Consider the following 72,089-nt stretch of genomic DNA (forward strand, 5'->3'; position numbering starts at 1 on the left):
TCGCCTGAGTACGAATACCTCATAAGCTGCAGATCATAATATGTACCAAGAGCGTTTTCATCGACAGTAAGTCAAAAGTTTGGACACACCTACTCATTCAAGGGTTTTTCCTTATTTTTACTATTTTCTTCATTGTAGAATAATAGTGAAGACAACAAAAGTATGAAATAACACATATTGAATCATGTAACCAAAAAAGTGTTAAACAAATCAAAATATATTTTAACATTTGAGATTCTTCAGAGTAGCCACATTTTGCCTTGATAACAGCTTTGCACACTCTTGGCATTCTCTCAACCAGCTTCATGAGGTAGTCACCTGGTATACATTTCAATTAACAGGTGTGCCTTGTTAAAAGTTATTTGGGGGAATTTCTTTCCTTAATGCATTTGAGCCAAATTCTATAGTAAGTACTGTAGTGTTCTATAGTTATTTTTTTATGTGGGCAGGATGATGGATAATATAACAAGCGGTTGTCACCTGACGGGGAGCCCCTGCTCTTCAGAGAGCGGTACAGCTCCAAACCTTGGTAAGGGGACACTCTCCTGTCTTTACCCCCCAGCATCAGGAGCACTGGGGCCTTGATCTGGACACAGACGGACGAAACCAAATGATATGCTTGTCTCTGACAGCTATAGGGGAGTGTGTTTGTATTTGTGTGCATGAACCTCAAACCTGAGGTGCGTAGGTGATGGGGGATTTCTGGAGCATGGTGGTGAGAGCCTCTGGGGTGGGCAGCTGGTCATAAGAGTACTGCAGCCCCACACTAGAGTAACGCCTAGGAAAGGTAGAGGGAGACACAGGACATCTATCCATCAACCAACCAATTAATCACATTGTATTTGCATAGTACTTGTATTTTTATTTATTTATTATTTTACAGTATCTTAAATATGCAGTGCACACACTTTCCATCCCCCAACTAGTGCACTACAATTAGTGTTTTACAGTCTCATTTAGGACTCCCCAGTCCTATACACTGATACACAGAGACAGTGTCAAGTCTCACCAGTCCACGATGTCACTGGTTCCCAGTAAGGTGGCAGCGTTGATGACTGGGTTCCTGACGGCACACGCCTTGTAGAAGTCTGGGAACTGGCCAATCAGGTGGCAGGCCAGGAAGCCTCCGTGGGACCCACCCATCACCACCACTTTATCAGGGTCAAGGGTTAAGAGCTTCTCAGCAGTTTGGTCAGCAAGGGCAGTTAGCACAGCCCTCTGGGAATGATAGTTAGGAAGAGGTTAGTTGAACAAGGTGTGTTAGTAGTATTGAGTTAGAACAAAAATTAGCAACCTGACTGACACCCTGGGTTGAAACACTGTTGTAGTCATTTTCAGCTGAGAGCTCACTCGGTACCTGCACATCCTTGACGTCTTGGCTGCCGATGTTACCGGCCAGAGAGAGGATGCTGTCCTGGCCAAAGCCAGTGGAACCCCGGTAATTCACTACAAAACAGAGCGAGAAAAATATTCTAACAGTGGATACCAGTGTGTGTGGGTATGAGCCAAGGAGGAAGTCCACTATCTTACCCATGAGTACAGCAAAGCCCAGTTTGACCAGGACTGCTGTAGTGACATTCCACTCCGCAAAGAACTGGGAGTGCGGCCCACCTGGGAAAGAACACAAGCTTCAGTGAGTCCTCCGTGATCTCTTTCATAGATCAGTTCCCATATACATAAAAGCATCTCAGAATAGGAGTGCCGATCTAGGATCAGTTTTTATACAAATTAAATATACAGCGAAGATTTGATCCTAGACCAGTGCTCCTACTACGAGACGCTTTATGAATACGGGCCCAGGAGCTAGATTCTCCAGAGGTTTCTCTCACCATGGACAAACACCACCAGAGGAACCTTGGTGCGTGACGGAAGGTGGTTTGTCGTAACCAGCAGGGCCCCGAAGTCTAGGCCAGCTGCATAAGAGACACACAACTTACTTCATTTTATTGTTCTCAAGGACATGCAGTTATGGCAACCAGACAAGTTGTAAACCACTATTGACTGACTCACAGTACTCTGGGTTCTCCTCCTGGGGTGTAGGGCTGACGTCCAGAACATTGACGATAGCACCAAGTAGACACGACTCGCCCAGATGGTCCCAGGACACCTCCCCCTCCCCCCAGCCAACGGAAGAAAAGCCACTACCTGCAATGACAATGCATATATGACCAGTATGGGAGGGGGGGGGGGGGGGGGTAACCTAAATGACCAGTATAGGGGGGGGTAACCTAAATGACCAGTATAGGGGGGGGGGGGGGGGGTAACCTAAATGACCAGTATAGGGGGGGGGTAACCTAAATGACCAGTATAGGGGGGGGGTAACCTAAATGACCAGTATAGGGGGGGTAACCTAAATGACCAGTATAGGGGGGGGGGTAACCTAAATGACCAGTATAGGGGGGGGGGTAACCTAAATGACCAGTATAGGGGGGGGGGTAACCTAAATGACCAGTATAGGGGGGGGGGGTAACCTAAATGACCAGTATAGGGGGGGGGTAACCTAAATGACCAGTATAGGGGGGGGGGGAACCTAAATGACCAGTATAGGGGGGGGGGGGGGGTAACCTAAATGACCAGTATAGGGGGGGGGGGGGGGTAACCTAAATGACCAGTATAGGGGGGGGGGTAACCTAAATGACCAGTATAGGGGGGGGTAACCTAAATGACCAGTATAGGGGGGGGTGTAACCTAAATGACCAGTATAGGGGGGGGGGTAACCTAAATGACCAGTATAGGGGGGGTAACCTAAATGACCAGTATAGGGGGGGGGGGTAACCTAAATGACCAGTATAGGGGGGGGGTAACCTAAATGACCAGTATAGGGGGGGGGGTAACCTAAATGACCAGTATAGGGGGGGGGGGGGGGGTAACCTAAATGACCAGTATAGGGGGGGGGGGGGGTAACCTAAATGACCAGTATAGGGGGGGGGGGGTAACCTAAATGACCAGTATAGGGGGGGGGTAACCTAAATGAGCAGTATGGGGGGGGGTAACCTAAATGACCAGTATGGGGGGGGGGGGTAACCTAAATGACCAGTATTAGGGGGGGGGGGGGGGGTAACCTAAATGACCAGTATAGGGGGGGGGGGGGTAACCTAAATGACAGTCGTAGGGGGGGGGGGGGTAACCTAAATGATCAGTATAGGGGGGGGGTAACCTACATGTTTTCCACTAAGCCCATGGAGTTGCTAACTAAATATAAAAGTAGCCAGGTGGGATCGCCCGGGCCAGGTTGGTTAATAATTTTCTGGGAAACAAGCTCTATTTTGGTGGCCTCCATACCTTGATTCCATCCGAAATACTCAGCGAATTATTGAATACTTTTGAGTTTACCTCCCAAATTTGATTTTTTGGTGGTATTGTTAAAATTAAAATGACTGAAAATGGATGAATCTAGTGTATTGCTATTTTGATAAATATTGTCTTGGCTTAGACAATAAAGACTATTTTTAATTAAGAAAAGAAAACCGTATTTTTTATCCAGTCTTCTCTTGAGATTAAAGAATTTTACGGGTAAGATAAGAATTGCCACAATGTTTGTTCTTCAAATTAAGTAAATAAAATATAAATTAAGATAATTTGTCTAAGTTACATTTTAAATCAAGAAATTGTGTGACGAGCCCTTCTTCAATGTAAAAAATGGCTCTAAAATAGTATATATTTGAATAAATGACAATTCACAAGGAAAGTTGCAAACACTTATTGAAATTCTTCCACTAATTAACTGTCGTCAGTTACGTCATTTATTGAAGAAAAAAACACTTGTTTAATGACCTGACCCACAGATTCTTCTTATATTAATCTTTTAAGAGTTTGTTGACTTCCACAGGCATAAAGTTCCCTTATAAGAGGCATTTTCTCAGCAATCTGCGATACAGGTATAATTGAAGAATGAAGCAGCAGTTGACTACTCCATTGTCAACACTTTGATTAAAATCAGTAGACATAGATCAACATATTTGAAAATAACATATGCATCATTAGCTTTGGAAATAAATCAATAAGTTCTCTTTCGGACCAGAGTGAGGCTATCGTTTCACTAGCCTACCTATTTTTCTGCAGTGAGGATTCACCATATTCATCGAACGTTATCATTTAACTGCAGTTAATCACCACACAAAACTACCACTATGCGAATGAAGCCAAATCAACTCTTACCGATGCGATTCGATAAACTGAGTGACTCGTCAGTAGCCTAACATCACTGTCTGTCAAGTCCTGATAAGAGTTCATATCGAAAATACAAACGAGATCTTTAGTTTACTTGTCCCGATGCGATATGGTTGTATGATTTATGAACGGCAAGGATATGAGATTGACTTTTTCAGTTAGACAACATTTATGAGCCAAGCTTGTTGTTCGTCAATCAAATCACAGCTCTGCCATACCAAGCAAAGAGCAGTAAATGCTCATGGAGTGAAACTGGAAAAAAAAGGACTTCAAAGTTGTTTTACTGTCGAGGCAAATGAATTGTAGGCAGATCATTGGAGATGTGGTTGTCTTACTAAGATGTCAGTTTTTTTATTAACATGGACATGATCTTTAACCCTAGACTGCAGTTACTGCCTTCTTGCTTGATACACCAAATGAAATGCGTTTCCATGATGATTTGGTTTAACAAACGTGTTCCCTAGTTGCGCAGTGATTGGCTCAGTGTCCTGTCACTCATGGGGACATTATGTCAAGGCAAAATCTAAAAGGTAGAGTTCCAAAACTCAAGCCCTTTGGGTGCCGTCATAGGCTGCATTCCAACACTTAAGACACATCCTTTCTCCTCAGCCCTAAAATGAAGTGGACACTTCTGATGACGTTATGATTGCACGTCTACTTATATTAACTATATATTTATTCATGTATGATAGCTAGCAAATTAATTAGCTAACTAGCGTTAGCCTGCCTAGCTGGAACTTCTGAATGAACATTTATTTCTACAATTTCCAAAGCTAACAAAACAAAACATTTACTTTTTTACAAGACGTGTTGGTGTATTAGCAGCACAATTTCTAACTTATTTACATTTGTTTTTACTTACACTGTTGACTCCATATTGACCTTGGGATTTTGGCTGACTTTTCTTAGCGGATGTACCATCATCGCAAATTGAATTATGGGGCATTTCAGGCCCGAAGTGAACATAATTGCACACCCGCAAATTCCATTAAAACGAGGGCTGAGGGGCTTACGTTGCAAACTTCCCTTGCTTGGCTAATCATTTGGACCGACAAATATGGCCACGGGGATTCCCCCAAGGGCATAAGGCGAGGGTAAGTGGACGAGGGTGTGTCTTTTATATGTTTGAAACGCAGCCATTGAGTTACATTAGAAGTGTCCATCCAAGAAGGCTCAAGGTCATTGGCCACAGATAAAATGACGTCAAATCACATTATATCTGCCGTAGCTTTGATTGGACTGATCATGTCAACGTCATACTTAGCTAGCAGTCATCATGAATTAAGTCGACAATCTACTGGCAAATCCTTGTCATATGAGAAATTATGATAAAACTTAGCGGTGCTCGTCGGCCATTGGACATAAACATTACACACCAAGTTGGAAATCGCTAATTCAACAATGAGTGGTTTGGAAGGAATCAGTGGCTAACTGCAAGCATTGCAAAGCAATTACTAGCCTGATATTCAGTGGGGTGGGTGTTTAAAAGGATAAACATTCAACACGATGGGCTAGAAAAGGTTGAATACATTGGCCATGCTGTCAATCCAGCGTTACTTCTGCAGCATTCAAAACAACTGGAAACTCGGAAATGGGAAATCTCAGACATGTTTGTTGAAGCAAGTCAGCCATATCAGCTATTATTTTTTAAAGGCAGTAAATGAGGCTGAATGAACGGTTTCGCTGCCAGACAAGGCTCCGCTGATAGCCAGGTGTAACAGTGGTAAGGATTCACTCTGTGGTGCTGAAAAGAAAGCTCTCTAGTTGGGACAGCTTTTAATGGCTGGTACGGAATTCATGTAACGTATCGAACACAAACACATGGAAACCACATGTTTGACTGTTCCATTCATTACAATGAGCCCGTCCTCCTATAGCTCCGGCCACCATCCTCCTCTGTGCTCTCTCCCTCCGTGTAAAGAAATGTGACTGCAAGCACAGTGTACACAACACACACACCCAGGAGGTACAGATGAGACCGTCAAACCAGCAGACCGTCAAACCAGCAGACTGTCCCTGTCGTCGGTCACTTTCTGACTGACACACGCTATGAGATGCATATCATTCATTTTAGTGGGAGAGGGCTCATGAACTTTTTTTTATGACTTGTGAATTGTAAAAAGTAGCATAGTTAATTTAAGTGGAAAAAGTACCCGGCTGAAAATTAGTGTAACCGGCTGTATAGTCGACAGCCGGCGCTAGTGGAACACACTGTAACCTCAATGCCCAGCCCTCTGTATAGGGGTAACCTCAATGCCCAGCCCTCTGTATAGGGGTAACCTCAATGCCCAGCCCTCTGTATAGGGGTAACCTCAATGCCCAGAGCGATATATGAATGACCACAATACTGTATTACCAGGCGTGGGGCCTCGTTCAGATGGGAACAGTGGACCACCATGAGGTCATTCTGGATGGTGAGCAGCTTCCAGCTCCCAAATTTCTCAGCTGAGTGGAGAGAGAAAGATTGAACGGTTTGCTACAGCTCGGACTAGTTTCAGTTGACGAAGCTGGAGATGAAAACCTAACAGACTAATAATCATATAAAGGAGAGCTTACGGGCAGACATGCGGGTTACTCTCCTAGTGGTCCTGTCCACTACAAAGAGGTCCTGGGAGAGAGGGACAGATGGGAAAGTGAGATCATGGAGTACAAAGTTGTGTCCGCTTGTGTGCATGTTCACACTATACCCTCCAGTTCCTCCGGGCACTACTGAAGACCACTCTCTGGCTGTCTGACGCCCAGCATCGAGGTGGCAAAGCCTCATACAGCCCAGCAAAACTCATCTAGGGACAGACAAAAGGGGGGGGGCACAGGAACGGGGATTGATAGATAATGTCCGGGAAGGAAATGGGTGAGAACCAAGAGATGGAAAGTGCAGTAGGAAATGGGGTGCCATTCGATGTCAAGTTCAAAATGTTGCGTTAAAGTTATTCAAATTCTGTACCTTTCTTTGGCCTATTGACTACGTCCACCAGCACCGAGATCTTCCTTGTCTCCAGGTCATACTGTGGACAGAGAGAAGGTAAGGATATAACAGTATAACAGTGCAGAATACCACCAGCGAAGCATAAGCAGCACTCCCCACTGACCTCCAGACCATCCTTGCTTCTTTCTGATAAGGCGGGTAACGGCTCCTTATTGAAGGGGCTGGGAGCAGGGGTCTGGAGGTAACGCTGAGGACTAGGGGCTAGGCTGGGAGCGGGGGTCGGGAGGTAACGCTGAGGACTAGGGGCTAGGCTGGGAGCGGGGGTCGGGAGGTAACGCTGAGGGACTAGGCTGGGAGCGGGAGGGTAACGCTGAGGACTAGGGGCTAGGCTGGGAGCAGGGGGTAACGCTGAGGACTAGGCTGGGAGCGGGGGTCGGGAGGTCACGCTGAGGACTAGGCTGGGAGCGGGGGTCGGGAGGTCACGCTGAGGACCAGGGGCTAGGCTGGGAGCAGGGGTCTGGAGGTCATGCTGAGGACTAGGCTGGGAGCGGGGGTCGGGAGGTAACGCTGAGGACTAGGCTGGGAGCGGGGGTCGGGAGGTAACGCTGAGGACTAGGGGCGGGGGTCGGGAGGTAACGCTGAGGACTAGGCTGGGAGCGGGAGGTCACGCTGAGGACTAGGCTGGGAGCGGGGGTCGGGAGGTAACGCTGAGGGCTAGGCTGGGAGGTAACGCTGAGGACGAGGCTGGGAGGTAACGCTGAGGACGAGGCTGGGAGGTAACGCTGAGGACGAGGCTGGGAGGTAACGCTGAGGACGAGGCTGGGAGGTAACGCTGAGGACGAGGCTGGGAGGTAACGCTGAGGACGAGGCTGGGAGGTAACGCTGAGGACGAGGCTGGGAGGTAACGCTGAGGACGAGGCTGGGAGGTCACGCTGAGGACGAGGCTGGGAGGTCACAGCTGAGGACGAGGCTGGGAGGTCACGCTGAGGACGCGGCTGGGAGGTCACGCTGAGCCGAGGCTGGGACGGTGAACGCTGAGGACGAGGGTGGGAGTTAAGCTGAGGACGAGCTGGGAGGTTAAGCTGAGGATAGGCTGAGAAACGCTGAGGACTAGGTGGGCCTGGGAGCGGGAGAACGCTGAGGGACTAGGCTGGGAGCGGGGGGTCGGGAGGTAACGCTGAGGGCTAGGATGGGAGGTAACGCTGAGGACGAGGCTGGGAGTAACGCTGAGGACCAGGCTGGGAGGTGGTAACGCTGAGGACCAGGCTGGAGGTAACGCTGAGGACCAGGCTGGGAGTAACGCTGAGGCCTTAGGCTGGGAACGGGAGGTAACGCTGAGGACTAGGCTGGGAGCGGGAGTAGGTAACGCATGAGGACTAGGCTGGGAGCGGGAGGTAACGCTGAGGACTAGGCTGGGAGCTAGGGTAACGCTGAGGACTAGGCTGGAGCGGGGGTAACGCTGAGGACTAGGCTGGGAGCGGGGGGTAACGCTGAGGACTAGGCTGGGAGCGGGGGTCTGGAGGTAACGCTGAGGACTAGGGGCTAGGCTGGGAGTGGGGGGGTAGGGTCTGGACTGGGGTCTGGGAGTTGGGAGGCTGGAGGTCAGGCTGGGGACTCACCTGCTGCATGCTGAGACAATGGCTGTGGGGCCAAACACCTGTCCCTCAGGTACACCAGGTAGCGTCACATCAGGGCTCAGACGGGGGGACGAGACTGAGCTGGTGTCCCCAGACAGACACTCTGTGTAAGGAGAAACAAGGGGTTGCAGGTTGGAGGTTTGAGAGGAGGAAAGAGAAGCTTTGTTGTTAATTCGCTGTGAATTAACAAGTTGATTACCATGACAATGACACAGGAACTACTCACCACAGTTTCCTTCCAGGTCCAGACAAAACAGAGCTGACCTGAAACCAGAAGCTCTCATTTTAGTCTTACTAAAATAACACATAAGGGCATATCTTGATCAGTCTATTACTCTGGAATATTGATTAGTGAGATGACGTAAACATAGTAGACTACACAGGCTGTTCCTTACCTCCTATTGGAGCAGAACCTCAGGCCCAGTCTGAAGGGCTCATGCCACCAGCCCACAAAAACACAGACTCGCCATCATGGGCCCAGAGACCCTGTGTTAACCAGACAGACAATCAGCATGACAACAATTACTGTACATTTACATTTCATGGCATAACATGATATTACATAGAATTACATGACTATAAGACATGTCATGTGACTGGTGATCTTTACAGTGAAGTTGCAAATACCATACGATGCTCTGCTAATGCCTTTATTGGTGTGTGTGTGTGGGTGTGTGAGGCCCCGTTTGTGCTCACCTGGCCTGGGGACACGTGTGACGGGACACCCTGCAGCACTGTTACCGTGCCCTTGGCCACGTCGGCCACACACAGCACTGGGACACTTTTACTGGTCAAGCCTTCCCCCCAGTCCTCCCAGTACACACTCTTATCCTGATGCACAACAGGGGAAAGGAAGGGTGTTGAAGCCATGAAAAAAGAATAGAAATAAACACTGGATCATGTTTACGCAACATAGCAGCCATCCTAAGAGTACTTCCAGAACCACCCGAGTGCCACTTTAAGGACTACATCCAACTGAATGTATGGCTAAACATACAAAGACAAGTAATAGAGGAGAAGTGATCAGGGTGTTTCTGATACCTTCTCAGAAGGGCCTTCCGAGGGCCCTGCTCTTGGCTCTCCAGCTGATGGGCTGGAGGCTGAAGCATATGACTCTCCTATAGACCTTTTCCCCTCAGCTACATACAGCAGCCTGCTCTCACATGTAGACCAGGCCAGGCAGCCAAACTGAGCTGCACACAAAGACAGACGGCGAACAAGAGACAAAGACAGACCGACATGGAGAGAGAGTGTGGCTGATGAATTCAAGCAAATGGCGCCGATTAGGTCCACAGTGGACAGGTCTAGCATCGGACAGAATACTCAGAGCACCATAGGCATTAAAACCACCCAGGAAAAGGCCTTACCATCCTCATACACTCTCCCATGTTTGGTTGAGAGCTGAGAGATCGAGGATCTTTTTTAGACACCTGTCGCTCCATACCTGAAAATGAACAGACCCTATTAAAGTTAAAGCAAACAAATACGCACCGTATGGGGGTGGGTGAAGGAATTTAGCCAAATGATGACGGACACACCCAGACTACGCCATCCTTACCTCCAGGAACTGTTGTACCACAACCTGACCGCTGGTTACCCTGACAACCGCCTTCAGATCTCCAGACAGGGAATAGGAACTCAGAAATCTATTTGAGCAGGAAGGAAGAAAGCTTTGAAAATGGCAGCTCAGAGAAAGACCTCTCGCGTCTTTATTAAATACCTCCCCTATATAATCATCTTACACATTACGTCATCAACACCAGACACTGGGATGGAGAATGAGTGGTGGGGGAGTGTTAATGTGTCCGTCTGTCTACTTACTCGCCGTGTAAAAGGCTGCAGGGGCTTGGTGGTTGGATGTTTATGTCGGTCTCTTGTCTGTAGTTTTGAATCAGTGTCCACTGCTGGGCATAGTGCAGTCTGGCTCCCCGGACTGTCTCAGTCTGACTCCACTCTGATAGGCGCAGGTGAAGGAGAGGTTAATAACTAGGATTATTATTTTATTTTTTTCATCAATAGATTTAAAAAGTAATTTGAACTATTTTTTTCCCAACCAAACAAACATAATAGCATACGTGCAGTCAAAATGTTTTTTATGGGTACCAATTTGTCTGCTGTTCAGTGTTCTTTAGTGTGTGTGTGTGTGTGTGTGTGTGTGTGTGTGTGTGTGTGTGTGTGTGTGTGTGTGATGTATAGAGGGCTAATGCCCAAAAGCCTGTTAAAGCATGGGCAGCACCACTGAGGCCTTTGAGAATGATAGAGGCCTCTAGTGACCAAAAGGTAGCATTGAAGGCTTCCGCCATTTTAACGTCAGCAACTGGGTGGTACTTCACACTTAATTGGCTGATCCTGTTGGAGTCATGTTCATCCAGGTCATCAGGAGGGATCCGGCCAATCGTGAAGAAAATTGACTACTTCAAAATGGAGATAGCCTCAATGGTGAAGGCAAATGCTGTCATAGACGCTATTGTCACAGATAGAACAATGAGTCAGATATTTCCCTGGATGTATACATGTGAAGCATCCGGTTGGCGTTTCCACACACTACCAAATATGGTAGTGAGGAAGCCCAGCACTGGGAAAAGACGGAGCAAGATGGATTTTGGCCAAAATTATGCAAATATTCTCATCAATGAAACATTTGATCGCCATACAGTTTTCTGTTTCCAAAACTAGAATCTGTAACAAACAGTGGACTGCATTTTGTAGACTTTACCCTTTACCAAAAATTATGTTGTTTAGAAGGAGTGCAGGGGTGAATTGAGTTATTGCACACTCACAACAAAGTAGGCGTTCCTTAACGGAAATACGCTAATAAATACTAGAGCGAGCCAATAGGATCTTACTAGCTCGTGCTTGGCTCTGCCCACGTCCTTGCTCGTTCTGCCCACTATGATTAATTTGCTCAAATTGGAAATTACCCAAAAAAATGAGGGGAGTTTGCCCCACCAAGATTTACATGCTAAAAACCGCCAATGAGCATGAGAAAGTACAATTTCTGGCACATTAATTTATATTCGAAGTGGATTTCGACTCATCGTTACCGCATTATATGGGACGTGCAAATTGACTCACATAGACGATGAAGGAGCATCATGCTCTCTCAGAGGAGGCTGGTAGGAGGAACTACAGGAAGACGGGCTCATCGTAATGGCTGGTACGGAATTCATGTAACGTATCAAACACAAACACATGGAAACCACATGTTTGACTGTTCCATTCATTACAATGAGCCCGTCCTCCTATAGCTCCGGCCACCATCCTCCTCTGTGCTCTCTCCCTCCGTGTAAAGAAATGTGACTGCAAGCACAGTGTACACAACACACACACCCAGGAGGTACAGAGAGACTGTCAAGCCAGCAGACCGTCAAGCCAGCAGACCGTCAAGCCAGCAGACCGTCAAGCCAGCAGACCGTCAAGCCAGCAGACCATCCCTGTCGTCGGTCACTTTCGGACTGACACACACTATAAGATGCATATCATTCATTTTAGTGGGAGAGGGCTCGTGAACTTTTTTTCTGATTTATGAATTGTAAAAAAGTAGCATAGTTAAATTGAAGTGGAAAAAGTACCCGGCTGAAAATTTGTGTAACCGGCTGTACAGCCGACACTAATGGAAAACACTAACCTAAATGAGCACAGCGTTATATAGGCGTACCCTGAATGTCCAGAGCTCTGTAGAGTCGTAACCTGAATGTCCAGAGCTCTGTCGAGGCGAACCTGAATGTCCAGAGCTCTGTAGAGGCGTAACCTGAATGTCCAGAGCTCTGTAGAGGCGTAACCTGAATGTCCAGAGCTCTGTAGAGGCGTAACCTGAATGTCCAGAGCTCTGTAGAGGCGTAACCTGAATGTCCCAGAGCTCTGTAGAGGCGTTAACCTGAATGTCCAGAGCTCTGTAGAGGCGTAACCTGAATGTCCAGAGCTCTGTAGAGGCGTAACCTGAATGTCCAGGAGCTCTGTAGAGGCGTAACCTGAATGTCCAGAGCTCTGTAGAGAGGCGTAACCCTGAATGTCCAGAGCTCTGTTAGAGGCGTAACCTGAATGTCCAGAGCTCTGTAGAGGCGTAACCTGAATGTCCAGAGCTCTGTAGAGGCGTAACCTGAAGGTCCAGCAGCTCGTAGGGTAACCTGAATGTCCAGAGCTCTGTAGAGGCGTAACCCTGAATGTCCAGAGCTCTGTAGAGGCGTAACCTGAATGTCCAGAGCTCTGTAGAGGCGTAACCTGAATGTCCAGAGCTCTGTAGAGGCGTAACCTGAATGTCCAGAGCTCTGTAGAGGCGTAACCTGAATGGCCAGAGCTCTGTAGAGGCGTTAACCTGAATGTCCAGAGCTCTGTAGAGGCGTAACTGAATGTCCAGAGCTCTGTAGAGGCGTAACCTGAATGTCCAGAGCTCTGTAGAGGCGTAACCCTGATGGCAGAGCTCTGTAGAGGCGTAACCTGAATGTCCCAGAGCTCTGTAGAGGCGTAACCTGAATGTCCAGAGCTCTGTAGAGGAGTAACCTGAATGTCCAGAGCTCGTAGAGGCGTAACCTGAAGGTCCAGAGCTCTGTAGAGGAGTAACCTGAATGTCCAGAGCTCTGTAGAGGCGTAACCTGAATGTCCAGAGCTCTGTAGAGGCGTAACCTTTAATGTCCAGAGCTCTGTAGAGGCGTAACCTGAATGTCCAGAGCTCTGTAGAGGCGTAACCTGAATGTCCAGAGCTCTGTAGAGGCGTAACCTGAATGACTAGAGTGGTGGAAATGACATTGCTCTGGTCTATCTTGGGTTAGTTATAGAAATCTTTGCTATAATGGCACAGACACAAGATGAGTCCTCTATGTATCTCTATGGTAGCAGCAGAGACAGAGGAAGCGAGAAACCCCACACCCTAATTGTTTCTGGTTACATTAGTCAGTCATTGTAATAAGAATTTGTTCTTAACTGATTTGCCAAGTTAAATAAAGGTTAAATAAAAAAATCTAAAAATACACCCTTTCAGTTTGTTATCCAACTCAGATGCAGATGAAAATTGACTACTTCAAAATGGTGATGGCCTCAGGCGCAACCTGTGGTTTCACAGACACCATAGTGGGACAGTTACAACGTTGCGATCTCTGTGTGTGTGTGTGTGTGCGTGTGCGTGTGTGTGTGTGTGTGTGTGTGTGTGTGCGCGCAGTGTCTCACCTGTACATAAAGTGAAACTCGTGCCGTTTAATAGTGCCATGTAGTCATTCGCCGTCACGAAGGCAGAAATAGGGGTGGGATACCCACTAATTTCGCGGGTACAAAGTGCTGATAGCGTCGGGTTCCATTCGTGCCTAGGTGCAGTAGCGTTAGTTAGACATGCAGCTAGAAACTGTTTTTGGGAACACTTTTACAGTGCATTAGCTAGCTAACTAATCACTTTCATCGATTACAGGTGATAATAAAGCCATGTGACTGCATGCGTTCAACAAACGAACATTATGTATCAGCTTCATTTTAACGGTTAGATAGACGAATGTTAAGATAAACGTAGATGGAACACAAATGTCCATTTTGAGCTAAAGTGGTACTTCTAAATCTGTGAAAAAAAGAACAATAGTTGTCTTTTACCAGGAACTCCATGTCTACACGACGGCCGATACCATTTCATACAGGGGCTGATGGAAGAGACCAAACGCAAGGCGGCAGCAGCAACACATTTTGTAGGATTCACAAAGGAAGTGATTAATGGCGCCTTGGGATTTCACCCCAACTCTGACGTCATCCCATTGAAGTTGAAATTTAAAACGATCGGGAGGTCCAAAGAATCCCAGATAGCACTAACCATTGAAAAAAATAAATAAACATCTCCTGCCCCATCCAATCCCACCATTTGAATCCCAAAGATAATTCGTAAAATCCAAATAACTTCAGAGATCTTCATTGTAAAGGGTTTAAACTGTTTCCCATGCTTGTTCAAGGAACCATAAACAATTAATGAACACACACCTGTGGAACGGTTGTTAAGACACTAACAGCTTACAGACGGTAGGCAATTAAGGTCTTAGTTATGAAAACTTAGGACACTAAAGAGGCTTGTCTACTGACTCTGGAAAAACACCAGAAGAAAGATGCCCAGGGTCCCTGCTCATCTGCGTGAATGTGCCTTACGCATGCTGCAAGGAGGCCTGAGGACTGCAGATGTGGCCAGGGCAATAAATTGCAATGTCCGTACTGTGAGACGCCTAAGACAGCGCTTACAGGGAGACCGGACGGACGGCTGATCGTCCTCGCAGTGGAAGACCACGTGTAACAATACCTGCACAGGATCGGTACATCCGAAACATCACACCTGCGGGACAGGTACAGGATGGCAACAACAGCCTGAGTTACACCAGGAATGCACAATCCCTCCATCAGTGCTCAGACCGTCCACAATAGGCTGAGAGGCTGGACTGAGGGCTAGTGGGCGGGGTTATATCCTTCCTGTTTGGCCCTGTCCGGGGGTATCATCGGATGGGGCCACAGTGTCTTCTGATCCCTCCTGTCTCAACCTCCAGTATTTATGCTGCAGTAGTTTATGTGTCGGGGGGCTAGGGTCAGTCTGTTACATCTGGAGTATTTCTCTTGTCTTATCCGGTGTCCTGTGTGAATTAAATATGCTCTCTCTAATTCTCTCTTTCTCTCTTTCTTTCTTTCTCTTGGAGGACCTGAGCCCTAGGACCATGCCTCAGGACTACCTGGCATGATGACTCCTTGCTGTCCCCAGTCCACCTGGCCGTGCTGCTGCTCCAGTTTCAACTGTTCTGCCTGCGGCTATGGAACCCTGACCTGTTCACCCGGACGTGCTTGTTGCACCCTCGACAACTACTATGATTATTATTATTTGACCATGCTGGTCATTTATGAACATTTTAACATCTTGACCATGTTCTGTTATAATATCCACCTGGCACAGCCAGAAGAGGAATGGCCACCCCTCATAGCCTGGTTCCTCTCTAGGTTTCTTCCTAGGTTTTTGCCTTTCTAGGGAGTTTTTCCTAGGGAGTTTTCCTAGCCACCGTGCTTCTTTCACATGCATTGCTTGCTGTTTGGGGTTTTAGGCTGGGTTTCTGTACAGCACTTTGAGATATCAGCTGATGTACGAAGGGCTATATAAATACATTTGATTTGAATTTGATTGTAGGCCTGTTGTAAGGCAGGTCCTCACCAGACATCACCGGCAAACAACGTCGCCTATGGGCACAAACCCACTGTTGCTAGACCAGACAGGACTGGCAAAAAGTTGCTCTCACCCGAGTCGCGGTTTTGTCTCACCAGGGGTGATGGTCGGATTCGCGTTTATCTTCAAAGGAATGAACGCTACACCAAGGCCTGTACTCTGGAGCGGGATCAATTTGGAGGTGGAGGGTCCATCATGGTCTGGGTCGGTGTGTCACCGCATCATCGGACTGAGCTTGTCGTCATTGCAGGCAATCTCAACGCTGTGCGTTACAGGGAAGACCTCCTCCCTCATGTGGTACCCTTCCTTGCAGGCTCATCCTGACATGACCCTCCATCATGACAATGCCACCAGCCATACTGCTCGTTCTGTGCGTGATTTCCTGCAAGACAGGAATGTCAGTGTTCTGCCATGGCCAGCGAAGAGCCGGATCTCAATCCCATTGAGCCTGTCTGGGACCTGTTGGATCAGAGGGTGAGGGCGAGAGCCATTCACCCCCCCCCCCTAGAAATGTCTGGGACTTGCAGGTGCCTTGGTGGAAGAGTGGGGTAACATCTCACAGCAAGAACTGGCAAAGTCCATGAGAAGATGCACTGCAGTACTTAATACAGCTGGTGGCCACACCAGATACTGTTACTTTTGACCCCCCCTTTGTTCAGGGTCACATTCAATCTGTTAAGTCACATTTGTGGAACTTGTTGAGTTTGTCTCAATTGCTGAATCTTGTGTTCATACAAATATTTACACATGTTAAGTTCGCTGAAAATAAACGCAGTTGACAGTGAGAGGACGTTTCTTTTTTTGCTGAGTTTAATTGGTACCTTCTCATGCATTGCCTTTGGTATCTGCATTACAATGTCAACATTCAAATATGTTTTTTAAACCCACTTAAGGAAAATAATGAACAGATACAGCCTTGGTGTGAGTGTTTATTACATTTCATTTATCCATAATCAATTAATATGCCTAACCCTTTGGGTTATTACATAGCATTGCTTGTCAAAATACATCTCCATTGTTCAATGCACTCCTTGAATACCTACATATGCATTTGTATATTCACATATGCATTATTATGCACAACCAACCTGCATAAAATATACATGACAAATGACACCTTAATTCTCTTAGTCCTTTTCCCATATTTGAAGTCTAAAAATAACTTAATTTAAAAACCATACTGTTCTCCCACTTTCAATAAATTAGAAAGTAAAATACATTACCAAAAATGGTTTAGATGATCTTCCAAAATATTAATTAAAAAAAGGTACAATAAACTACCTTTTTGTTTTATTTTCAGGCATCTCATAGGTCAGTTTTATTGTGGTGTTAAATAAAATAAAACACGCGTTGCATTGTCTGCAAAGTCCCTGGTTTGGCAGCAGCCACTGGGTCCTGTGAGACGACGGGCACGGAGCAGGATGACAATTTGGGCCAGGGGGCTGTACAGGAGGGTGCAACGTCACAGAAGGTTCACTATAGAAATGTACTGTGTAAAACAGATAGGATTGTCTGCCATTTTGAATAGGAAATCATGTCAGCTCTGTTTAGTACATTGGTCTCCAACATTCCAGACCTTTTGCTTCAATGAATACACCCCAGTCTTCTTCTCCTCGGTCTTCGTCCTATATGGCTACGGCACGTTCCATCAATTCCTCACATCACATCTGCTCTCTTGTCCCTCACTTTGTTCCTTAGTTTAGTCCTGGCTTTGAATGCCGCTGAGTTGAACAGATGCTGTGAGAGGAAAATAAATCAACAGGTTAGACTTACACCCTTCAAAATAGAGAATGACAATATGGAGGGCAGTCTTGTGAAGACTTGGCAAACTCATAACATTCATGGTACTGCTAAATCAAAACGGACCAGTACATTTTGTTTAACCGACATGCATTTACACTGAACAAAAATAAACGCAACATGTAAAATGTTGGTCCCATGTTTCATGAGCTGAAATAAAAAATCCCAGACATTTTCCATTTGCACAAAAAGCTTATTTCTCTCAAATTCTGTGCAATTTATTATTATTTTTTTACATCCCTGTTAGTGAGCCCTTCTCCTTTGCAGAATAATCTTTCTACCTGACCGGTGTGGCATATAAAGAAACTGATTAAACAGCATGATCATTACGCAGGTGCACCTTGTGCTAGGGACAATAAAAGGCCACTTTAACCTGTTGGGGCTAGGGGGCAGTATTTGCACGGCCGGATAAAAAACGTACCCGATTTAAACTGGTTACTACTCTTGCCCAGAAACGAGAATATGCATATAATTAGTAGATTTGGATAGAAAACTCTAAAGTTTCTAAAACTGTTTGAATGGTGTCTGTGAGTATAACAGAACTCATATGGCAGGCCAAAACCTGAGAAGATTCCATACAGGAAGTGCCCTGTCCTGACAATTTGTTCTCCTTCTGTGGCATCTCTATCAAAAATACAGCATCTCTGCTGTAACGAGACATTTTCTAAGGCTTCCATTGGCTCTCAGAAGGCACCAGAAAGTGTAATGGGGTGTCTGCAGTCTCTGGGCGAAGTACAGCAGCTCTGTTTGTGAGTGGTCAGGCTGGGAACAGTGAGACTGAGAAGCGGGTTCATGAGAATTCTCAATTTTTTTTCTTTCAGCCTTTGAATGAATACAACGTCACCCGGTTGGAATATATCGCTATTTTACGAGAAAAATAGCATAAACATTGATTTTAAACAGCGTTTGACATGCTTCTAAGTACGGTAATGGAATATTTTGCTTTTTTTTGTCACGAAATGTGCTCGCGCACTCACCCTTCGGATACCTGACCTGAACGCACGAACAAAACGGAGCTATTTGAATATAACTATGGATTATTTGGAACAAAAAACAACACTTGTTGAAGTAGAAGTCCTGGGAGTGCATTCTGACGAAGAACAGCAAAGGTAATCCAATTTTTCTTATAGTAAATCTGAGTTTGGTGAGGGCCAAACTTGGTGGGTGTCAAATTAGCTAAGCCGTGATGGCCGGGCTATGTACTCAGGATATTGCAAAATGTGCTTTCGCCGAAAAGCTATTTTAAAATCTGACACCGCGATTGCATAAAGGAGTTCTGTATCTATAATTCTTAAAATAATTATGTATTTGTGGAACTTTAATCGTGAGTAATTTAGTAAATTCACTGGAAGTTTGCGATGGGTATGCTAGTTCTGAACATCACATGCTAATGTAAAAAGCTGTTTTTTGATATAAATATGAACTTGATTGAACAAAACATGCATGTATTGTATAACATAATGTCCTAGGAGTGTCATCTAATGAAGATCAAAGGTTAGTGCTGCATTTAGCTGTGGTTTTGGTTTTGTGACATATATGCTTGCTTTGAAAATGGCTGTGATTATTTTTGGCAGGGTACTCTCCTGACATAATCTAATGTTTTGCTTTCGCTGTAAAGCCTTTTGAAATCGGACAATGTGGTTAGATTAACGAGAGTCTTGTCTTTAAAATGGTGTAAAATAGTCAAATGTTTGAGAAATTGAAGTTATAGCATTTTTGAGGTATTTGTATTTCGCGCCACGCGATTCCACTGGCTGTTGACTAGGTGGGACGCAAACTGTTTTAGAGAATTTAGCAGTACGTCCGACCGGCCTCACAACTGCAGAGCACGTGTAACCACGCCAGCCCAGGGCGTCTTCATGTAGTGGATCGTCAATGAGGGGCTGCTAAGGAGTATTTCTGTCTGTAATAAAGTTATTTTGTGGGGAAAAACTCATTCTGATTGGCTAAGCCTGGCTCCCCAAAGGGTGGGCCTATGCCCTCCAAGGCCCACCCACTTGGCTGCACCCCTGCCCAGTCATGCGAAATCCATAGATTAGAGCCTAATGAAATGATTTTAATTGATTGATTTTCCTTATATGAACTGTAACTCAGTAAAATGTTTGAAATTGTTGCATGCTAAGTTGATATTTTTGTTCAGTATAATTAGACAGTGGAGATCTCACATGAAATGCACCATATGGTTGTTGAACAGGTTAAGTGGGTATTTGTCAGTGGTCGTGGTTTCATGACGAGGGGTTATGTGCCGGTGGGAGGTGTGTTTGGAGACAGTCATAGGCCATGGGGGTCACCTTCTCGAAACGAGAGATCTTGCTGGATTTGACAGACGAGTCCAGTATCAGGGGGGGTCCCAGGCCAAATATGTCCCTCAGCAGCGGGTTATACTAGAGAGACAAGACCAGGCACACCATTTAAAAACTAGCCATTTCCAACGGATAATTAAGAGGCAAGCAGCATCACAAAACCTTCCAGAAGATTTGATTAGAACATGCTGGTTGCAGAGATAGTCTCTTTATAGCATAGATATCAACTATATCCTACCAACACAGTTATAGACCTAGATGTTTGTTCAAACCTGAAGATGGTGTCTCACTCCAGACTCCAGCACCTCTTTGAAGGCGTCGTAGACCCTCCTGCGCATCCAGCTGTCGATGTAGATGCCCTCCACACCAAAGCGGATCTTCTCCTCGGAGAAGTCCTCGTTCTGCACGACATCGGGCAAAAAAGTCAATCAAAATCAACATTCCATATTTCTCTCAGTGACTGACCAACGGTCTCCAGTTACAGTGACTGGTCTGGTGTCATTTAAAAACCCTCGAGCAACGTTAGAACCTTGCACCGGTTAATGTTCAGGGTGAATCGTGGTTCCTCACCTCTATGTAATGTAGCACCTCTCTGAATATGGTGCGCTGTTTCCGTCCTGTCGTTCTTGGCACGGTGCTTGTTCCCGTCGGTGGCCTGGCCCTTCAGGCACTCACACAGCGTGTCCGCTGTCTTCAAACTCAAATTCCTACATAGAAAAACAAGGATCAGCAGGGATATTTCCCCCACTTCCTCTCCATGGGCTCTGCATTGCCTCCATATCGTGTTTGAGCTGCCGAGCGAGTACAACCAGGGCCTGTATTTACAAAGTGTCTGAGAACGTCGGTGCTGATCTCGGATCAGGTCCCCCCCATGTCCATGTAATCATATTCATTGTGGTCTAGAAGGCAAAACGGATCCTAAATCAGCACTCCTACTCATATGCTTGATACATACAGCCCCTGGTTGTTCATTAGGCAAAACATACCCTGTCTATATCTCTTCCCAGTTCAACAAGCAAGGCTATGGTCTCCCCCACAGCTATCCTGTAGTTCACGTCGCTGCTCTCCAGGCAGGCCTGTAGCTTGGGTAGATGTCTGAGCACAAGAGGAGACCGAGGACGTGAGCTGAGCAACGTGGCAGGTTTATATATTCAGATCCCGGTTGTGTCTCATATAGCACCCTATTCCCCATGTAGTGGCCATACAGTACACTTCTTTAGTCAAATATGCAGTACAGGACTACGGCACTAAATGGGGAACGGGGGTGTCATTTAAGACGCAGCCCCTGTGTGTCTGTGTGTGTCACTCACAGGTCCAGCAGCACATTAAGGCGGGAGGCGGGGCAGAGGGTGACGAGCAGGGCCCAGGCATGCAGGGCGGCGCTGTGGAGCCCTGGGGCACCGGCATTGGGGGTGGGCAGGGTGCCCTCGCGGTTGGGGTACGACATGGTGAATACACTCTCCAGGTGACTCATGGATTTCACCAAGTCCTGCCACAGAGGGAAAATGGAAAAATAATGACAGAGACAAAAGCGAGAGAGAAAGAGTTAACCATGCATTCAGATTCAATTTCTGGATCTTGATTTTCCATACTATTTTCAATACTGATTTTCTCTTTTCCAGCTACAGAGAAATAGAATGAAAAGGATTTCTAGAGAACCTCACCTCTCCGTCTTCCGCAGCAGAAACGTAGCAGCACATACCCAGCGCTCGGGCACACTGCAAGAGGGATGAACAACTTAAAAACGGCGACTTACAAGAATGCACTCTTAGTGGAAAAACTGCCGTCGACAACAGGAGTGTGACGAAGGCCAATGGTGACACTCACGCTCTGGCGGGCGGACACACTGGCACAGCCGTCAATCATGATGGCGCTGAGGACGGGCCGGAGGATCTTGAAACCCTCCTCACCCTCGTCCCCCCCGCCGAGCTGCACGCACAGCTGGGCGCACACTGTGGCCGCTGCAGCCTGCTCCTCTCCACCACCTGAGAGAGAAGAAAGGAGAGAAGGGACAGAAACAGAGTAGAGGGATGGAAAAGGGTGGAGGGGTAAGATCCCTTTTACAAGCTCGACAAGAGAAGTCAGGCTATCGCGGGACTTGGTCAATCAGAAGATCAACTGAATTCGTAGAGCCTAAATTCAGACTCGATGAAAGGTCCATTCTGGATAGAAATAGTTACATTTCAAGCCAAATAAAGGTACTGTAGAGTAATAGTCTAAGTCCTAATCATCTTTTCAAGTTTTGACTCAGGCCAGCGCACCTAAGTGATGTACGTTTGACTACATTTACCACCGTAATTCATAGACCCCAACCCACACACAGTGCTGTGGCGTCTCACCCTTGCGCAGGCTCCTCTCCAAGCAGTCGCTGACTGTGAGGCGTCTCTCTATCAGGAAGTCATAGAGCAGCTTGGAGGAAAAGGCCCCTCCCAGAGAATCTAGGGCTGCCAGGCGCGTCTTTGCACTGAGAGGGACGGGAGGAAGGGCCACGTCAGTACGTCTCTACACAGCTCTGCCTAACGCTGTCGTTACGAGAGGACAACTCTTACACCGTTGTTGAAGTATTCGCACCACTTGAGTTTTTACAGAGTGGGATTAGAGTGGACTTGTCATTTGTTTTTTGTCAACGATCTACACAAAATACTCTCTCAATGGAAAATGTGCAAAATCAAATAAAATCTACATATCATGAAAAATAAAACACTAATATATCTTGATTAGATTAGTATGCAGTCAATACATGTTAGAATCACCTTTGGCAGTGATTATAGCTGTGTCTTTCTGGGTAAGTCTAAGAGCTTTGCACACTTGGATTGTACAATATTTGCACATTAGCTTTAAAATTCTTTAAGCTCTCAAGTTGTTTGTTGATCATGCTAGACCGCCATTTTCAAGTCTTGCCATCGATTTTCAAGCAGATTTAAGTCCAAACTGTAACTAGGCCACTCAAAAACATTCAATGTTGTCTTGGTAAGCAACTCCAGTGTACATTTGGCCTTGTGTCTTAGGTTACTGTCCTGTGGAAGGGTGAATTTGACTCCTGGTGTCTGTTGGAAAGCAACAAACCAGGTTTTTCCTCTAGAATTTTGCCTGTGCCTAGCTCCATACCCATAACACCATGCAGCCACCACCATGCTGATGTGTTGTGTTGTGTTTGCCCCAAACATAATGCTTTATGTGCAGGACAAAGTCAATTTCCGTGCTACATTTTTGCAGTTTGACTTTAGTGTCTTATTGCAAACAGGATGCATGTTTTGTAATATTTTTTATTCTGTACAGGCTTCCTTCTTTCACTCTGTCAATTAGGTTAGTATTGTGGAGTAACTACAATGTTCTTGATCCATCCTCAGTTTTCTCCTATCATAGCCATTTAACTGTTTTAAAGTCACCATTGGCCTCATGGTGAAATCCCTGAGAGGTTTCCTTCCTCTCCGGCAACTGAGTTAGGAAGAACACCTGTATCTTTGTAGTGAATGGCTATACAGTCAGACTGGTCTCTCTACTACCGCATGGCAAGCGGGTACCGGGAGTGCCAAGTCTAGGACAAAAAGGCTTCTCAACAGTTTTTACCCCCAAGCCATAAGACTCCTGAACAGGTAACCAAATGGTTACCCAGACTATTTGCATTGTGTAAACATAATTCCACTTTGACATTACGGGATATTATTGTGTGTAGGCCAATGGCAAACAATGTAAATTAAATCAATTTTCGAATTCAGGCTTTAACGACAAAACGTGGAAAAAGTCAAGAGGTTTGAATACTTTCTGAAGACACCCCATGTTCCTAATGTCCATTTAGGAAAGTACTAGCAACATCGGTGGCTTTCCTTTTTTGTGCAGTTAGAATGTGTACAATAAGTCCTTTCATAAAAACATTTGAAATCCTGTGAGACGCACCTTTTGTCCATCAGGTTATCTATGCATTGTTTCAGCTTGTCCTCTGTCTCCTCCTGGGCAGTCTGTTCATCTACTGGTTCACCACCTCCCCCTGTGGTGGACAAGATAATGATGATGCTGTGTGTGTGTGTGTGTGTGTGTGTGTGTGTGTGTGTGTGTGTGTGTGTGTGTGTGTGTGTGTGTGTGTGTGTGTGTGTGTGTGTGTGTGCGCACCACCAGTGGCCTCGTCCACGACTGAAGCGCTCTCGCTGGCGCTGCTGTAGTGACTGAGCACGTCAGACGCCAGCTCATCATCACTGGCACCTGACTCGCCCTTTACCCCATTCCTCCCGCCTACGAGAACGAGAGAAGGAATTGAGGACAGAGAGGAGAGGAAGTGAGAGCAGGACAGAGGGACCAGAGGGGAGGGGGGGGGGAGAGAAGAAGAGTGAGCTCGAAGTGAACCTTGTCTCTGTCTGTGGCTTAGCTGTTGGTGTCCGTCAGTAATGATATCCCAGGAACCGCTCCTTATAGAGAGCAGGGTCTATTCTGCCCACGGTGCTGACACGAGCACATCCACGTAGCTAAACTGGAAATTGCTGTTCGTGTTGTTCTTGCGCCCAAGAAAGCGAAGGAAACTGAAACTAAATGACTATCGCCCCCGCACCACTCAGGTCTGTTACTATGAAGTGCTTTGAGAGGCGAGTTAGAGACCATATCACCTCCTTACACCCTTAAACCTTTTCAGCTTGATACCCAAATTAGAAACTAACCGTCCATACCGTGTCCCAAATCGTCCTCCATAGGCCCCAAACTAAGAAATAATTGTGTGATTATAGATGTATTCTCATAACTCGTGACCCACCTCTAACATGCCCAGGGCTCACTTTGATTCCCGAACCATAGTTTATGAAATCGCCAGTGCACTGCACACTGCCCTATCCCACTTGGACAAGAGAAATACCTATGTAAGAATGCTGTTCATCGACTACAGCTCGGCCTTCAACACCACAGTACCCTCTAAACTCATCACTACGCTCAGGGCCATGGTCAGAACCCGTCCCTGTGTAACTGGGTCCTGAACTTCCTGACGGTCCCGACACCAAGTGGTGAAGGTAGGCAACCCACACCGATCCCCAACACAGAGGCCCCACAAGGGTGGCGTGTTCAGCCCCCCTCCTGTACACCTATGACCGCGCACTTCTCAAACAAAATCATCAAGTTTGCTGACGACAACCGTGGTAGGCCTGGTTACCGTCAACGATGAGGAGACCGCTATAGGGCGTAGATGAGAGCCCTGGCAGACGGTGGAAGGAAAATAACCTCAGCCTCAACAAAATGAAGGATTGTGGACTACAGGAGACAGTAGAAAGCAAGCCCCCCCTCCACATCGACGGGGGCCGCAGCGGAGAGGGTCAAAAGCGTCAAGTTTCTCGGTGTGCTTATCACTAACAACCTGAAAACGGTCCCTTCACACAGTGTGGTGAAGAAGGGCCAACAGCGCCTCTTCAAACTCAGGAGGCTGAAGACTGGCTCGGGCCCTAAGACCCCTCACAAACTTCTACAGATGCACAATTGAGAGCATCCTGTCAGCCTGTATCACCGCCTGGTACGGCAATTGCACCATCCGCAACCGCAGGGGCTCCCCAAAGGGGTGGTACGGTCAGCCCGACGCGTCACCGGAGGCACACTGCCTGCCCTCCAAGAAGATCAAAGGACCCTCAGCTACCGAGCAAAGGCCTTTTCACCCCGCTACCATCTAGACGGCGGAGACAGAGCCGGGACCGAGTGACTGAGAAGCAGCTTCCATCTCCAGACCATCAGGCTGTTAAGCAGTCAACACTTGCAGCCCTCCGCCCAGTACCCTGCCCTGAAGCTTGAGACAACTGCCCTATGTACATACAGTCACGGAACACTGCTCGCTTAAATGTTTGACATACTACACTCTAGTCATGCCTCATCATATGTAACTTTGAATTTTTCGGGATTATGTGTATTGTTTTTGTTGTCGCTAGGTATTACTGCATTGTTGGATCTGGAAGCACAAGGATTTCGCTGCACCTGCGATAACATCTGCAAATCTGTGAATGCAATAAATGAATAACCTTTGATTTGATTCGACTGGCACTGCACTGGCACATAACCATACCAACGTACAGTATGACGTACAGCACGTCGTACCATACATAACCATAACAACGTACAGTATGACGTACAGCACGTCGTACCATACATAACCATAACAACGTACAGTATGACGTACAGCACGTCGTACCATACATAACCATAACAACGTACAGTATGACGTACAGCACGCCGTACCATACATAACCATAACAACGTACAGTATGACGTACAGCACGTCGTACCATACATAACCATAACGTACAGTATGACGTACAGCACGTCGTACCATACAGTATGACGTACAGCACGTCGTACCATACAGTATGACGTACAGCACGTCGTACCATACATAACCATAACAACATACAGTATGACGTACAGCACGTCGTACCATACATAACCATAACAACGTACAGTATGACGTACAGCACGTCGTACCATACCGTATGACGTACAGCACGTCGTACCATACATAACCCATAACAACATACAGTATGACGTACAGCACGTCGTACCATACATAACACCCACACCTACTCGTAATTACTATCATTGTCGCACAAGAGGAACGAAAAACATTCCGCATATGCATTTTGTTTTCTCCATCCACCGTTTCCTCACGCATAACCAATCTCTGTAATAATTTCCACAACGCTCCATGCGCGAGAAATGCATAAGTCCAGCACAGCAGTTGTAAACTCCGGAGACCTTCTCCCCTACCTCACCTTGCTCATCAACTCATCCTTGACCGCTGGCTACGTCCCTCCCGTCTTCAAGAGAGCGAGAGTTGCACCCCTTCTGAAAAAACCTACACTCGATCCCTCCCATGTCAACAACTACAGACCAATATCCCTTCTTTCTTTCTCTCCAAAACTCTTGAACGTGCCGTCCTTGGCCAGCTCTCCTGCTATCTCTCTCAGAATGACCTTCTGATCCTAATCAGTCAGGTTTCAAGACTGGGCATTCAACTGAGACTGCTCTTCTCTGTGTCACGGAGGCTCTCCGCACTGCTAAAGCTAACTCTCTCTCTCCTCTGCTCTCATCCTTCTAGACCTATCTGCTGCCTTTGATACTGTGAACCATCAGATCCTCCTCTCCACCCTCTCCGAGTTGGGCATCTCCGGCGCGGCCCACGCTTGGATTGCGTCCTACCTGACAGGTCGCTCCTACCAGGTGGCGTGGCGAGAATCTGTCTCCGCACCACGCGCTCTCACCACTGGTGTCCCCCAGGGCTCTGTTCTAGGCCCTCTCCTATTCTCACTATACACCAAGTCACTTGGCTCTGTCATATCCTCACATGGTCTCTCCTATCATTGCTATGCAGACGACACACAATTAATCTTCTCCTTTCCCCCTTCTGATAACCAGGCGGCGAATCGCATCTCTGCATGTCTGGCAGACATATCAGTGTGGATGACGGATCACCACCTCAAGCTGAACCTCGGCAAGACGGAGCTGCTCCTCCTCCCGGGGAAGGACTGGCCCGTTCCATGATCTCGCCATCACGGTTGACAACTCCCTTGTGTCCTCCTCCCAGAGTGCTAAGAACCTTGGCGTGATCCTGGACAACACCCTGCCGTTCTCCACTAACATCAAGGCTGGTGACCCGATCCTGTAGGTTCATGCTCTACAACATTCGCAGAGTACGACCCTGCCTCACACAGGAAGCGACGCAGGTCCTAATCCAGGCACTTGTCATCTCCCGTCTGGATTACTGCAACTCGCTGTTGGCTGGGCTCCCTGCCTGTGCCATTAAAACCCTACAACTCATCCAGAACGCCGCAGCCCGTCTGGTGTTCAACCTTCCCAAGTTCTCTCACGTCACCCCCGCTCCTCCACTCTCTCCACTGGCTTCCAGTTGAAGCTCGCATCCGCTACAAGACCATGCTGCTTGCCTACGGAGCTGTGAGGGGAACGGCACCTCCGTACCTTCAGGCTCTGATCAGGCCCTACACCCAAACAAGGGCACTGCGTTCATCCACCTCTGGCCTGCTCGCCTCCCTACCTCTGAGGAAGTACAGTTTCCCGCTCAGCCCAGTCCAAACTGTTCGCTGCTCTGGCACCCCAATGGTGGAACAAGCTCCCTCACGACGCCAGGACAGCGGAGTCAATCACCACCTTCCGGAGACACCTGAAACCCCACCTCTTTAAGGAATACCTGGGATAGGATAAAGTAATCCTTCTAACCCCCCCCCCCCCCCTTAAAGATTTAGATGCACTATTGTAAAGTGGTTGTTCCACTGGATATCATAAGGTGAATGGACCAATTTGTAAGTCGCTCTGGATAAGAGCGTCTGCTAAATGACTTAAATGTAAATGTAATGTAATGTAACTCATAAATTCATCCACATAAACAAGTGTGACTGGTCAAGGTCGAACCTCTGTTCTTATTTCCCCTCTTTGTCCCACTTCCAAACATAATTGCTGTTACTGAGTATTCAGCCCACCACTTTACTGGTGGAGAGGATAAATGTTAATCCCCATACGCTGACAGTTTGACAGGAGGAAAGAGTCAGACAATCTCTGCATTCCAGCTCAACGTTTCAACGCTTCCCTACGGAACACTAGCCACTGGCCATAGACGTCGGTTCAATATCTAGCTTTGATTTACATTTGGTTGAGTTGTCAACTATGGTGAATTCAACAAAAATGGCACAATGTCATTGGATTTCGGGTAAAAGTACGGTGAAAAAATACTAAATGCCCCTACATTGATTACTTTTTGTGAATCCAGGGAGTTTTCCATGTTGATTCAACATCATCACATTGATTTTATGGGGGGGGGATTGAAATGACGTGGAAACAACGTTGATTCAACCAGTTTTTTTTCCCGGTGGGTACTGACGTCACTGACAGTCTGACATTCGTATGTTGGCGGAGATCCCATGGAGTTCATGTCTTCAGAATACATGTGTGTGAGTGTCTGCTTGTGTGTATTCATTGACGCAACTTCACCTCCTTCGCAGGGGACTTGTCCTTTATGGACTGCGTGTCGCAGGTCTCGTTGATGTGGACCTGGAGAGGGTAAGAAGAGGACTGAAGAACACAACTGGAGAGGAGTTGAAGGGGCTGGGGCTTCTCTCAAACCTACAACTGCAGATTGTGTGCGAGAGCTTTCTTAAAACCCCTCCATCTTGTATGTATGCATTCCCCTTGGCTACTAGCATCGCCTTGAGGGCTGAAGCGGCCCTAGCTAGCACAAACTCCATATGGCCCCAGACGAGAGAGAGAGCACAGTAGACTATATGATTACAGACATTGACCCTTTCTCTCTCAGCTCATTCACTGTCAAGCCACTACACCTCTGTCTGATCACAGCCAAATTACATCGTTCCTCAAAAGAACAGACATGGAAACAACCACACATTCACAGCCCAGTAAGCTGTACAACATCAGAAATTCATACAGATGGGCCCAAATCAGCACCCGAAGAACACCAGAAAGCAACCTGTAACCAAAATATCCAAACACTCTTAGATAACTTTCTGGATACCACATTCACTCACAGTAAAGAAGGCATCAATCTAGCAGTAAAAAACATCAACTATATATTCCAGGCAAATGGCAAAAGAAGCACAATTGAAATTGATAAAAAACACACAAAAAAGACCACAGATGACAACTGGTTTGATGCAGATTGTAAAATTATAAGGAAAAAAACTTAGAACACTATCCAACCAAAAGCACAGAGAGCCAAATAATGGTGAATTACGCCTTCATTACTGAGACTTTAAAACTATAAATGTACACTCAGAACCAAAAAAGCACAGTACAACAGCAAGCAGCTGACACAAACAACTTGTGGCAAAATTGTAAAAAGCAAAAAATATCAAAACGAGGAATTAGCGATACAAAATGGTGAACATATGGACAACCAAATCAAATCAAATGTATTTATATAGCCCTTCTTACATCAGCTGATATCTCAAAGTGCTGTACAGAAACCCCAGCCTAAAACCCCAAACAGCAAGCAATGCAGGTGTAGAAGCACGGGTGGCTAGGGAAAACTCCCTAGAAAGGCCAAAACCTAGAAAGAAACCTGGAGAGGAACCAGGCTATGAGGGGTGGCCAGTCCTCTTCTGGCTGTGCCGGGTGGAGATTATAACAGAACATGGCCAAGATGTTCAAAATGTTCATAAATGACCAGCATGGTCAAATAATAATAATCATAGTTGTTGTCGAGGGTGTAAAAGTCAGCAACTCAAGAGTAAGTGTCAGTTGGCTTTTTCATAGCCGATCTTTGAGAGTATCTCTACCACTCCTGCTATCTCTAGAGAGTTGAAAACAGCAGGTCTGGGACAGGTAGCACGTCCGGTGAACAGGTCAGGGTTCCAGCAGGTCTGGGACAGCAGGTCTGGGACAGGTAGCACATCTGGTGAACAGGTCAGGGTTCCAGCAGGTCTGGGACAGCAGGTCTGGGACAGGTTAGCACATCTGGTGAACAGGTCAGGGTTCCAGCAGGTCTGGGACAGGTAGCACGTCCGGTGAACAGGTCAGGGTTCCAGCAGGTCTGGGACAGCAGGTCTGGGACAGGTAGCACGTCCGGTGAACAGGTCAGGGTTCCATAGCCGCAGGCAGAACAGTTGAACCCATTTTAAAACACTCTACAACACCGTTCAAATTGATACAAAACGCAGAACAACGCCAAATACAGGCTCAGTGAGCACAGCCTTGCCATTGAGAAGGGTAGACACAGGAAAGCCTGGCTCCCTGTAGAGGAAAGGCTGTGCAACCACTGAGACAGAGCTGCATTTCCTGACAAAATGTCAAAAATATAAAACAATTAGAGAGTGTCATTTCCCCAAATTTGAATCCCTTATTCAAGGTTTCAAAGACCTCTCTGATGAGAGTAGGCTACCCGTCCTGTTGGGGGAGGACGCAGAGAGCTGTGGGTTGGCAGCGCACTACATTGCTGCGTGCCATAAGATGAGGGACAGTGTCTGACAGACCAATCAACCTGCACATGTCCTCTACTGTATGCTTATTGTTATTGTTCAATGTGTGGTTATTTTGACCCTTGGTTATTGTTGTTACTGTTGTCCTGTTGACAATTTTGATTCTTATTATTTTCATATTGTAAATATCTAAAGTAAGCTTTGACAATATCTACATTGTTACATCATGCCAATAAAATAAATTGAATTGAAGAGAGAGAGAGAGAGAGAGAGAGAGAGAGATTCTTAACACATGGCTCTAGCTCCTATTGTTAAAAACCTTATATGTTCCATCTATCCTCTATGTCCCTCAGATGAAGATGCTACATTCAGGTCAGAGGTAACACAACAATCGTGAGGCTGGCACTCACTGGTCACAGGTCTTGCTGACCACCTGGTGACCCTGGTCAGCTGGACCAAAGGCTGTGTGGGTTCACAGGCATCCTGTTATGCATGACCTCTGACCTCACAGTGGGTTGGGCCTCAGATGTGTGGATGAGCTACAGGGAGCTGGTCAAAGGTCCAGTCTTCACAGAGCAGTGCTGTGAACCTGAATTAAATTAGGTAGCTGCTGCCCAGTTCCCATCACACTGGCCTTTAAGGCTTTATGGTCAAACAGGCCCTTTGGCGAAGCCCACTCTCCCAGACACACACACAGGAGTGTCTGACTCTACAGTATCTCTGACAGTGCGGTTGGTGTATAAGTAGAGAATACAATGGAACAGATTACTGTGGTGTGGAGTTGTGTAGGGAGACCCTGTGGTCATTTCCACAGATTTCTGCCCAGCTGGCACATAACATTCTGAGAACCATATGTTTCTTAGGTGGGAATTTCAGATCATTTCCTACAGGTTTCCTTATGGTTGTATTTCAAGTCGTGTTCTCAAATTGTTCCGAGAACATTAAGAAACAAACAATGTTCTCCTGTGTGAATTTCAGTACTTCAGCACAATGTTTTTCTGCAGGATTCCTCCTGGTTCTAGTTAAAGTCATGTTCTCAGAACATTAAGAAACCTTTCCATAAAAACCACAAGAAAACACTAGTAAGAATGTTGTACATCCTCATAGTTGTGTTGAGGTGTGTTGGCCGCGCCCACTAATTGGCTACACCTGATCTTAATGAGTGCGTGTTTCCTTTGAAATGGGGTCTATTTGAATAGACTAAAATGAACAGCTTTGTATGAATAAAAATATAAAAAAACACAGAATGCTAGCTCTATCCTAGTGGCACAGTGGACTAATTCTATGAATAGAAAACAGAAAGTCATAGGTTCAAATCTCACTGCCTTAATACAGAAAGTGTTTGCATGATTAATGCCGAAGCAAATTCATTTCCAAGGGTCCTATCTGCGTTTGGAATTAAAAACAGTCAAACTAACCTAGCAGTGTTATTAAAATATGTTCTAAGTACGTTATTTAATTACCTTCAAATAACCTAGAATTTCCATTCTCAGAAGGTTAATAAAACATCCCATGAAAAGTTTCAGGGAACCATAGTAAAACGTTCTCAGAACCTCCCTGCAACCTAAAAATGAACGTTCCCAGAACAGGAGAAATGTTCACATTCCGTTCTCAGAACATTTTTTAAAAGTTCAGTTTACTCGTCAGGAAACGTATGGCTTTGTTCACAGAACCAATGGGAAACCAAAAACGTTGTTCCCACAATTTCCAAGGAACCAAATGTGTTAACTGGGTACAGACTAAGATTCTGATAAACAATGAGTAACATGCAGGGAGGTATACAAACAGACACTATGAATGACATCAACACATGACACACAACAGACAGTACAGAAACAGCCCTCACACAGGCCGCAGGCCACCATTGAAATACAGAACCGTAACACAAAGGACAGCGCATAACAGAGCCATATTTCTACAAATCGGCCCACTTCTCTCGCTCTGGGTCCACTCTTGCCCTCCCGACATTGCTCGTGTTTCCTTTCTTCCGCCTGCCTCTCTCTCTCTCTCTCTACTGGGTTCTGATCTTATGTTTTAGCCATCAGGGTACTACTGCTACCACTCTGCTCAGTATTGACACCAGCCAACATCAACAGCAGAGGTGAGGACACGATGATGACTTAGCCATGCTGCCATGGTCAAAGATAGAGTGGTCTCAGCCAACAGCACCACCACCCACTACTGCTCTCTGGTGGTGGATACCAGAACTGCACTGTACTCCACAGGATGGTAAATTGAGATCCGGTTGGATAGATCAGATTAACTACAACCACATGTTTACAGATGACCATGAAATATGGTTAAGCGATGGCGGCTTGGGTTCAACCCATCATAAATGATAGTAACCTAGAGGTATTGCTGTTTTAGCCCTACAGTAACAGAAACATTCATATTCAAATACATTTGTCATGAGGAAAACATTTTAAACTGCATTTTCTTTCCCTATCCTCAGATTCTGTCTCACATTGTTTTGGGTTCTTTCAATCTCACCAAAGGAGGGTTGAAGTATTGGATTGTACACCACCTGCCTGAAAAAGACTACTTTACCATGGAGAGAGTTAGTTCTATCTTCATACCAAGTGTGATTGGCATCTATGAAGGTGTGGTTGTGCCCCCTGTGTATGTTACGTAATCTGTACAGGTGCCACTGTGCCCTTGTGGGAGTGAGTGTTGTCTGAACACGGAAGGTATATGTTTTTGTCTGCAGTGGACTATGGTGTTTTGCAGTGTTGGGGAGTAGGGAACTATACTGCTCAAAAAAATAAAGGGAACACTTAAACAACACAATGTAACTCCAAGTCAATCACACTTCTGTGAAATCAAACTGTCCACTTAGGAAGCAACACTGATTGACAATACATTTCACATGCTGTTGTGCAAATGGAATAGACAACAGGTGGAAATTATAGGCAATAAGCAAGACACCCCCAATAAAGGAGTGGTTCTGCAGGTGAAGACCACAGACCACTTCTCAGTTCCTATGCTTCCTGGCTCATGTTTTGGTCACTTTTGAATGCTGGCGGTGCTTTCACTCTAGTGGTAGCATGAGACGGAGTCTACAACCCACACAAGTGGCTCAGGTAGTGCAGCTCATCCAGGATGGCACATCAATGCGAGCTGTGGCAAGAAGGTTTGCTGTGTCTGTCAGCGTAGTGTCCATAGCATGGAGGCGCTTCCAGGAGACAGGCCAGTACATCAGGAGACGTGGAGGAGGCCGTAGGAGGGCACAACCCAGCAGCAGGACCGCTACCTCCGCCTTTGTGCAAGGAGGAGCAGGAGGAGCACTGCCAGAGCCCTGCAAAATGACCTCCAGCAGGCCACAAATGTGCATGTGTCTGCTCAAACGGTCAGAAACAGACTCCATGAGGGTGGTATGAGGGCCCGACGTCCACAGGTGGGGGTTGTGCTTACAGCCCAACACCGTGCAGGACGTTTGGCATTTGCCAGAGAACACCAAGATTGGCAAATTCGCCACTGGCGCCCTGTGCTCTTCACAGATGAAAGAAGGTTCACACTGAGCACGTGACAGACGTGACAGAGTCTGGAGACGCCGTGGAGAACCTTCTGCTGCCTGCAACATTCTCCAGCATGACCGGTTTGGCGGTGGGTCAGTCATGGTGTGGGGGTGGCATTTCTTTGGGGGGGCCGCACAGCCCTCCATGTGCTCGCCAGAGGTAGCCTGACTGCCATTAGGTACCGAAATGAGATCCTCAGACCCCTTGTGAGACCATATGCTGGTGCGGTTGGCCCTGGGTTCCTCCTAATGCAATACAATGCTAGACCTCATGTGGCTGGAGTGTGTCAGCAGTTCCTGCAAGAGGAAGGCATTGATGCTATGGACTGGCCCGCCCGTTCCCCAGACCTGAATCCAATTGAGCACATCTGGGACATCATGTCTCGCTCCATCCACCAACGCCCCGTTGCACCACAGACCGTCCAGGAGTTGGCGGATGCTTTAGTCCAGGTCTGAAAGGAGATCCCTCAGGAGACCATCCGCCACCTCATCAGGAGCATGCCCAGGCGTTGTAGGGAGGTCATACAGGCACGTGGAGGCCACACACACTACTGAGCCTCATTTTGACTTGTTTTAAGGACATTACATCAAAGTTGGATCAGCCTATAATGTGGTTTTCCACTTTAATTTTGAGTGTTACTCCAAATCCAGACCTCCGTGGGTTGATAAATTGGATTTCCATTGATTATTTTTGTGTGATTTTGTTGTCAGCACATTCAACTATGTAAAGAAAAAAGTATTTAATAAGATTATTTCTTTCATTCAGATCTAGGATGTGTTGTTTAAGTGTTCCCTTTATTTTTTTGAGCAGTGTACATTTAGTAGGTAATGACTTGTTGTGCCATGTAGTAGTGTAGCGAACTACAGAAGCTAACCTTTACCCATAAAATATGGGTAAAGTGTGCAATAATTTAGTTTCTTTTTCGGCATCAGACCTGCCGGTAACGCTTTGACACCTAGAGTCATAACACTGACAGTCATAACCATGTCATAACTGCAGACATAACACCGTCATGACACATTTAGACCTGTTGTGCCATTTATTACATGTCTGGTTATGACACCTACGTAAGAGTGTCAAACCCACAAAACATTACATCATTATTATTTTTATTGACCATATTAAATTGTAATTGCGTACTAGTCAGACATGCACCTACCCCAAAGCTCAGTTGCTGATGACCGGGATGAATGCAGGAGCACATTTCAGGAGCTGACAAGACACCCTCTTTTGACTGATGTCTGATAGAGGGCTTATATGATGGTCACAATGCTTCTTGACAGTGTCATAAAGTGTATTTTATTAGTCCAAGTGAAGTGACACAGGATGGTCAATATGCTTCATGAAAGTGTCATAAAGTTGATTTCCTAAAAGCTACTTAATTAAAACATGGAGAAAAAAACCCATCAAGAATTCATTACAAAAAAGGATTTAAGAAAAACTCAAATGAAAAGAAACTTCATGGCAGGGAGAAAACTAATTTGAATAAATGTGGGTTGACACCTATGGTGTCAGTAACAGCCACAAAGCAATGCAATATCTGTCACAACAGGTGTAAATATATTGGTCATGACTGTTGACCATATGACAAGTTATGTCAGCTGTTATGACCGTGTCATAAAGTGTTACGACACTGAGTGTCAAGTGTTTACACCCTCCATAATTCTCACTTGAAACATTGTAATAGGATAAATAACACATTTTAACATATGACCACAACGTGATCAGTCTTGCAATTTGTCGTCTATGACATTTCCCATTTTCTCATATGAACACACTAAATAATTTGGATGCAGTGAACTACCCAGCTGGCACATAACGTTCTGAGAACCATATGTTTCTTAGAGCTTGGTGAGAACATGGTGGTCCTATGGTTTATTTGCACACAACCTTCCCACAACTTTCTGGGAATGGTGCTGGATAGTTGCTTGGCTTTGGAACACTCAGCACATTTAAGGGACTCCACAAAAAAAAAAGTCATTACTTTAATAGAACGTTCCCTAAAAGTTCAAACAAGGTTACATTTCATTTTTGGTAATGTTATAGGAACATTCTCCAACTGGTCTGACATTGGGAATGTTGTCAAATAGGTCAGAGAATGTTAAGAAACAACGTTGTGGAAATTTCAGTATAATGTTTCCTACAGGTTTCCTCATGGTTCTATGTGAAGTCATGTTCTCAAATTGTTCCAAGAACATTAAGAAAACTTCCAAATAAAAACTACAAGGAAACTTCAGTAACGTTAGGGGTGTTGGCTGTGCTGACTAATTGGCCACACCTAATCCTAATGTGTGTTTGTTTCCTTTGAAATGGGGTTTGTTTGAATAGACAAATGAACAGCCTCATATGAGGTAAAAAAAAACATGGCATGCTAGCTCCATTCTGGTTGTGCAGTAGACTAATTCCATGGATAGGAAACAGAAGATCATAGATTTGAATCTCACTGACGCCGTGTCACAATAAAGAAATGTGTTTTACATGATTAATGCCTAAGCAAATTCATTTCCAAGGGTCCCATCTGTGCTTGGAATTAAAAACAGTTAAGTCAGCTATGTCTTGCTTAACTTCTTCCAGTGTGAAGTAATGGGTAGCATGGCAAACTAGATTTTTAGAGTAACGTCCCCAACACTGGTGTTTTGGATGTTTCCAGACAAATCCACAGGAATCCCACATCTGCAGTTAAATCATCCATTGCCTCATGGAGCTCACGGAAGGTTGTACACAATCAACGCAAAAGGTCATATTTTCAACAAAACATTTATTGCTGGCATAATGCAACCATAGAAAACACCAGAAGGACCTGGTAACAACTGAAATGTACAAAGGGAGTACAGTACACACAAGTGTGGATGTCTTAATTCCACAGTTCCCTTTGTGTCCCCAGTCATACCAGTAGAGGCTCAGTGCAGGTAGAGGTGTTGCTGGAACCACAGCACCACATTGAGGAAGCAGTCAGCCTGAGTGTCCACACGAGCCAGTGAGTGGGCGTCCTCCGCAAACAAAAGCAACCTGCAAGGGCAAGCAGTTGTATTTATTAGCGGACAACGTAGGAAAACAAAAGCAAGCAATTTCTTATTGGACAAGTTCAGGTAGTCCCTCCCTGTTTCAGTTTGTTCTGCTTCCATTAGGTACCTAACAAATACGGCCCAGAGTTCACACAGGTCAACGAATCATCTAACAATGCTAAACTAGGACGGCGCTGCAGTGGATAGCTGCCGTCTTACCGGCTCCTGACCAAATTCTGCTATAGAACAGCAATCAAATTCTGCTATAGAACAGCAATCAAATTCTGCTATAGAACAGCAATCAAATTCTGCTATAGAACAGCAATCAAATTCTGCTATAGAACAGCAATCAAATTCTGCATCAGAACAGCAATCAAATTCTGCTATAGAACAGCAATCGCGAACCTCGATTCGGATAGAGATTTCTACTTCAACGAGTCGGCAGCTCTGGTCGTTTACCCCGGACCTGGCCCTGATCCCCGGGACTCGAAAGAGGAAGCAGCGGCGAAAGAGGCAAGCGAGGCGGCGTCATGATTAGGCTACGTCGGCGCGCATCTAGACCGCCATTGCCGTCTGTTTTGTGGGCGAACGTACAATCACTAGAGAACAAACTGTTGGCGACTATCCTATCAACAGGACCTGAAGAACTGCAATATCCTACATTTCAAGGAGTCTTGCCTGAACAAGGACAATACACCTCACTGGTAAGATCAGAAGGCAGCCTCGGGTAAGCTGAGAGGGGGAGGAGTGTCTCAACAGCTGGTGCACAAACTAATTTTAAGGAAGTCTCAAGTTTTTGGTCGCCTGAGTACGAATACCTCATAAGCTGCAGATCATAATATGTACCAAGAGCGTTTTCATCGACAGTAAGTCAAAAGTTTGGACACACCTACTCATTCAAGGGTTTTTCCTTATTTTTACTATTTTCTTCATTGTAGAATAATAGTGAAGACAACAAAAGTATGAAATAACACATATTGAATCATGTAACCAAAAAAGTGTTAAACAAATCAAAATATATTTTAACATTTGAGATTCTTCAGAGTAGCCACATTTTGCCTTGATAACAGCTTTGCACACTCTTGGCATTCTCTCAACCAGCTTCATGAGGTAGTCACCTGGTATACATTTCAATTAACAGGTGTGCCTTGTTAAAAGTTATTTGGGGGAATTTCTTTCCTTAATGCATTTGAGCCAAATTCTATAGTAAGTACTGTAGTGTTCTATAGTTATTTTTTTATGTGGGCAGGATGATGGATAATATAACAAGCGGTTGTCACCTGACGGGGGAGCCCCTGCTCTTCAGAGAGCGGTACAGCTCCAAACCTTGGTAAGGGGACACTCTCCTGTCTTTACCCCCCAGCATCAGGAGCACTGGGGCCTTGATCTGGACACAGACGGACGAAACCAAATGATATGCTTGTCTCTGACAGCTATAGGGGAGTGTGTTTGTATTTGTGTGCATGAACCTCAAACCTGAGGTGCGTAGGTGATGGGGGATTTCTGGAGCATGGTGGTGAGAGCCTCTGGGGTGGGCAGCTGGTCATAAGAGTACTGCAGCCCCACACTAGAGTAACGCCTAGGAAAGGTAGAGGGAGACACAGGACATCTATCCATCAACCAACCAATTAATCACATTGTATTTGCATAGTACTTGTATTTTTATTTATTTATTATTTTTACAGTATCTTAAATATGCAGTGCACACACTTTCCATCCCCCAACTAGTGCACTACAATTAGTGTTTTACAGTCTCATTTAGGACTCCCCAGTCCTATACACTGATACACAGAGACAGTGTCAAGTCTCACCAGTCCACGATGTCACTGGTTCCCAGTAAGGTGGCAGCGTTGATGACTGGGTTCCTGACGGCACACGCCTTGTAGAAGTCTGGGAACTGGCCAATCAGGTGGCAGGCCAGGAAGCCTCCGTGGGACCCACCCATCACCACCACTTTATCAGGGTCAAGGGTTAAGAGCTTCTCAGCAGTTTGGTCAGCAAGGGCAGTTAGCACAGCCCTCTGGGAATGATAGTTAGGAAGAGGTTAGTTGAACAAGGTGTGTTAGTAGTATTGAGTTAGAACAAAAATTAGCAACCTGACTGACACCCTGGGTTGAAACACTGTTGTAGTCATTTTCAGCTGAGAGCTCACTCGGTACCTGCACATCCTTGACGTCTTGGCTGCCGATGTTACCGGCCAGAGAGAGGATGCTGTCCTGGCCAAAGCCAGTGGAACCCCGGTAATTCACTACAAAACACAGAGCGAGAAACAATATTCTAACAGTGGATACCAGTGTGTGTGGGTATGAGCCAAGGAGGAAGTCCACTATCTTACCCATGAGTACAGCAAAGCCCAGTTTGACCAGGACTGCTGTAGTGACATTCCACTCCGCAAAGAACTGGGAGTGCGGCCCACCTGGGAAAGAACACAAGCTTCAGTGAGTCCTCCGTGATCTCTTTCATAGATCAGTTCCCATATACATAAAAGCATCTCAGAATAGGAGTGCCGATCTAGGATCAGTTTTTATACAAATTAAATATACAGCGAAGATTTGATCCTAGACCAGTGCTCCTACTACGAGACGCTTTATGAATACGGGCCCAGGAGCTAGATTCTCCAGAGGTTTCTCTCACCATGGACAAACACCACCAGAGGAACCTTGGTGCGTGACGGAAGGTGGTTTGTCGTAACCAGCAGGGCCCCGAAGTCTAGGCCAGCTGCATAAGAGACACACAACTTACTTCATTTTATTGTTCTCAAGGACATGCAGTTATGGCAACCAGACAAGTTGTAAACCACTATTGACTGACTCACAGTACTCTGGATTCTCCTCCTGGGGTGTAGGGCTGACGTCCAGAACATTGACGATAGCACCAAGTAGACACGACTCGCCCAGATGGTCCCAGGACACCTCCCCCCCCCCCCCAGCCAACGGAAGAAAAGCCACTACCTGCAATGACAATGCATATATGACCAGTATGGGAGGGGGGGGGGGGGGTAACCTAAATGACCAGTATAGGGGGGGGGGTAACCTACATGACCAGTATAGGGGGGGGGGGAACCTAAATGACCAGTATAGGGGGGGGGGGGGGTAACCTAAATGACCAGTATAGGGGGGGGGGGTAACCTAAATGACCAGTATAGGGGGGGGGGGGGTAACCTAAATGACCAGTATAGGGGGGGGTAACCTAAATGACCAGTATAGGGGGGGTAACCTAAATGACCAGTATAGGGGGGGGGGTAACCTAAATGATCAGTATAAGGGGGGTAACCTAAATGATCAGTATAGGGGGGGGGGTAACCTACATGTTTTCCACAAGCACATGGAGTTGCTAACTAAATATAAAAGTAGCCAGGTGGGATCGCCCGGGCCAGGTGGTTAATAATTTTCTGGGAAACAAGCTCTATTTTGGTGGCCTCCAATACCTTGATTCCATCCGAAATACTCAGCGAAATTATTGAATACTTTTGAGTTTACCTCCCAAATTTGATTTTTTTGGTGGTATTGTTTAAAATTAAAATGACTGAAAATGGATGAATCTAGTGTATTGCTATTTTTGATTAAATATTGTCTTGGCTTAGACAATAAAGACTATTTTTTAATTAAGAAAAGAAACTGTAATTTTTTATCCAGTCTTCTCTTGAGATTAAAGAATTTTACTGTAAGATAAGAATTGCCACAATGTTTGTTCTTCAAATTAAGTAAATAAAATATAAATTAAGATAATTTGGTCTAAGTTACATTTTAAATCAAAGAAATTGTGTGACGAGCACTTCTTCAAATGTAAAAAATGGCTCTAAAATAGTATATATTTGAATAAATGACAATTCACAAGGAAAGTTGCAAACACTTATTGAAATTCTTCCACTAATTTAACTGTCGTCAGTTACGTCATTTATTGAAGAAAAAAACACTTGTTTAATGACCTGACCCACAGATTTCTTCTTAATTAATCTTTTAAGAGTTTGTTGACTTCCACAGGCATAAAGTTCCCTTATAAGAGGCATTTTCTCAGCAATCTGCGATACAGGTATAATTGAAGAATGAAGCAGCAGTTGACTACTCCATTGTCAACACTTTGATTAAAATCAGTAGACATAGATCAACATATTTGAAAATAACATATGCATCATTAGCTTTGGAAATAAATCAATAAGTTCTCTTTCGGACCAGAGTGAGGCTATCGTTTCACTAGCCTACCTATTTTTCTGCAGTGAGGATTCACCATATTCATCGAACGTTATCATTTAACTGCAGTTAATCACCAACAAAACTACCACTATGCGAATGAAGCCAAATCAACTCTTACCGATGCGATTCGATAAACTGAGTGACTCGTCAGTAGCCTAACATCACTGTCTGTCAAGTCCTGATAAGAGTTCATATCGAAAATACAAACGAGATCTTTAGTTTACTTGTCCCGATGCAATATGGTTGTATGATTTATGAACGGCAAGGATATGAGATTGACTTTTTCAGTTAGACAACATTTATGAGCCAAGCTTGTTGTTCGTCAATCAAATCACAGCTCTGCCATACCAAGCAAAAGAGCAGTAAATGCTCATGGAGTGAAACTGGAAAAAAAGGACTTCAAAGTTGTTTTACTGTCGAGGCAAATGAATTGTAGGCAGATCATTGGAGATGTGGTTGTCTTACTAAGATGTCAGTTTTTTTATTAACATGGACATGATCTTTAACCCTAGACTGCAGTTACTGCCTTCTTGCTTGATACACCAAATGAAATGCGTTTCCATGATGATTTGGTTTAACACAAACGTGTTCCCTAGTTGCGCAGTGATTGGCTCAGTGTCCTGTCACTCATGGGGACATTATGTCAAGGCAAAATCTAAAAAGGTAGAGTTCCAAAACTCAAGCCCTTTGGGTGCCGTCATAGGCTGCATTCCAAACACTTAAGACACATCCTTTCTCCTCAGCCCTAAAATGAAGTGGACACTTCTGATGACGTTATGATTGCACGTCTACTTATATTAACTATATATTTATTCATGTATGATAGCTAGCAAATTAATTAGCTAACTAGCGTTAGCCTGCCTAGCTGGAACTTCTGAATGAACATTTATTTCTACAATTTCCAAAAGCTAACAAAACAAAAACATTTACTTTTTACAAGACGTGTTGGTGTATTAGCAGCACAATTTCTAACTTATTTACATTTGTTTTTACTTACACTGTTGACTCCATATTGACCTTGGGATTTTGGCTGACTTTTCTTAGCGGATGTACCATCATCGCAAATTGAATTATGGGGCATTTCAGGCCCCGAAGTGAACATAATTGCACACCCGCAAATTCCATTAAAAACGAGGGCTGAGGGGCTTACGTTGCAAACTTCCCTTGCTTGGCTAATCATTTGGACCGACAAATATGGCCACGGGGATTCCCCCAAGGGCATAAGGCGAGGGTAAGTGGACGAGGGTGTGTCTTTTATATGTTTGAAACGCAGCCATTGAGTTACATTAGAAGTGTCCATCCAAGAAGGCTCAAGGTCATTGGCCACAGATAAAATGACGTCAAATCACATTATATCTGCCGTAGCTTTGATTGGACTGATCATGTCAACGTCATACTTAGCTAGCAGTCATCATGAATTAAGTCGACAATCTACTGGCAAATCCTTGTCATATGAGAAATTATGATAAAACTTAGCGGTGCTCGTCGGCCATTGGACATAAACATTACACACCAAGTTGGAAATCGCTAATTCAACAATGAGTGGTTTGGAAGGAATCAGTGGCTAACTGCAAGCATTGCAAAGCAATTACTAGCCTGATATTCAGTGGGGTGGGTGTTTAAAAGGATAAACATTCAACACGATGGGCTAGAAAAGGTTGAATACATTGGCCATGCTGTCAATCCAGCGTTACTTCTGCAGCATTCAAAACAACTGGAAACTTGGAAATGGGAAATCTCAGACATGTTTGTTGAAGCAAGTCAGCCATATCAGCTATTATTTTTTAAAGGCAGTAAATGAGGCTGAATGAACGGTTTCGCTGCCAGACAAGGCTCCGCTGATAGCCAGGTGTAACAGTGGTAAGGATTCACTCTGTGGTGCTGAAAAGAAAGCTCTCTAGTTGGGACAGCTTTATGTCGGTCTTAACCGTGTGTGGGCACTGTTGGTCACCGTTATAGTGCAATTAATGTACTGTTTAGTGTAGTGGCTTGCACCGAAAAGAAACAAAATTGGAGTTTGCCCCACCAAGATTTACATGCTAAAATAGCCACTGAGCATGAGAAAGAAAATAAATTAATGTGCCACGACTCATCGTTACCACATTATATGGGACGTGCAAATTGACTCACATAGACGATGAAGGAGCATCATGCTCTCTCAGAGGAGGCTGGTAGGAGGAGCTACAGGAAGACGGGCTCATCGTAATGGCTGGTACGGAATTCATGTAACGTATCGAACACAAACACATGGAAACCACATGTTTGACTGTTCCATTCATTACAATGAGCCCGTCCTCCTATAGCTCCGGCCACCATCCTCCTCTGTGCTCTCTCCCTCCGTGTAAAGAAATGTGACTGCAAGCACAGTGTACACAACACACACACCCAGGAGGTACAGAGAGACCGTCAAACCAGCAGACCGTCAAACCAGCAGACTGTCCCTGTCGTCGGTCACTTTCTGACTGACACACGCTATGAGATGCATATCATTCATTTTAGTGGGAGAGGGCTCATGAACTTTTTTTTATGACTTGTGAATTGTAAAAAGTAGCATAGTTAATTTAAGTGGAAAAAGTACCCGGCTGAAAATTAGTGTAACCGGCTGTATAGTCGACAGCCGGCGCTAGTGGAACACACTGTAACCTCAATGCCCAGCCCTCTGTATAGGGGTAACCTCAATGCCCAGCCCTCTGTATAGGGGTAACCTCAATGCCCAGAGCGATATATGAATGACCACAATACTGTATTACCAGGCGTGGGGCCTCGTTCAGATGGGAACAGTGGACCACCATGAGGTCATTCTGGATGGTGAGCAGCTTCCAGCTCCCAAATTTCTCAGCTGAGTGGAGAGAGAAAGATTGAACGGTTTGCTACAGCTCGGACTAGTTTCAGTTGACGAAGCTGGAGATGAAAACCTAACAGACTAATAATCATATAAAGGAGAGCTTACGGGCAGACATGCGGGTTACTCTCCTAGTGGTCCTGTCCACTACAAAGAGGTCCTGGGAGAGAGGGACAGATGGGAAAGTGAGATCATGGAGTACAAAGTTGTGTCCGCTTGTGTGCATGTTCACACTATACCCTCCAGTTCCTCCGGGCACTACTGAAGACCACTCTCTGGCTGTCTGACGCCCAGCATCGAGGTGGCAAAGCCTCATACAGCCCAGCAAACTCATCTAGGGACAGACAAAAGGGGGGGGGCACAGGAACGGGGATTGATAGATAATGTCCGGGAAGGAAATGGGTGAGAACCAAGAGATGGAAAGTGCAGTAGGAAATGGGGTGCCATTCGATGTCAAGTTCAAAATGTTGCGTTAAAGTTATTCAAATTCTGTACCTTTCTTTGGCCTATTGACTACGTCCACCAGCACCGAGATCTTCCTTGTCTCCAGGTCATACTGTGGACAGAGAGAAGGTAAGGATATAACAGTATAACAGTGCAGAATACCACCAGCGAAGCATAAGCAGCACTCCCCACTGACCTCCAGACCATCCTTGCTTCTTTCTGATAAGGCGGTAACGGCTCCTTCATGAAGGGGCTGGGAGCAGGGGTCTGGAGGTAACGCTGAGGGCTAGGCTGGGAGCGGAGGTAACGCTGAGGACTAGGCTGGGAGGTAACGCTGAGGACTAGGCTGGGAGGTAACGCTGAGGACTAGGCTGGGAGGTAACGCTGAGGACTAGGCTGGGAGGTAACGCTGAGGACTAGGCTGGGAGCGGGGGTCGGGAGGTAACGCTGAGGACTAGGGGCTAGGCTGGGAGCGGGGGTCTGGAGGTAACGCTGAGGACGAGGCTGGGAGCGGGGGTCTGGAGGTAACGCTGAGGACTAGGGGCTAGGCTGGGAGCGGGGGTCGGGAGGTAACGCTGAGGACTAGGGGCTAGGCTGGGAGCGGGGGTCGGGAGGTAACGCTGAGGACGGAGGACGCTGGAGCGGGAGGTAACGCTGAGGACTAGGGGCTAGGCTGGGAGCAGGGGGTAACGCTGAGGACTAGGCTGGGAGCGGGGGTCGGGAGGTCACGCTGAGGACTAGGCTGGTAGCGGGGGTCGGGAGGTCACGCTGAGGACCAGGGCTAGGCTGGGAGCAGGGGTCTGGAGGTCATGCTGAGGACTAGGCTGGGAGCGGGGGGTCGGGAGGTAACGCTGAGGACTAGGGGCGGGGTCGGGAGGTAACGCTGAGGGCTAGGCTGGGAGCGGGAGGTAACGCTGAGGGCTAGGCTGGGAGGTAACGCTGGGACGATGCTGGGAGGTAACGCTGAGGACGAGGCTGGGAGGTAACGCTGAGGACGAGGCTGGGAGGTAACGCTGAGGACGAGGCTGGGAGGTAACGCTGAGGACGAGGCTGGGAGGTAACGCGGAGACGAGGCTGGGAGGTAACGCTGAGGACGAGGCTGGGAGGTAACGCTGAGGACGAGGCTGGGAGGTAACGCTGAGGACGAGGCTGGGAGGTAACGCTGAGGACGAGGGCTGGGAGGTAACGCTGAGGACGAGGCTGGGAGGTCACGCTGAGGACGAGGCTGGGAGGTAACGCTGAGGACGAGGCTGGGAGGTAACGCTGAGGACGAGGCTGGGAGGTAACGCTGAGGACGAGGCTGGGAGGTAACGCTGAGGACTAGGCTGGGAGGGTACGCTGAGGACTAGGCTGGGAGCGGGAGGTAACGCTGAGGACTAGGCTGGGAGCGGGGGTCGGAGGTAATGCTGAGGGCTAGGGCTGGGAGGTAATCGCTGAGGACGAGGCTGGGAGGTAACGCTGAGGACCAGGCTGGGAGTAACGCTGAGGACCAGGCTGGGAGCGGGAGGTAACGCTGAGGACTAGGCTGGGAGCGGGAGGTAACGCTGAGGACTAGGCTGGAGCGGGAGGTAACGCTGAGGACTAGGCTGGGAGCGGGAGGTAACGCTGAGGACTAGGCTGGGAGCGGGAGGTAACGCTGAGGACTAGGCTGGGAGCGGGAGGTAACGCTGAGGACTAGGCTGGGAGCGGGGGGTAACGCTGAGGACTAGGCTGGGAGCGGGGGTAACGCTGAGGACTAGGCTGGGAGCGGGGGTAACGCTGAGGACTAGGCTGGGAGCGGGGGTAACGCTGAGGACTAGGCTGGGAGCGGGGGTCTGGAGGTCACGCTGAGGACTAGGCTGGGAGCGGGGGTCTGGAGGTCACGCTGAGGACTAGGGGCTAGGCTGGGAGCGGGGGTCTGGAGGTCACGCTGAGGACTAGGCGGGGGGCGGGGGTCTGGAGGTCACGCTGAGGACTAGGGGCTAGGCTGGGAGTGGGGGGGAGGGTCTGGACTGGGGTCTGGGAGTTGGGAGGCTGGAGGTCAGGCTGGGGACTCACCTGCTGCATGCTGAGACACTGGCTGTGGGGGCCAAACACCTGTCCCTCCAGGTACACCAGGTAGCGTCCATCAGGGCTCAGACGGGGGGGACGAGACTGAGCTGGTGTCCCCAGACAGACACTCTGTGTAAGGAGAAACAAGGGGTTGCAGGTTGGAGGTTTGAGAGGAGGAAAGAGAAGCTTTGTTGTTAATTCGCTGTGAATTAACAAGTTGATTACCATGACAATGAACACAGGAAATACTCACCACAGTTTCCTTCCAGGTCCAGACAAAACAGAGCTGACCTGAAACCAGAAGCTCTCATTTTAGTCTTACTAAAATAACACATAAGGGCATATCTTGATCAGTCTATTACTCTGGAATATTGATTAGTGAGATGACGTAAACATAGTAGACTACACAGGCTGTTCCTTACCTCCTATTGGAGCAGAACCTCAGGCCCAGTCTGAAGGGCTCATGCCACCAGCCCACAAAAAACACAGACTCGCCATCATGGGCCCAGAGACCCTGTGTTAACCAGACAGACAATCAGCATGACAACAATTACTGTACATTTACATTTCATGGCATAACATGATATTACATAGAATTACATGACTATAAGACATGTCATGTGACTGGTGATCTTTACAGTGAAGTTGCAAATACCATACGATGCTCTGCTAATGCCTTTATTGGTGTGTGTGTGTGGGTGTGTGAGGCCCCGTTTGTGCTCACCTGGCCTGGGGACACGTGTGACGGGACACCCTGCAGCACTGTTACCGTGCCCTTGGCCACGTCGGCCACACACAGCACTGGGACACTTTTACTGGTCAAGCCTTCCCCCCAGTCCTCCCAGTACACACTCTTATCCTGATGCACAACAGGGGAAAGGAAGGGTGTTGAAGCCATGAAAAAAAGAATAGAAATAAACACTGGATCATGTTTACGCAACATAGCAGCCATCCTAAGAGTACTTCCAGAACCACCCGAGTGTCACTTTAAGGACTACATCCAACTGAATGTATGGCTAAACATACAAAGACAAGTAATAGAGGAGAAGTGATCAGGGTGTTTCTGATACCTTCTCAGAAGGGCCTTCCGAGGGCCCTGCTCTTGGCTCTCCAGCTGATGGGCTGGAGGCTGAAGCATATGACTCTCCTATAGACCTTTTCCCCTCAGCTACATACAGCAGCCTGCTCTCACATGTAGACCAGGCCAGGCAGCCAAACTGAGCTGCACACAAAGACAGACGGCGAACAAGAGACAAAGACAGACCGACATGGAGAGAGAGTGTGGCTGATGAATTCAAGCAAATGGCGCCGATTAGGTCCACAGTGGACAGGTCTAGCATCGGACAGAATACTCAGAGCACCATAGGCATTAAAACCACCCAGGAAAAGGCCTTACCATCCTCATACACTCTCCCATGTTTGTTGAGAGCTGAGAGATCGAGGATCTTTTTTAGACACCTGTCGCTCCATACCTGAAAATGAACAGACCCTATTAAAGTTAAAGCAAACAAATACGCACCGTATGGGGGTGGGTGAAGGAATTTAGCCAAATGATGACGGACACACCCAGACTACGCCATCCTTACCTCCAGGAACTGTTGTACCACAACCTGACCGCTGGTTACCCTGACAACCGCCTTCAGATCTCCAGACAGGGAATAGGAACTCAGAAATCTATTTGAGCAGGAAGGAAGAAAGCTTTGAAAATGGCAGCTCAGAGAAAGACCTCTCGCGTCTTTATTAAATACCTCCCCTATATAATCATCTTACACATTACGTCATCAACACCAGACACTGGGATGGAGAATGAGTGGTGGGGGAGTGTTAATGTGTCCGTCTGTCTACTTACTCGCCGTGTAAAAGGCTGCAGGGGCTTGGTGGTTGGATGTTTATGTCGGTCTCTTGTCTGTAGTTTTGAATCAGTGTCCACTGCTGGGCATAGTGCAGTCTGGCTCCCCGGACTGTCTCAGTCTGACTCCACTCTGATAGGCGCAGGTGAAGGAGAGGTTAATAACTAGGATTATTATTTTATTTTTTTCATCAATAGATTTAAAAAGTAATTTGAACTATTTTTTTCCCAACCAAACAAACATAATAGCATACGTGCAGTCAAAATGTTTTTTATGGGTACCAATTTGTCTGCTGTTCAGTGTTCTTTAGTGTGTGTGTGTGTGTGTGTGTGTGTGTGTGTGTGATGTATAGAGGGCTAATGCCCAAAAGCCTGTTAAAGCATGGGCAGCACCACTGAGGCCTTTGAGAATGATAGAGGCCTCTAGTGACCAAAAGGTAGCATTGAAGGCTTCCGCCATTTTAACGTCAGCAACTGGGTGGTACTTCACACTTAATTGTCTGATCCTGTTGGAGTCATGTTCATCCAGGTCATCAGGAGGGATCCGGCCAATCGTGAAGAAAATTGACTACTTCAAAATGGAGATAGCCTCAATGGTGAAGGCAAATGCTGTCATAGACGCTATTGTCACAGATAGAACAATGAGTCAGATATTTCCCTGGATGTATACATGTGAAGCATCCGGTTGGCGTTTCCACACACTACCAAATATGGTAGTGAGGAAGCCCAGCACTGGGAAAAGACGGAGCAAGATGGATTTTGGCCAAAATTATGCAAATATTCTCATCAATGAAACATTTGATCGCCATACAGTTTTCTGTTTCCAAAACTAGAATCTGTAACAAACAGTGGACTGCATTTTGTAGACTTTACCCTTTACCAAAAATTATGTTGTTTAGAAGGAGTGCAGGGGTGAATTGAGTTATTGCACACTCACAACAAAGTAGGCGTTCCTTAACGGAAATACGCTAATAAATACTAGAGCGAGCCAATAGGATCTTACTAGCTCGTGCTTGGCTCTGCCCACGTCCTTGCTCGTTCTGCCCACTATGATTAATTTGATCAAATTGGAAATGACCAAAAAAATTGGGGGGAGTTTGCCCCACCAAGATCTACATGCTAAAAATCGCCAATGAGCATGAGAAAGTACAATTTCTGGCACATTAATTTATATTCGAAGTGGATTTCGACTCATCGTTACCGCATTATATGGGACGTGCAAATTGACTCACATAGACGATGAAGGAGCATCATGCTCTCTCAGAGGAGGCTGGTAGGAGGAACTACAGGAAGACGGGCTCATCGTAATGGCTGGTGCGGAATTCATGTAACGTATCAAACACAAACACATGGAAACCACATGTTTGACTGTTCCATTCATTACAATGAGCCCGTCCTCCTATAGCTCCGGCCACCATCCTCCTCTGTGCTCTCTCCCTCCGTGTAAAGAAATGTGACTGCAAGCACAGTGTACACAACACACACACCCAGGAGGTACAGAGAGACTGTCAAGCCAGCAGACCGACAAGCCAGCAGACCGTCAAGCCAGCAGACCGTCAAGCCAGCAGACCGTCAAGCCAGCAGACCGTCAAGCCAGCAGACCATCCCTGTCGTCGGTCACTTTCGGACTGACACACACTATAAGATGCATATCATTCATTTTAGTGGGAGAGGGCTCGTGAACTTTTTTTCTGATTTATGAATTGTAAAAAAGTAGCATAGTTAAATTGAAGTGGAAAAAGTACCCGGCTGAAAATTTGTGTAACCGGCTGTACAGCCGACACTAATGGAAAACACTAACCTAAATGAGCACAGCGTTATATAGGCGTACCCTGAATGTCCAGAGCTCTGTCGAGTCGTAACCTGAATGTCCAGAGCTCTGTCGAGGCGTAACCTGATGTCCAGAGCTCTGTAGAGGCGTAACCTGAATGTCCAGAGCTCTGTAGAGGCGTAACCTGAATGTCCAGAGCTCTGTAGAGGCGTAACCTGAATGTCCAGAGCTCTGTAGAGGCGTAACCTGAATGTCCAGAGCTCTGTAGAGGCGTAACCTGAATGTCCAGAGCTCTGTAGAGGCGTAACCTGAATGTCCAGAGCTCTGTAGAGGCGTAACCTGAATGTCCAGAGCTCTGTAGAGGCGTAACCTGAATGTCCAGAGCTCTGTAGAGGCGTAACCTGAATGTCCAGAGCTCTGTAGAGGCGTAACCTGAATGTCCAGAGCTCTGTAGAGGCGTAACCTGAATGTCCAGAGCTCTGTAGAGGCGTAACCTGAATGTCCAGAGCTCTGTAGAGGCGTAACCTGAATGTCCAGAGCTCTGTAGAGGCGTAACCTGAATGTCCAGAGCTCTGTAGAGGCGTAACCTGAATGTCCAGAGCTCTGTAGAGGCGTAACCTGAATGTCCAGAGCTCTGTAGAGGCGTAACCTGAATGTCCAGAGCTCTGTAGAGGCGTAACCTGAATGTCCAGAGCTCTGTAGAGGCGTAACCTGAATGTCCAGAGCTCTGTAGAGGCGTAACCTGAATGTCCAGAGCTCTGTAGAGGCGTAACCTGAATGTCCAGAGCTCTGTAGAGGCGTAACCTGAATGTCCAGAGCTCTGTAGAGGCGTAACCTGAATGTCCAGAGCTCTGTAGAGGCGTAACCTGAATGTCCAGAGCTCTGTAGAGGAGTAACCTGAATGTCCAGGGCTCTGTAGAGGCGTAACCTGAATGTCCAGAGCTCTGTAGAGGAGTAACCTGAATGTCCAGAGCTCTGTAGAGGCGTAACCTGAATGTCCAGAGCTCTGTAGAGGCGTAACCTTAATGTCCAGAGCTCTGTAGAGGCGTAACCTGAATGTCCAGAGCTCTGTAGAGGCGTAACCTGAATGTCCAGAGCTCTGTAGAGGCGTAACCTGAATGACTAGAGTGGTGGAAATGACATGCTCTGGTCTATCTTGGGTTAGTTATAGAAATCTTTGCTATAATGGCACAGACACAAGATGAGTCCTCTATGTATCTCTATGGTAGCAGCAGAGACAGAGGAAGCGAGAAACCCCACACCCTAATTGTTTCTGGTTACATTAGTCAGTCATTGTAAATAAGAATTTGTTCTTAACTGATTTGCCAAGTTAAATAAGGTTAAATAAAAAAAATCTAAAAATACACCCTTTCAGTTTGTTATCCAACTCAGATGCAGATGAAAATTGACTACTTCAAAATGGTGATGGCCTCAGGCGCAACCTGTGGTTTCACAGACACCATAGTGGGACAGTTACAACGTTGCGATCTCTGTGTGTGTGTGTGTGTGTGTGCGTGTGTGTGTGTGTGTGTGTGTGTGTGCGTGTGCGCGCAGTGTCTCACCTGTACATAAAGTGAAACTCGTGCCGTTTAATAGTGCCATGTAGTCATTCGCCGTCACGAAGGCAGAAATAGGGGTGGGATACCCACTAATTTCGCGGTACAAAGTGCTGATAGCGTCGGGTTCCATTCGTGCCTAGGTGCAGTAGCGTTAGTTAGACATGCAGCTAGAAACTGTTTTTGGGAACACTTTTACAGTGCATTAGCTAGCTAACTAATCACTTTCATCGATTACAGGTGATAATAAAGCCATGTGACTGCATGCGTTCAACAAACGAACATTATGTATCAGCTTCATTTTAACGGTTAGATAGACGAATGTTAAGATAAACGTAGATGGAACACAAATGTCCATTTTGAGCTAAAGTGGTACTTCTAAATCTGTGAAAAAAAGAACAATAGTTGTCTTTTACCAGGAACTCCATGTCTACACGACGGCCGATACCATTTCATACAGGGGCTGATGGAAGAGACCAAACGCAAGGCGGCAGCAGCAACACATTTTGTAGGATTCACAAAGGAAGTGATTAATGGCGCCTTGGGATTTCACCCCAACTCTGACGTCATCCCATTGAAGTTGACATTTAAAACGATCGGGAGGTCCAAAGAATCCCAGATAGCACTAACCATTGAAAAAAAAAAATAAACATCTCCTGCCCCATCCAATCCCACCATTTGAATCCCAAAGATAATTAGTAAAAATCCAAATAACTTCAGAGATCTTCATTGTAAAGGGTTTAAACTGTTTCCCATGCTTGTTCAAGGAACCATAAACAATTAATGAACACACACCTGTGGAACGGTTGTTAAGACACTAACAGCTTACAGACGGTAGGCAATTAAGGTCTTAGTTATGAAAACTTAGGACACTAAAGAGGCTTGTCTACTGACTCTGGAAAAACACCAGAAGAAAGATGCCCAGGGTCCCTGCTCATCTGCGTGAATGTGCCTTACGCATGCTGCAAGGAGGCCTGAGGACTGCAGATGTGGCCAGGGCAATAAATTGCAATGTCCGTACTGTGAGACGCCTAAGACAGCGCTTACAGGGAGACCGGACGGACGGCTGATCGTCCTCGCAGTGGAAGACCACGTGTAACAATACCTGCACAGGATCGGTACATCCGAACATCACACCTGCGGGACAGGTACAGGATGGCAACAACAGCCTGAGTTACACCAGGAATGCACAATCCCTCCATCAGTGCTCAGACCGTCCACAATAGGCTGAGAGGCTGGACTGAGGGCTAGTGGGCGGGGTTATATCCTTCCTGTTTGGCCCTGTCCGGGGGTATCATCGGATGGGGCCACAGTGTCTTCTGATCCCTCCTGTCTCAACCTCCAGTATTTATGCTGCAGTAGTTTATGTGTCGGGGGGCTAGGGTCAGTCTGTTACATCTGGAGTATTTCTCTTGTCTTATCCGGTGTCCTGTGTGAATTTAAATATGCTCTCTCTAATTCTCTCTTTCTCTCTTTCTTTCTTTCTCTTGGAGGACCTGAGCCCTAGACCATGCCTCAGGACTACCTGGCATGATGACTCCTTGCTGTCCCCAGTCCACCTGGCCGTGCTGCTGCTCCAGTTTCAACTGTTCTGCCTGCGGCTATGGAACCCTGACCTGTTCACCGGACGTGCTTGTTGCACCCTCGACAACTACTATGATTATTATTATTTGACCATGCTGGTCATTTATGAACATTTTAACATCTTGACCATGTTCTGTTATAATATCCACCTGGCACAGCCAGAAGAGGAATGGCCACCCCTCATAGCCTGGTTCCTCTCTAGGTTTCTTCCTAGGTTTTGGCCTTTCTAGGGAGTTTTTCCTAGGGAGTTTTTCCTAGCCACCGTGCTTCTTTCACATGCATTGCTTGCTGTTTGGGGTTTTAGGCTGGGTTTCTGTACAGCACTTTGAGATATCAGCTGATGTACGAAGGGCTATATAAATACATTTGATTTGAATTTGATTGTAGGCCTGTTGTAAGGCAGGTCCTCACCAGACATCACCGGCAACAACGTCGCCTATGGGCACAAACCCACTGTTGCTAGACCAGACAGGACTGGCAAAAAGTGCTCTCACACGAGTCGCGGTTTTGTCTCACCAGGGGTGATGGTCGGATTCGCGTTTATCTTCGAAGGAATGAGCGCTACACCAAGGCCTGTACTCTGGAGCGGGATCAATTTGGAGGTGGAGGGTCCATCATGGTCTGGGTCGGTGTGTCACAGCATCATCGGACTGAGCTTGTCGTCATTGCAGGCAATCTCAACGCTGTGCGTTACAGGGAAGACCTCCTCCCTCATGTGGTACCCTTCCTTGCAGGCTCATCCTGACATGACCCTCCATCATGACAATGCCACCAGCCATACTGCTCGTTCTGTGCGTGATTTCCTGCAAGACAGGAATGTCAGTGTTCTGCCATGGCCAGCGAAGAGCCCGGATCTCAATCCCATTGAGCCTGTCTGGGACCTGTTGGATCAGAGGGTGAGGGCGAGAGCCACCCCCCCCCCCCCCCTAGAAATGTCTGGGAACTTGCAGGTGCCTTGGTGGAAGAGTGGGGTAACATCTCACAGCAAGAACTGGCAAAGTCCATGAGAAGATGCACTGCAGTACTTAATACAGCTGGTGGCCACACCAGATACTGTTACTTTTGACCCCCCCTTTGTTCAGGGTCACATTCAATCTGTTAAGTCACATTTGTGGAACTTGTTGAGTTTGTCTCAATTGCTGAATCTTGTGTTCATACAAATATTACACATGTTAAGTTCGCTGAAAATAAACGCAGTTGACAGTGAGAGGACGTTTCTTTTTTTGCTGAGTTTAATTGGTACCTTCTCATGCATTGCCTTTGGTATCTGCATTACAATGTCAACATTCAAATATGTTTTTTAAACCCACTTAAGGAAAATAATGAACAGATACAGCCTTGGTGTGAGTGTTTATTACATTTCATTTATCCATAATCAATTAATATGCCTAACCCTTTGGGTTATTACATAGCATTGCTTGTCAAAATACATCTCCATTGTTCAATGCACTCCTTGAATACATACATATGCATTTGTATATTCACATATGCATTATTATGCACAACCAACCTGCATAAAAATATACATGAAAAATGACACCTTCATTCTCTTAGTCCTTTTCCCATATTTGAAGTCTAAAAATAACTTAATTTAAAAAACATGCTGTTCTCCCACTTTCAATAAATTAGAAAGTAAAATACATTACCAAAAATGGTTTAGATGATCTTCCAAAATATTAATTTAAAAAAAGGTACAATAAACTACCTTTTTGTTTTATTTTCAGGCATCTCATAGGTCAGTTTTATTGTGGTGTTAAATAAAATAAAAACACACGTTTGCATTGTCTGCAAAGTCCCTGGTTTGGCAGCAGCCACTGGGTCCTGTGAGACGACGGGCACGGAGCAGGATGACAATTTGGGCCAGGGGGCTGTACAGGAGGGTGCAACGTCACAGAAGGTTCACTATAGAAATGTACTGTGTAAAACAGATAGGATTGTCTGCCATTTTGAATAGGAAATCATGTCAGCTCTGTTTAGTACATTGGTCTCCAACATTCCAGACCTTTTGCTTCAATGAATACACCCTAGTCTTCTTCTCCTCGGTCTTCGTCCTATATGGCTACGGCACGTTCCATCAATTCCTCACATCACATCTGCTCTCTTGTCCCTCACTTTGTTCCTTAGTTTAGTCCTGGCTTTGAATGCCGCTGAGTTGAACAGATGCTGTGAGAGGAAAATAAATCAACAGGTTAGACTTACACCCTTCAAAATAAAGAATGACAATATGGAGGGCAGTCTTGTGAAGACTAGGCAAACTCATAACATTTCATGGTACTGCTAAATCAAAACGGACCAGTACATTTTGTTTAACCGACATGCATTTACACTGAACAAAAATAAACGCAACATGTAAAATGTTGGTCCCATGTTTCATGAGCTGAAATAAAAAATCCCAGACATTTCCATTTGCACAAAAAGCTTATTTCTCTCAAATTCTGTGCAATTTATTATTATTTTTTTACATCCCTGTTAGTGAGCCCTTCTCCTTTGCAGAAATAATCTTTCTACCTGACCGGTGTGGCATATAAAGAAACTGATTAAACAGCATGATCATTACGCAGGTGCACCTTGTGCTAGGGACAATAAAAGGCCACTTTAACCTGTTGGGGCTAGGGGGCAGTATTTGCACGGCCGGATAAAAAACGTACCCGATTTAAACTGGTTACTACTCTTGCCCAGAAACGAGAATATGCATATAATTAGTAGATTTGGATAGAAAACTCTAAAGTTTCTAAAACTGTTTGAATGGTGTCTGTGAGTATAACAGAACTCATATGGCAGGCCAAAACCTGAGAAGATTCCATACAGGAAGTGCCCTGTCTGACAATTGTTCTCCTTCTGTGGCATCTCTATCAAAAATACAGCATCTCTGCTGTAACGAGACATTTTCTAAGGCTTCCATTGGCTCTCAGAAGGCACCAGAAAGTGTAATGGGGTGTCTGCAGTCTCTGGGCGAAGTACAGCAGCTCTGTTTGTGAGTGGTCAGGCTGGGAACAGTGAGACTGAGAAGCGGGTTCATGAGAATTCTCAATTTTTTTCTTTCAGCCTTTGAATGAATACAACGTCACCCGGTTGGAATATTATCGCTATTTTACGAGAAAAATAGCATAAACATTGATTTTAAACAGCGTTTGACATGCTTCTAAGTACGGTAATGGAATATTTTGCTTTTTTTTTGTCACGAAATGTGCTCGCGCATCACCCTTCGGATACTGACCTGAACGCACGAACAAAACGGAGCTATTTGAATATAACTATGGATTATTTGGAACAAAAACAACACTTGTTGAAGTAGAAGTCCTGGGAGTGCATTCTGACGAAGAACAGCAAAGGTAATCCAATTTTTCTTATAGTAAATCTGAGTTTGGTGAGGGCCAAACTTGGTGGGTGTCAAATTAGCTAGCCGTGATGGCCGGGCTATGTACTCAGGATATTGCAAAATGTGCTTTCGCCGAAAAGCTATTTTAAAATCTGACACCGCGATTGCATAAAGGAGTTCTGTATCTATAATTCTTAAAATAATTATGTATTTTGTGAACTTTAATCGTGAGTAATTTAGTAAATTCACTGGAAGTTTGCGATGGGTATGCTAGTTCTGAACATCACATGCTAATGTAAAAAGCTGTTTTTTGATATAAATATGAACTTGATTGAACAAAACATGAATGTATTGTATAACATAATGTCCTAGGAGTGTCATCTAATGAAGATCAAAGGTTAGTGCTGCATTTAGCTGTGGTTTTGGTTTTTGTGACATATATGCTTGCTTTGAAAATGGCTGTGTGATTATTTTGGCAGGGTACTCTCCTGACATAATCTAATGTTTTGCTTTCGCTGTAAAGCCTTTTTGAAATCGGACAATGTGGTTAGATTAACGAGAGTCTTGTCTTTAAAATGGTGTAAAATAGTCATATGTTTGAGAAATTGAAGTTATAGCATTTTTGAGGTATTTGTATTTCGCGCCACGCGATTCCACTGGCTGTTGACTAGGTGGGACGCAAACTGTTTTAGAGAATTTAGCAGTACGTCCGACCGGCCTCACAACTGCAGAGCACGTGTAACCACGCCAGCCCAGGGCGTCTTCATGTAGTGGATCGTCAATGAGGGGCTGCTAAGGAGTATTTCTGTCTGTAATAAAGTTATTTTGTGGGGAAAAACTCATTCTGATTGGCTAAGCCTGGCTCCCCAAAGGGTGGGCCTATGCCCTCCAAGGCCCACCCACTTGGCTGCACCCCTGCCCAGTCATGCGAAATCCATAGATTAGAGCCTAATGAAATGATTTTAATTGATTGATTTTCCTTATATGAACTGTAACTCAGTAAAATGTTTGAAATTGTTGCATGCTAAGTTGATATTTTTGTTCAGTATAATTAGACAGTGGAGATCTCACATGAAATGCACCATATGGTTGTTGAACAGGTTAAGTGGGTATTTGTCAGTGGTCGTGGTTTCATGACGAGGGGTTATGTGCCGGTGGGAGGTGTGTTTGGAGACAGTCATAGGCCATGGGGGTCACCTTCTCGAAACGAGAGATCTTGCTGGATTTGACAGACGAGTCCAGTATCAGGGGGGGTCCCAGGCCAAATATGTCCCTCAGCAGCGGGTTATACTAGAGAGACAAGACCAGGCACACCATTTAAAAACTAGCCATTTCCAACGGATAATTAAGAGGCAGCAAGCATCACAAACCTTCCAGAAAGATTGATTAGAACATGCTGGTTGCAGAGATAGTCTCTTTATAGCATAGATATCAACTATATCCTACCAACACAGTTATAGACCTAGATGTTTGTTCAAACCTGAAGATGGTGTCTCACTCCAGACTCCAGCACCTCTTGAAGGCGTCGTAGACCCTCCTGCGCATCCAGCTGTCGATGTAGATGCCCTCCACACCAAAGCGGATCTTCTCCTCGGAGAAGTCCTCGTTCTGCACGACATCGGGCAAAAAAGTCAATCAAAATCAACATTCCATATTTCTCTCAGTGACTGACCAACGGTCTCCAGTTACAGTGACTGGTCTGGTGTCATTTAAAAACCCTCGAGCAACGTTAGAACCTTGCACCGGTTAATGTTCAGGGTGAATCGTGGTTCCTCACCTCTATGTAATGTAGCACCTCTCTGAATATGGTGCGCTGTTTCCTCCTGTCGTTCTTGGCACGGTGCTTGTTCCCGTCGGTGGCCAGGCCCTTCAGGCACTCACACAGCGTGTCGCTGTCTTCAAACTCAAATTCCTACATAGAAAAACAAGGATCAGCAGGGATATTTCCCCCACTTCCTCTCCATGGGCTCTGCATTGCCTCCATATCGTGTTTGAGCTGCCGAGCGAGTACAACCAGGGCCTGTATTTACAAAGTGTCTGAGAACGTCGGTGCTGATCTCGGATCAGGTCCCCCCCATGTCCATGTAATCATATTCATTGTGGTCTAGAAGGCAAACGGATCCTAAATCAGCACTCCTACTCATATGCTTGATACATACAGCCCCTGGTTGTTCATTAGGCAAAACATACCCTGTCTATATCTCTTCCCAGTTCAACAAGCAAGGCTATGGTCTCCCCCACAGCTATCCTGTAGTTCACGTCGCTGCTCTCCAGGCAGGCCTGTAGCTTGGGTAGATGTCTGAGCACAAGAGGAGACCAGGACGTGAGCTGAGCAACGTGGCAGGTTATATATTCAGATCCCGGTTGTGTCTCATATAGCACCCTATTCCCCATGTAGTGGCCATACAGTACACTTCTTTAGTCAAATATGCAGTACAGGACTACGGCACTAAATGGGGAACGGGGGTGTCATTTAAGACCAGCCCCTGTGTGTCTGTGTGTGTCACTCACAGGTCCAGCAGCACATTAAGGCGGGAGGCGGGGCAGAGGGTGACGAGCAGGGCCCAGAAATGCAGGGCGGCGCTGTGGAGCCCTGGGGCACCGGCATTGGGGGTGGGCAGGGTGCCCTCGCGGTTGGGGTACGACATGGTGAATACACTCTCCAGGTGACTCATGGATTTCACCAAGTCCTGCCACAGAGGGAAAATGGAAAAAATAATGACAGAGACAAAAAGCGAGAGAGAAAGAGTTAACCATACATTCAGATTCAATTTCTGGATCTTGATTTTCCATACTATTTTCAATACTGATTTTCTCTTTTCCAGCTACAGAGAAATAGAATGAAAAGGATTTCTAGAGAACCTCACCTCTCCGTCTTCCGCAGCAGAAACGTAGCAGCACATACCCAGCGCTCGGGCACACTGCAAGAGGGATGAACAACTTAAAAAACGGCGACTTACAAGAATGCACTCTTAGTGGAAAAACTGCCGTCGACAACAGGAGTGTGACGAAGGCCAATGGTGACACTCACGCTCTGGCGGGCGGACACACTGGCACAGCCGTCAATCATGATGGCGCTGAGGACGGGCCGGAGGATCTTGAAACCCTCCTCACCCTCGTCCCCCCCGCCGAGCTGCACGCACAGCTGGGCGCACACTGTGGCCGCTGCAGCCTGCTCCTCTCCACCACCTGAGAGAGAAGAAAGGAGAGAAGGGACAGAAACAGAGTAGAGGGATGGAAAAGGTGGAGGGGTAAGATCCCTTTTACAAGCTCGACAAGAGAAGTCAGGCTATCGCGGACTTGGTCAATCAGAAGATCAACTGAATTCGTAGAGCCTAAATTCAGACTCGATGAAAGGGTCCATTCTGGATAGAAATAGTTACATTCAAGCCAAATAAAGGTACGGTAGAGTAATAGTCTAAGTCCTAATCATCTTTTCAAGTTTTGACTCAGGCCAGCGCCACCTAAAGTGATGTACGTTTGACTACATTTACCACCGTAATTCATAGACCCCAACCCACACACAGTGCTGTGGCGTCTCACCCTTGCGCAGGCTCCTCTCCAAGCAGTCGCTGACTGTGAGGCGTCTCTCTATCAGGAAGTCATAGAGCAGCTTGGAGGAAAAGGCCCCTCCCAGAGAATCTAGGGCTGCCAGGCGCGTCTTTGCACTGAGAGGGACGGAGGAAGGGCCACGTCAGTACGTCTCTACACAGCTCTGCCTAACGCTGTCGTTACGAGAGGACAACTCTTACACCGTTGTTGAAGTATTCGCACCACTTGAGTTTTTACAGAGTGGGATTAGAGTGGACTTGTCATTTGTTTTTTGTCAACGATCTACACAAAATACTCTCTCAATGGAAAATGTGCAAAATCAAATAAAATCTACATATCATGAAAAATAAAACACTAATATATCTTGATTAGATTAGTATGCAGTCAATACATGTTAGAATCACCTTGGCAGTGATTATAGCTGTGTCTTTCTGGGTAAGTCTAAGAGCTTTGCACACTTGGATTGTACAATATTTGCACATTAGCTTAAAATTCTTTAAGCTCTCAAGTTGTTTGTTGATCATGCTAGACCGCCATTTTCAAGTCTTGCCATCGATTTTCAAGCAGATTTAAGTCCAAACTGTAACTAGGCCACTCAAAAACATTCAATGTTGTCTTGGTAAGCACTCCAGTGTACATTTGGCCTTGTGTCCTTAGGTTACTGTCCTGTGGAAGGGTGAATTTGACTCCTGGTGTCTGTTGGAAAGCAACAAACCAGTTTTCCTCTAGAAATTTTGCCTGTGCCTAGCTCCATACCCATAACACCATGCAGCCACCACCATGCTGATGTGTTGTGTTGTGTTTTGCCCCAAACATAATGCTTTATGTGCAGGACAAAGTCAATTTTCCGTGCTACATTTTTGCAGTTTGACTTTAGTGTCTTATTGCAAACAGGATGCATGTTTTGTAATATTTTATTCTGTACAGGCTTCCTTCTTTCACTCTGTCAATTAGGTTAGTATTGTGGAGTAACTACAATGTTCTTGATCCATCCTCAGTTTTCTCCTATCATAGCCATTAACTGTTTTAAAGTCACCATTGGCCTCATGGTGAAATCCCTGAGAGGTTTCCTTCCTCTCCGGCAACTGAGTTAGGAAGAACACCTGTATCTTTGTAGTGAATGGCTATACAGTCAGACTGGTCTCTCTACTACCGCATGGCAAGCGGTACCGGAGTGCCAGTCTAGGACAAAAAGGCTTCTCAACAGTTTTTACCCCCAAGCCATAAGACTCCTGAACAGGTAACCAAATGGTTACCCAGACTATTTGCATTGTGTAAACATAATTCCACTTTGACATTACGGGATATTATTGTGTGTAGGCCAATGGCAAACAATGTAAATTAAATCAATTTTCGAATTCAGGCTTTAACGACAAAACGTGGAAAAAGTCAAGAGGTTTGAATACTTCTGAAGACACCCCATGTTCCTAATGTCCATTTAGGAAAGTACTAGCAACATCGGTGGCTTTCCTTTTTTGTGCAGTTAGAATGTGTACAATAAGTCCTTTCATAAAAACATTTGAAATCCTGTGAGACGCACCTTTTGTCCATCAGGTTATCTATGCATTGTTTCAGCTTGTCCTCTGTCTCCTCCTGGCAGTCTGTTCATCTACTGGTTCACCACCTCCCCCTGTGGTGGACAAGATAATGATGATGCTGTGTGTGTGTGTGTGTGTGTGTGTGTGTTGTGTGTGTGTGTGTGTGTGTGTGTGTGTGGTGTGTGTGTGTGTGTGTGTGTGCGCACCCACCAGTGGCCTCGTCCACGACTGAAGCGCTCTCGCTGGCGCTGCTGTAGTGACTGAGCACGTCAGACGCCAGCTCATCATCACTGGCACCTGACTCGCCCTTTACCCCATTCCTCCCGCCTACGAGAACGAGAGAAGGAATTGAGGACAGAGAGGAGAGGAAGTGAGAGCAGGACAGAGGGACCAGAGGGAGGGGGGGGGGAGAGAAGAAGAGTGAGCTCGAAGTGAACCTTGTCTCTGTCTGTGGCCTTAGCTGTTGGTGTCCGTCAGTAATGATATCCCAGGAACCGCTCCTTATAGAGAGCAGGGTCTATTCTGCCCACGGTGCTGACACGAGCACATCCACGTAGCTAAACTGGAAATGCTGTTCGTGTTGTTCTTGCGCCCAAGAAAGCGAAGGGAAACCTGAACTAAATGACTATCGCCCCGCACCACTCAGGTCTGTTACTATGAAGTGCTTTGAGAGGCGAGTTAGAGACCATATCACCTCCTTACACCCTTAAACCTTTTCAGCTTGATACCCAAATTAGAAACTACCGTCCATCCGTGTCCCAAATCGTCCTCCATAGGCCCAAACTAAGAAATAATTGTGTGATTATAGATGTATTCTCATAACTCGTGACCCACCTCTAACATGCCCAGGGCTCACTTTGATTCCCGAACCATAGTTTATGAAATCGCCAGTGCACTGCACACTGCCCTATCCCACTTGGACAAGAGAAATACCTATGTAAGAATGCTGTTCATCGACTACAGCTCGGCCTTCAACAACCACAGTACCCTCTAAACTCATCACTACGCTCAGGGCCATGGGTCAGAACCCGTCCCTGTGTAAACTGGGTCCTGAACTTCCTGACGGTCCGACACCAAGTGGTGAAGGTAGGCAACCACACCGATCCCCAACACAGAGGCCCCACAAGGGTGGCGTGTTCAGCCCCCTCCTGTACACCTATGACCCGCGCACTTCTCAAACAAAATCATCAAGTTTGCTGACGACAAACCGTGGTAGGCCTGGTTACCGTCAACGATGAGGAGACCGCCTATAGGGCGTAGATGAGAGCCCGGGCAGACCGGTGGAAGGAAAATAACCTCAGCCTCAACAAAATGAAGGATTGTGGACTACAGGAGACAGTAGAAAGCAAGCCCCCCATCCACATCGAACGGGGCCGCAGCGGAGAGGGTCAAAAAGCGTCAAGTTCTCGGTGTGCTTATCACTAACAACCTGAAAACGGTCCCCTTCACACAGTGTGGTGAAGAAGGGCCAACAGCGCCTCTTCAAACTCAGGAGGCTGAAGACTTGGCTCGGGCCCTAAGACCCTCACAAACTTATACAGATGCACAATTGAGAGCATCCTGTCAGCCTGTATCACCGCCTGGTACGGCAATTGCACCATCCGCAAACCGGCAGGGGCTCCCCAAAGGGTGGTACGGTCAGCCGACGCGTCACCGGAGGCACACTGCCTGCCCTCCAAGAAGATCAAGGACCTCAGCTACCAAGCAAAGGCCTTTTCACCCCGCTACCATCTAGACGGCGGAGACAGAGCCGGGACCGAGTGACTGAGAAGCAGCTTCCATCTCCAGACCATCAGGCTGTTAAGCAGTCAACACTTGCAGCCCTCCGCCCAGTACCCTGCCCTGAAGCTTGAGACAACTGCCCTGTGTACATACAGTCACGGAACACTGCTCGCTTAAATGTTTGACATACGACACTCTAGTCATGGCTCATCATATGTAACTTTGAATTTTCGGATTATGTGTATTGTTTTTGTTGTCGCTAGGTAATTACTGCATTGTTGGATCTGGAAGCACAAGGATTTCGCTGCACCTGCGATAACATCTGCAAATCTGTGAATGCAATAAATGAATAACCTTTGATTTGATTCGACTGGCACAGCACTGGCACATAACCATAACAATGTACAGTATGACGTAGAGCACGTCGTACCATACATAACCATAACAACGTACAGTATGACGTACAGCACGTCGTACCATACATAACCATAACAACGTACAGTATGACGTACAGCACGTCGTACCATACATAACCATAACAACGTACAGTATGACGTACAGCACGCCGTACCATACATAACCATAACAACGTACAGTATGACGTACAGCACGTCGTACCATACATAACCATAACGTACAGTATGACGTACAGCACGTCGTACCATACAGTATGACGTACAGCACGTCGTACCATACAGTATGACGTACAGCACGTCGTACCATACATAACCATAACAACATACAGTATGACGTACAGCACGTCGTACCATACATAACCATAACAACGTACAGTATGACGTACAGCACGTCGTACCATACAGTATGACGTACAGCACGTCGTACCATACATAACCATAACAACATACAGTATGACGTACAGCAGTCGTACCATACATAACACCCACACCTACTCGTAATTACTATCATTGTCGCACAAGAGGAACGAAAACATTCCGCATATGCATTTTGTTTTCTCCATCCACCGTATCCTCACGCATAACCAATCTCTGTAATAATTTCCACAACGCTCCATGCGCGAGAAATGCATAAGTCCAGCACAGCAGTTGTAACTCCGGAGACCTTCTCCCCTACCTCACCTTGCTCATCAACTCATCCTTGACCGCTGGCTACGTCCCTCCCGTCTTCAAGAGAGCGAGAGTTGCACCCCTTCTGAAAAAACCTACACTCGATCCCTCCCATGTCAACAACTACAGACCAGTATCCCTTCTTTCTTTTCTCTCCAAAACTCTTGAACGTGCCGTCCTTGGCCAGCTCTCCTGCTATCTCTCTCAGAATGACCTTCTTGATCCTAATCAGTCAGGCTTCAAGACTGAGCATTCAACTGAGGCTCTTCTCTGTGTCACGGAGGCTCTCCGCACTGCTAAAGCTAACTCTCTCTCCTCTGCTCTCATCCTTCTAGACCTATCTGCTGCCTTTGATACTGTGAACCATCAGATCCTCCTCTCCACCCTCTCCGAGTTGGGCATCTCCGGCGCGGCCCACGCTTGGATTGCGTCCTACCTGACAGGTCGCTCCTACCAGGTGGCGTCGCATCCCCCCCCCCCGCTGGCCAAGAATCTGTCTCCGCCACGCGTCATCACACTGGTGTCCCCCAGGGCTCTGTTCTAGGCCCTCTCCTATTCTCACTATACACCAAGTCACTTGGCTCTGTCATATCCTCACATGGTCTCTCCTATCATTGCTATGCAGACGACACACAATTAATCTTCTCCTTTCCCCCTTCTGATAACCAGGCGGCGAATCGCATCTCTGCATGTCTGGCAGACATATCAGTGTGGATGACGGATCACCACCTCAAGCTGAACCTCGGCAAGACGGAGCTGCTCCTCCTCCCGGGGAAGGACTGCCCGTTCCATGATCTCGCCATCACGGTTGACAACTCCCTTGTGTCCTCCTCCCAGAGTGCTAAGAACCTTGGCGTGATCCTGGACAACACCCTGCCGTTCTCCACTAACATCAAGGTGGTGACCCGATCCTGTAGGTTCATGCTCTACAACATTCGCAGAGTACGACCCTGCCTCACACAGGAAGCGACGCAGGTCCTAATCCAGGCACTTGTCATCTCCCGTCTGGATTACTGCAACTCGCTGTTGGCTGGGCTCCCTGCCTGTGCCATTAAAACCCTACAACTCATCCAGAACGCCGCAGCCCGTCTGGTGTTCAACCTTCCCAAGTTCTCTCACGTCACCCCGCTCCTCCACTCTCTCCACTGGCTTCCAGTTGAAGCTCGCATCCGCTACAAGACCATGCTGCTTGCCTACGGAGCTGTGAGGGGAACGGCACCTCCGTACCTTCAGGCTCTGATCAGGCCCTACACCCAAACAAGGGCACTGCGTTCATCCACCTCTGGCCTGCTCGCCTCCCTACCTCTGGAAGTACAGTTCCCGCTCAGCCCAGTCCAAACTGTTCGCTGCTCTGGCACCCCAATGGTGGAACAAGCTCCCTCACGACGCCAGGACAGCGGAGTCAATCACCACCTTCCGGAGACACCTGAAACCCCACCTCTTTAAGGAATACCTGGGATAGGATAAAGTAATCCTTCTAACCCCCCCCCCCCCTTAAAAGATTTAGATGCACTATTGTAAAGTGGTTGTTCCACTGGATATCATAAGGTGAATGGACCAATTTGTAAGTCGCTCTGGATAAGAGCGTCTGCTAAATGACTTAAATGTAAATGTAATGTAATGTAACTCATAAATTCATCCACATAAACAAGTGTGACTGGTCAAGGTCGAACCTCTGTTCTTATTTCCCCTCTTTGTCCCACTTCCAAACATAATTGCTGTTTACTGAGTATTCAGCCCACCACTTTACTGGTGGGAGAGGATAAATGTTAATCCCCATACGCTGACAGTTTGACAGGAGGAAAGAGTCAGACAATCTCTGCATTCCAGCTCAACGTTTTCAACGCTTCCCTACGGAACACTAGCCACTGGCCATAGACGTCGGTTCAATATCTAGCTTTGATTTACATTTGGTTGAGTTGTCAACTATGGTGAATTCAACAAAAAATGGCACAATGTCATTGGATTTCGGGTAAAAGTACGGTGAAAAAATACTAAATGCCCCTACATTGATTACTTTTTGTGAATCCAGGGAGTTTTCCATGTTGATTCAACATCATCACATTGATTTTATGGGGGGGGGATTGAAATGACGTGGAAACAACGTTGATTCAACCAGTTTTTTTCCCGGTGGGTACTGACGTCACTGACAGTCTGACATTCGTATGTTGGCGGAGATCCCATGGAGTTCATGTCTTCAGAATACATGTGTGTGAGTGTCTGCTTGTGTGTATTCATTGACGCAACTTCACCTCCTTCGCAGGGGACTTGTCCTTATGGACTGCGTGTCGCAGTCTCGTTGATGTGGACCTGGAGAGGGTAAGAAGAGGACTGAAGAACACAACTGGAGAGGAGTTGAAGGGGCTGGGGCTTCTCTCAAACCTACAACTGCAGATTGTGTGCGAGAGCTTTCTTAAAACCCCTCCATCTTGTATGTATGCATTCCCCTTGGCTACTAGCATCGCCTTGAGGGCTGAAGCGGCCCTAGCTAGCACAAACTCCATATGGCCCCAGAGAGAGAGAGAGCACAGTAGACTATATGATTACAGACATTGACCCTTTCTCTCTCAGCTCATTCACTGTCAAGCCACTACACCTCTGTCTGATCACAGCCAAATTACATCGTTCCTCAAAAGAACAGACATGGAAACAACCACACATTCACAGCCCAGTAAGCTGTACAACATCAGAAATGCATACAGATGGGCCCAAATCAGCACCCGAAGAACACCAGAAAGCAACCTGTAACCAAAATATCCAAACACTCTTAGATAACTTTCTGGATACCACATTCACTCACAGTAAAGAAGGCATCAATCTAGCAGTAAAAAACATCAACTATATATTCAGGCAAATGGCAAAAGAAGCACAATTGAAATTGATAAAAAACACACAAAAAAGACCACAGATGACAACTGGTTTGATGCAGATTGTAAAATTATAAGGAAAAAACTTAGAACACTATCCAACCAAAAGCACAGAGAGCCAAATAATGGTGAATTACGCCTTCATTACTGAGACTTTAAAACTATAAATGTACACTCAGAACCAAAAAGCACAGTACAACAGCAAGCAGCTGACACAAACAACTTGTGGCAAAATTGTAAAAAGCAAAAAATATCAAAACGAGGAATTAGCGATACAAAATGGTGACATATGGACAACCAAATCAAATCAAATGTATTTATATAGCCCTTCTTACATCAGCTGATATCTCAAAGTGCTGTACAGAAACCCAGCCTAAAACCCCAAATAGCAAGCAATGCAGGTGTAGAAGCACGGTGGCTAGGAAAAACTCCCTAGAAAGGCCAAAACCTAGAAAGAAACCTGGAGAGGAACCAGGCTATGAGGGGTGGCCAGTCCTCTTCTGGCTGTGCCGGGTGGAGATTATAACAGAACATGGCCAAGATGTTCAAATGTTCATAAATGACCAGCATGGTCAAATAATAATAATCATAGTTGTTGTCGAGGGTGTAAAAAGTCAGCAACTCAAGAGTAAGTGTCAGTTGGCTTTTTCATAGCCGATCTTTGAGAGTATCTCTACCACTCCTGCTATCTCTAGAGAGTTGAAAACAGCAGGTCTGGGACAGGTAGCACGTCCGGTGAACAGGTCAGGGTTCCAGCAGGTCTGGGACAGCAGGTCTGGGACAGGTAGCACATCTGGTGAACAGGTCAGGGTTCCAGCAGGTCTGGGACAGCAGGTCTGGGACAGGTAGCACATCTGGTGAACAGGTCAGGGTTCCAGCAGGTCTGGGACAGGTAGCACGTCCGGTGAACAGGTCAGGGTTCCAGCAGGTCTGGGACAGCAGGTCTGGGACAGGTAGCACGTCCGGTGAACAGGTCAGGGTTCCATAGCCGCAGGCAGAACAGTTGAACCCATTTTAAAACACTCTACAACACCGTTCAAATTGATACAAACGCAGAACAACGCCAAATACAGGCTCAGTGAGCACAGCCTTGCCATTGAGAAGGGTAGACACAGGAAAGCCTGGCTCCCTGTAGAGGAAAGGCTGTGCAACCACTGAGACAGAGCTGCATTTCCTGACAAAATGTCAAAAATATAAAACAATTAGAGAGTGTCATTTCCCCAAATTTGAAACCCTTATTCAAGGTTTCAAAGACCTCTCTGATGAGAGTAGGCTACCCGTCCTGTTGGGGGAGGACGCAGAGAGCTGTGGGTTGGCAGCGCACTACATTGCTGCCTGCCATAAGATGAGGGACAGTGTCTGACAGACCAATCAACCTGCACATGTCCTCTACTGTATGCTTATTGTTATTGTTCAATGTGTGGTTATTTTGACCCTTGGTTATTGTTGTTACTGTTGTCCCGTTGACAATTTTGATTCTTATTATTTTCATATTGTAAATATCTAAAGTAAGCTTTGACAATATCTACATTGTTACATCATGCCAATAAAATAAATTGAATTGAAGAGAGAGAGAGAGAGAGAGAGAGAGAGAGATTCTTAACACATGGCTCTAGCTCCTATTGTTAAAAACCTTATATGTTCCATCTATCCTCTATGTCCCTCAGATGAAAGATGCTACATTCAGGTCAGAGGTAACACAACAATCGTGAGGCTGGCACTCACTGGTCACAGGTCTTGCTGACCACCTGGTGACCCTGGTCAGCTGGACCAAAGGCTGTGTGGGTTCACAGGCATCCTGTTATGCATGACCTCTGACCTCACAGTGGGTTGGGCCTCAGATGTGTGGATGAGCTACAGGGAGCTGGTCAAAGGTCCAGTCTTCACAGAGCAGTGCTGTGAACCTGAATTAAATTAGGTAGCTGCTGCCCAGTTCCCATCACACTGGCCTTTAAGGCTTTATGGTCAAACAGGCCCTTTGGCGAAGCCCACTCTCCCAGACACACACACAGGAGTGTCTGACTCTACAGTATCTCTGACAGTGCGGTTGGTGTATAAGTAGAGAATACAATGGAACAGATTACTGTGGTGTGGAGTTGTGTAGGGAGACCCTGTGGTCATTTCCACAGATTTCTGCCCAGCTGGCACATAACATTCTGAGAACCATATGTTTCTTAGGTGGGAATTTCAGATCATTTCCTACAGGTTTCCTTATGGTTGTATTTCAAGTCGTGTTCTCAAATTGTTCCGAGAACATTAAGAAACAAACAATGTTCTCCTGTGTGAATTTCAGTACTTCAGCACAATGTTTTTCTGCAGGATTCCTCCTGGTTCTAGTTAAAGTCATGTTCTCAGAACATTAAGAAACCTTTCCATAAAAACCACAAGAAAACACTAGTAAGAATGTTGTACATCCTCATAGTTGTGTTGAGTGTGTTGGCCGCGCCCACTAATTGGCTACACCTGATCTTAATGAGTGCGTGTTTCCTTTGAAATGGGGTCTATTTGAATAGACTAAAATGAACAGCTTTGTATGAATAAAAATATAAAAAAACACAGAATGCTAGCTCTATCCTAGTGGCACAGTGGACTAATTCTATGAATAGAAAACAGAAAGTCATAGGTTCAAATCTCACTGCCTTAATACAGAAAGTGTTTGCATGATTAATGCCGAAGCAAATTCATTTCCAAGGGTCCTATCTGCGTTTGGAATTAAAAACAGTCAAACTAACCTAGCAGTGTTATTAAAATATGTTCTAAGTACGTTATTTAATTACCTTCAAATAACCTAGAATTTCCATTCTCAGAAGGTTAATAAAACATCCCATGAAAAGTTTCAGGGAACCATAGTAAAACGTTCTCAGAACCTCCCTGCAACCTAAAAATGAACGTTCCCAGAACAGGAGAAATGTTCACTTCCGTTCTCAGAACATTTTTTAAAAGTTCAGTTTACTCGTCAGGAAACGTATGGCTTTGTTCACAGAACCAATGGGAAACCAAAAACGTTGTTCCCACAATTTCCAAGGAACCAAATGTGTTAACTGGGTACAGACTAAGATTCTGATAAACAATGAGTAACATGCAGGGAGGTATACAAACAGACACTATGAATGACATCAACACATGACACACAACAGACAGTACAGAAACAGCCCTCACACAGGCCGCAGGCCACCATTGAAATACAGAACCGTAACACAAAGGACAGCGCATAACAGAGCCATATTTCTACAAATCGGCCCACTTCTCTCGCTCTGGGTCCACTCTTGCCCTCCCGACATTGCTCGTGTTTCCTTTCTTCCGCCTGCCTCTCTCTCTCTCTTCTACTGGGTTCTGATCTTATGTTTTAGCCATCAGGGTACTACTGCTACCACTCTGCTCAGTATTGACACCAGCCAACATCAACAGCAGAGGTGAGGACACGATGATGACTTAGCCATGCTGCCATGGTCAAAGATAGAGTGGTCTCAGCCAACAGCACCACCACCCACTACTGCTCTCTGGTGGTGGATACCAGAACTGCACTGTACTCCACAGGATGGTAAATTGAGATCCGGTTGGATAGATCAGATTAACTACAACCACATGTTTACAGATGACCATGAAATATGGTTAAGCGATGGCGGCTTGGGTTCAACCCATCATAAATGATAGTAACCTAGAGGTATTGCTGTTTTAGCCCTACAGTAACAGAAACATTCATATTCAAATACATTTGTCATGAGGAAAACATTTTAAACTGCATTTTCTTTCCCTATCCTCAGATTCTGTCTCACATTGTTTTGGGTTCTTTCAATCTCACCAAAGGAGGGTTGAAGTATTGGATTGTACACCACCTGCCTGAAAAAGACTACTTTACCATGGAGAGAGTTAGTTCTATCTTCATACCAAGTGTGATTGGCATCTATGAAGGTGTGGTTGTGCCCCTGTGTATGTTACGTAATCTGTACAGGTGCCACTGTGCCCTTGTGGGAGTGAGTGTTGTCTGAACACGGAAGGTATATGTTTTTGTCTGCAGTGGACTATGGTGTTTTGCAGTGTTGGGGAGTAGGGAACTATACTGCTCAAAAAAATAAAGGGAACACTTAAACAACACAATGTAACTCCAAGTCAATCACACTTCTGTGAAATCAAACTGTCCACTTAGGAAGCAACACTGATTGACAATACATTTCACATGCTGTTGTGCAAATGGAATAGACAACAGGTGGAAATTATAGGCAATAAGCAAGACACCCCCAATAAAGGAGTGGTTCTGCAGGTGAAGACCACAGACCACTTCTCAGTTCCTATGCTTCCTGGCTGATGTTTTGGTCA

At 46.2% G+C, this 72,089-nt stretch overlaps 1 long non-coding RNA gene and 4 pseudogenes across 1 annotated transcript; all 5 read right to left on the bottom strand.

The window, feature by feature from the left end:
• Nucleotides 1–372: 372 nt before the first annotated feature.
• LOC115187820 (acylamino-acid-releasing enzyme-like) lies at nucleotides 373–13,988 on the bottom strand (annotated as a pseudogene).
• LOC115187817 (uncharacterized) lies at nucleotides 6,284–6,528 on the bottom strand. The gene is made up of 2 exons (XR_003876136.1): nucleotides 6,482–6,528; nucleotides 6,284–6,450 (listed from the first exon to the last, which is right to left on the bottom strand). It is a non-coding gene; the product is annotated as an uncharacterized LOC115187817 (long non-coding RNA).
• Nucleotides 13,989–17,486: 3,498 nt separating the features above from the next.
• Nucleotides 17,487–24,286, bottom strand: LOC115187816 (interferon-related developmental regulator 2-like; annotated as a pseudogene).
• A 12,866-nt stretch (nucleotides 24,287–37,152) lies between these two features.
• On the bottom strand, nucleotides 37,153–52,633 carry LOC115187815 (acylamino-acid-releasing enzyme-like; annotated as a pseudogene).
• Nucleotides 52,634–55,022: 2,389 nt separating this feature from the next.
• On the bottom strand, nucleotides 55,023–62,477 carry LOC115187819 (interferon-related developmental regulator 2-like; annotated as a pseudogene).
• Between the last annotated feature and the right edge of the window lie 9,612 nt (nucleotides 62,478–72,089).

This window comes from Salmo trutta, unplaced genomic scaffold, assembly GCF_901001165.1.
Source record: "Salmo trutta unplaced genomic scaffold, fSalTru1.1, whole genome shotgun sequence".
NCBI lineage: Eukaryota > Metazoa > Chordata > Actinopteri > Salmoniformes > Salmonidae > Salmo > Salmo trutta.